Here is a 72,089-nt window from a genome sequence, read left to right on the forward strand (position 1 = left end):
GTCCGAACATTCGGAGCTTATTGCTGTAAGTTTTGAAATATTTTAGATACACATATGAACTTTCTTATAAAAGGTGTATGAGCTAAGATAAAGGCTTTTCGAAGCATCTCGTATCAGAAATCTTAACTTTAGAAAGAAAGTCAATAAGTATTGATTTCTACAAGTCTAGCTGATTTCTGAATACATGTCAAAGCTAGTGGGAACATAATTGTTATGCTAGTGGGAGCATAATCATTATGATAAGTGTTGCAATCTAGCAATGTTAATTATAGAAAGCAAAAGTTTCAATTCGCAAAGTTGCAAAATTTGAAAAGTTGTTTTGCTATAATTAAGGAGAGGAATATATATATATATATATATATATATATATATGTGTGTGTGTGTGTGTGTGTGTGTGTATATATATATCAATACCATGTCGGAATGATTCAACATTGGAAATTCCATGTATGGAAATATTATAACAAAAGAATGGTCAAGTATCATGTCTTTATGTAAGATATTATGAATCGTATCCCATATGCTTCTGGTATAGGATCGATTGCATATAGTATAATATTCATGTGTTCTGAATTTTTTGAATGCCAAGGGTATTAAGAGGGAAATAGGACCAGAACCAAGTATGACTAAAGTAATTAAACAACTATCAAGGACGATCTAAGGTTCACTAAGGATTGGTCGCTTGTAATTGGAAATATAGTAATGAATGGACCATATTGAAATTATTATGAATAGACAAGATTCTATTACTTAAGAGTTGTCGTATGGAAAATATGGAAATGTTTCCATATTGGGAGTTGGATATTAGGAATCTATGTGGAAGTTATAAACTTTTATGCAAGAAGAATGTTCAAAGGAATGTACTTTGAAATCGAGACTTCGCTTCCATGGAATTGTTTTGTAACAATCTCCAAAGGAATACTTTGTAATATTGTTGGCAAAGAGTCTGTGACTTTAGTACCATGACATTTCAAAAGGTTATATCGCATGATAGTTTAGAATCTAACACATTCTAGCAGTGACAAGAATTTGATATTCTTACACTTTGCAATAAGGATTTGGAATTGTGAAATGAGCATCATTGAAATGTTTTCGATTGATCTATTTCACATAGTAAGGACCATAGATAAACATAGTGTGCATGCTTGGAACATGGGATAACTATTTTTTTTATTCAAGTATTAAGTTGATAAATCAAAACATTATACAATGAATAATGTGTAAGCAATATGGTGATTAAATAAAAGGCATTTTATTTATATTCAAAAGTTTTGAGACTATATTGAATTCGATTATTCTTGTGTTTCACTTTGCATGTTTTGACTTCCCGAATAACTAGATTATTCAAACTCTCCACGGTCGATCATACTTTTGAAGTAGGTATTGAAGCTAGACTGTCATGAATGGGTCTATAGATTGTCTAAAGGTGTTTAGACATAGCACAAGTTTGCTGCAATATTCATGAGTACTCTTGTAATAAAATTTGAGTATTGGACTAAACCCACGCTCATTTGAATCACTTCATGGATTTTATCACGAGTGATCATGAGAAGATAATATCTTATATTCTTGAAACCAAGACATGTGAGTTGTAGTTTACAAGTCGGTTGCACATTGACATATGTAAACGCACCAGTAACTTGGTGTTATAAAACATATTGTTGTGTGTGATTTGATGAGTAAATAGAGCAAGCACACGAGTCGAGTTTTATCCGTTCCTTTTATCCTAATAGGGATAAAAGCGATATTTATGGGCCCCTCGATGATTTAGTCTTGACAACCCTAAGCGCTTGGCCAAGCTTGGACTGATTTGATTTGTTCAATTAGTCAGTCGTCATAAATCGGAAATCAGAAAACAACACATGAACATAGAGAATGATTCTAATCCATGTCCCAGTTCATACGATATCTAGAATGGAGGAATATATGACCCCTTATCTAATGGATGCATTATTGATCAGAGTTCGACAACGACTTTTGAGAGCTACGATTGCTATTTGGGGTTTGAAGTCGTACTTACAATTATAGTTATTAGACTTATCCAAGTGGGAGACTGTTGGATTAGGTGTCTAAGCCCATAACTATAATTGGTATGTACTTGACCCGAGAGTAGCATGGTCCATTTCGGGTTGCCTTCATCAGGACAATTTGATAGGATGGATAGTTGAGTAAGAGGTTATTTTTGATTTATTAATATATTATAAGTATAATATATTAATTTAGAAATCATATTATTTAATTAGTATCGATCAAGAATTGATTTGGAATTAATTTAGTGATCAAAAGAGACTAATTAAATTAACGGGGACTGATTATGAAAATCAGTGAGACATATGGTTTTGGCTAATGATCCATGATTAATTTGTAATAGGCTAATCTTATGTAAAAGTCCATAAATTATTAGTCCATATAAATTATGGATCATAAGCCTAAGTGTAAGAATTAGGGTTACATATAACTCTTGGAATTCTACACTATATATGTAACCCACTAAAGCCAAAAATCGACCTAAGAGTGACATTGCAAGAGTATGGACGATTTTTGGTGCCTAACCCCTCTCTTATTTGTGTTCCAATTGTTCATGATGTTTGTGAGAGGCACAACACTTGGGGTACTAAGCTCTTGAAAGGACAAATTCAACAAGTTACAACAAGAGGTAATCTTCTAACTTATTTTTATGTTCATATGTCAAATTGTATGCTAGTTGTAGGCTTCATGCTCTGGATAATTTTTGTTGCATTTATAACTAGAGAAAACTTAGATCCAAAGATATTAGGGTTGCATGTGCGTCATAGGAGTGTTTTAGTACATAAAACCCAACAACACCATCAAGCCTTGCCTTTAGGCTCAGAAGTACCTGAAACAATCAATAAACTGGAAGCTAATGCTTAGTGAGTCCCTAGAGCATACCCTAAACAATCCACATAACTACATAATCCATATTTGCTTTATAAGCTACATAAACCACATAAGCCATGCATACAACATATAGGGATGCCCTGGATACCCTCCAGGGTCTTACTCCGGGTGCCTCGGGAACCGTCCGAGGTCTTAGCCCATGGATGCCTTGAAAACCCTCCAGGGTTTTACTCTAAGTGCCTCGAGAACCCCCCGAGGTCTTATCCCATGGATGTCCTGGAAACCCTCCAAGGTTTTACACCCAAGTGCCTCGGGAACCCCTCGAGGCCTTTACTAAGGATGCCTTGGAAACCCTCCAAGGTCTTACACCTAAGTGCCTTGGGAACCCCCCGAGGTCTTTCATGCAAGTATCACAAATAACTAGTATACCACATATCCTATAACCAACTAGCATATCACATAATAAGTAATGGGTCGACCTTGGTGCCTTCGATCCATTGGTATGGTGAGACTCACCTCTCAAGAAATGTTGAACAGATAAGATAAGTCCCAACGCGCGGCTCCAAATCAACTGCCTACAACCATCAGGTGACCGACTTTGTCAAAATCTCGAAATACCAAAAATACCCTCAAATTCAAACTTGGTCAACTATGGTCAAAGTCAAAGTCAACAGTCAATGTCAATAGTCCATGTTGACCTAACTTGTCGAGTGCATCTAGCAACTCGTCGAGTTCCTTCAATGCTCAGAAAACCAGGGAAAAACCCTAACCAACTCGCCGAGTTATCTTATCAACTCGCCGAGTTCACTTTGCATACAAAAAACGGGAAAACCCGATCCAACTCGTCGAGTTTTCCACTGTCTTAACATATTCAGCCCTTCCAGTCAAATCTAAAGCCCTAACCTACAGATCTAGTCCCTTAGGACTGAAATATCACTTAAAGTTGCTAACTTTACGTGCATGCAAGGCCTCAAGAGGCTAAAACACTAAAAATAAGTTTAATAAAAGGTTTAGGTCATGGAGGAGGGCCAAGACTACATAAAGTGGACAAATTTATGTCCATGGAGGCCTAGAGGTGTCCATATCTCAAACCATATCCTCATGACAAGTTCAAATCCGAGAATGACACCATTATGCACCAAAAGTGAGCATATACTTGTTGGATTAGGTGTCTAAGCCCATAACTAGAATTGGTATGTACTTGAACCGAGAGTAGCATGGTCCATTTCAGGTTTCCTTCACCAGAACAATTTGATAGGATGGATATTTGAGAAAGAGGTTATTTGTGATTTATTAATATATTATAAGTATAATATATCAATGGAGAAATCATATTGTTTAATTAGTATTGATCAAGAATTGATTTGGAATTAATTTAGTGATCAAATGAGACTAATTAAATTAACGGGGACTGATTAGGTAAATCAATATTACATATAGTTTGGGCTAATGATCCATGTTGATTAGAATGGACTAAGAGTTAGTCCAAAGGGCTTATCATATGGATTGCTGGATTCTAGGCCCAAGGAAGTGAATTAGGGTTTACAAGTTGAAACCCTAGGAATTCCGCACTATAAATGTAACCCCTAATGCACCTAAAATTTGTCTAATGATTCCTAGTTGAACCCTAGCCGATTTTAGTGCTTCATGACCTCTCTCTCATTATCCTCCCATTGTTCATGGTGTTTGTGGCTTGTTTGAGGCATCACACTTGAGGTGCTAAGCTCTTGAAAGGCCAAATTCTTCAAGCTACAATATAGAGGTATTCATCAAACTTGATTTTATGCTTCAAATATCAAATTGTATGATAGTTGTAGGCTTCATGCTTTGGATGATTTTATTGCGTGTATAACTAGAGAAAACTTAGATCCAAAGCATTAGGGTTGTATGTGCACCATAGGAGTGTTATAGTACATAAAACCCTACCATACTTTCATAAGAGGAGATCTAAGCAAATAAAGGTCAATGTAGCAACTTTATACCTCAAGATGGTTGCCAAGACAGAGTAGATATCAGATCTACTACTTCTCCCTTTACTTGAACCTCTTCAAGCTCCAAGTTCCTTCACAACCACACCAAAATCACTCTTCAAAGCTCTCACACACACTCAAGAAGGTATAAGGCTTGAACTAGGGATTCTCTGGGCTGTAAGGACAATGAGGGAGGCCACAAATAAGCCATAAGTTCTTTATATAAGGTACAAACCCTGAAAATTAGGGTTTCCCTTTCTAGAGTCTACTCGTCGAGTAGACCCTCCATCCCGCGTCCATAATGATCCCTACTCGACGAGTTGGAGCTCCCCAACTCATCGTGTCCCAGTGAAAAACCCTAAATATTTAGATAAATATATGATACCTAGAACAAGCGTTACAATATACCCCAAGGCGGGGCCCACTACAGTATGATCGGGTTGAAATAGACGCCAGGGCGGGGCCTATATGTGTTGTTCGGGTTGAAATACACCACAGGGCGAGGGCCCATATGTGCATATTGGATTGGATTATATCCTAGGGTTAAGCCCAATTGTGTGTTTGGTATGTGGTACTTTGGGGAACTCACTAAGCTTTATGCTTACAATTTATGTTTATGGTTTAAGGTACGTCTAGTTCGAAAGGGAAGGGCATGGCGTGATGACACATCATCCTCCCCTCATGATTTTTGCATTTGATATATTTCTACTCTGATGTTTTGAATATTATGACTTGGGTTAAAAACGACAATTAAAGAACGAATTGATAAACTTTTAAAAGAAAATTTTTATTATTGTTTTCGGGACATTACAGTTGTGCTTTTTTTAAAGGATATTTATTGGTTAAAAAACAAATAGAAGCAATAAATAATTGAGAAGTTAACATTAACTAGTAAGGGGAAACGTTTCCACTATTAAACACACATATAGGGTTAGCTTAAATCATGGATGCTTGGATAGATGGAAACGACAAAGATATAGAGGGTACACAAAATCTAATGCATCTCATCAAGCATTTTGAACATCAGGGCTCCAATTATTGTTGCAATAGGAGAAAACAGAATGTAATTATACACTTACATTAAGAGAAGCAAACATAAGCAACAAATCTTATGTAGGTGAAAGCTATGGTGTTTGCACCTCACACACGATGTGTGTTTCCTGTTCCTCTTCTTTCCTAATTTCATGTGTCTTGGTTCGTAACCCTAGTCAATTATTGCACCTACTCATTTTCACTAATTATTAATTTCAGAAAAATAAAATTGCAAGTTTGTTCTTTCACTCCTTCGATCGTGAGAGAGAAATGTAGAGAAATTAATCCGGAAAAAAAGGGATTAAGCTAGTTATAGTTCTAATCGACGAGTAGGATTAGCGGAGTGTATATCTATCCAATAAAATTATAAGACGTCATTTCAAGTGCATCCTGTGTTTTTTATTTGTTTCTGACATTTAAACATAACATGCTTTTATGTTTGTTTTCACAATAATGGCATTTATTTACCACATACGATTTTGCTTGTCATCAAACAAGTGTGTGTCGTAATTCACATGTGATTAAAGGTCCGTTTTATAATAGTATCATCTTGTATCTTAAAGGTACTCCTAAACAATCTTTGATTTGGGAAATTGGCATAAGGTATAGTTATGTGGATTTATATTATACATGTGATTTTGTCAGTAGAAGATCACTCACATGTTGTATCTTTATTATTGGAGATTATAGTACAATTTTCTATTGCTTTTGTACTATACAAGTTGAGTAAATGGTTGGTCCAAATCAATGTAAAGAAACTACTTCTTAAGGAGGTTTGTACAGTAAATTATGTGATGATTATATATTGTACATATTTTTGTGATAGTTAAAGTGTTATATGCCCCACGAATGATTTTATGTTTTGTAAGAGCATGAAGCACATTGTAAGAGAATGAAGCACACATACATATGACATCATTGATGGGTTTTATGCAAAACAAACAAAACTTAAACTCTTAAGTGTTGCATGCAACCCTAATAAAGATCTATGTTTTCTCTATTGAATCTATAACTATGAACATCAAAAGGAAAACATTAGAACACTAGGCTATTTTGGAAAATACCAAATTAGGGTTAAGGATTACATACCTTGATTGTTATTGTAGCAAATAACAATGAACATCTTCTTGTTGATCTCTTGGAAGCAAGCACCACTATTGTCGTTCCTCTAATGGAATCACACCCAGGCTAGCAAGAGGATGAATATAGAAAGCTGAGAAGGGATGGCCAAATTCGTCCAAGGCTTCTTGAGGGAAGGAGTGCATGAAAATGTGAATGTCTAGGTCCTTTATATAGCAGAGGTAGCTTGGTGCCAAAGATAGGGTTTAAGGAGGAAACCCTAAATTCATTTGCTTGGTGACCAAACAACCCATTCCCATTATCCAAGGGGCTTGGACAAAAACTCTTTGGGCTTGCCCAAGGGACTTCCATCCATCTCATCTAATGAGGTCCTTATGCCTTCCTTCTTCAACTTTCAATAAATAACCAAACCGTCACTGCACTTTAAATTAATCCAATTAATCCCAAAATTAATTCCAATTAATTTCTGATTAATTATTAATTGAATAATATGATTTCTAATTAATATATTATTTTCATAATACACTAACACACCATTTATTTAATTTATTGTTCATATAATAAATTAATCTCTCTCTCTCTCTCTCTGTGTTTAAAAGACATCATGTCCGATTGCTAGATTTGAGGGAAACCCAAAAGGATTATGCTACTATCAATTCAAGTTTATACCAATTATAGTTATGAGCTTAGACATTCAATCCAACAATCATTACATTAGAGATGTAATTTGCCAAGGCAAAATCAAGGTGATTAAGATCGACAGTAAGCTAACTCTTGAGATATGACGAGAAAGCCTTTTTCGACATCAAAATTTGAAATTTTCACAACTTTGGTTTATATTTAAGAATTAATCCATATGGACTTATGATAATATTGGTATTTTGATTTCTTATAAATAGAGGCGAGGCTAAAGCTAAAGAAGATGGTCGATGGACACCTAAAAAAATAGTAATATATATATATATATATATATATATATATATATATATATATATATATATATATATATATATATATCTTATACTCTATTATAAAGCATATTCGTTATATCATAAATTTTAAGAGGTATAAATTAGAAAGCTTTTGTATAAATCAATTGTGCATAAATATTATTAATACTTGCCAAAATTTTGATGACTTGAATTAAGGAAGGTTATTAAGAAATTTAATTTGGAACAAAATGATAATATTAAAATATTAAATTCATTTATATAAATTAATTTAAATTTTTTAAACTACACACCGGTATTACTTTTTTACTGTTAAAAAAAAGACACTGGTATTAATTACTTTACATTAACTATATAAAATACAATATAAATATATGGTCTAAACATAAATATTTTATTTAAAAATGTAAGTTTTTACATAATAACTAATAATAAAATTTAATAATTATTTCCCCGTAAGAAAACTACTCGCCAAAAGAGTTATTTTTCACCGCCGCTTTGAGCGAGAACACATCTACTATGTATATATATACACTAATTTATAATGCATGCATGATAGGAGCCCAAAAGCTTTTAAGACCAAAGTCTTAAAAATAAGGAGATGAAATATGAATCTTAGATTTTATTTGAATGGTATGGATTCATTATGTAGTGGTGATCCATGTGAATAAGTTTAAGCCAATCAAAACCAAATATTTATACTATAAATACTATTGATTAGTGTATATTTATGTTAAAATAATAACTTTCTCTCTACCACTATTTTTTTCAAAACCCTAAAAAACCCAATTTCAAACTTCAACCGACGCCTCCTCCGTCACTTCCTCTAAAACCCTGACCACGGTGACCACCTCTACCGTAATTCTCAGTGGCTATTGCTAATCACACCCGAATTACACAAAGTCAAAACCATTTTACAAAAAGCAAAACCACTTTCACTTAAAACCCCAAGTTAAGATGACATCTCCCCTCCCCTCCTCAACCTTTCCTTCTCACGCCTTTTTTTTTTTTTTTTTAAATTATAATGTTTCTATTTACTTCAGTTAGTGAAAAAGTTACAAAACGTATAAAATTATCGAGAATAAAAAAGTGTAATTAAAAAAAATAGACATAGGTAATATAGAAATAAAGTATCACGTTAGCTGTGAATTTATATTCAATAATTTTCTTCTTATTATTTTTGTTATTTATTTCTAAATACTATTATATTTAATAAAACATAAATTAGAAAATCAAAGCATAATGTATGAGAGTTGATATTCAATAATTTTCTTCTTATTATTTTTGTTATTTATTTCTAAATACTATTATATTTAATAAAACATAAATTAGAAAATCAAAGCATAATGTTTGAGAGTTGATGACCAAGCGACGATAGATTGTTATTCTCAATTTTTTAAAAGATAGTTTGAATTGACCGATTGATAGGGAAACTGGTAGATGAGTGATTCAACTAACGGTTTTATGCATATTTTTGGACTAGAACGAACCGGTTGTTCTTTTACAAAAAAAAATGGTTAAATCAATTAAATTGAGCCGGTTCAACCGGTTAAGTTGTAACATCAGGACTATCAGGTACATTGGTGCATGTTTAATTTTTGAAGAATTATAGAGTGAGTCTCTATTGAAACACATAGACCGGAGGATCATTTCGAGTTAGCCTCGAGTGGCTAATGAGACGTGTGTGATATTTTGGGGAACTCACTAAGCTTCGTACTTACCGTGTTATGCGTTATGTTTTTCAGGTTTTCTCAGGATCACGGGAAGACACCAGCTTGATTGTACACATCAGCGAAAGAGTTATGTTTTGAGAATCCTGGATTTTAAATCAAACAATTATGGAGTGGCGATTTGTAAATTAAATAAATGAGACTTTTGTGAAATGTGTTATGAGAATTTTGTAATTCTAAATGAAAATTTTATTTGAAAATTCACGGTGTTACATAAGTTGAATAAAACCACACGAAAATAAAGTATTTTGCATAAATAATTTAGGTGGTCTTTTAATATTGATTTAGACTTCTTTTAAATTGAATAAAATCACATGATAAATGTTATGAAGCGTGTATATTCAGTTAAAACTATACTTTGATTCAATACTATACTTTTTTATGTATGTGAATTGATGTAAAACTTATGGTTATATATTTTTTTAATGTATTTGGTGGGATCTACAACTTGTTTATATATATATATATATATATATATATATATATATATATATATATATATATATATATTTAATGTTTGGAGTTGTTTTTCTGTGTATTGTAATGTTTGAAATCGTGTGTTTATGTGTATAGGAAATTAAAGAAAAACAAGAAAAGTTTAGATACCTGGTTGAATTGACAGTCAAACCGTTAAACAAACTGAAACGGGAACCGGTCACCATACCAGTTCTATAACGCCTTGACTCCCAGGTATTTGAATTTTGCATAAAAATGACATTTTTGACTTAAAACACGTCGAGTTGATGACCTCAACTTGACGAGTACGAGTTGGAAAATGAAACCCTAAGTTGAGATGGAAAACTCGAAGTTGACCATTTGCAGCTCATTTCAACCGAGAGAAGTGAGTTACCTTCCAGTAGAGGTGAGTCTAAGGCACCAATGTCGGCCCAAACAGTAGTTGATTATGTTTGAGATGATTGTCTTTGTGATAACTGTTTGGTTTGCCACTATCTGATATGCTTTATGTGCTAGGATGCTATGATATATGTGTTAGTAGTAGTATGGGTGAAATAGTCGCTGGATGCCACTTGAGAGATCCTGAAGGGGTAGACAATACCCATGCATGTCTAGTAGTATGTTTATGACATGTTATTATATGATAGTGGTAAACGGTGAAATAGTCACCGGAACCGGTTGAGATAAACCGGAGGGGTAGGTCGGACACCCTGGTATGTCTGAAAGGGGTATGTTGAGCACCTCGGTATGCTCAATAGGGTAGATCAAGCACCCAGATATACCTGGTAGGGGTAGGTCGGGAACCCCGTATGCCTGACAGTATGTTATTTGTATGGTATGTGGTACGATAGAGAACTCACTAAGCTTCATGCTTACGGTTTACAGTTTTGGTTTCAGGTACCTTTTCTTTGAAGGGAAAGGAGCCGGCTTGACTGCAGCGCATCACACTACTATTTTCCGCACTATGATGTTCTTGGGATTTGTACTCTGACATTTTTATCCAATGCCTACAGTTTTGCCACTTTGACATCACAACATATCAAAACGTTCTGTCTGATGAGAAATATTATATAATGCTCAACTTAATGCATATATATTCCACCGAATGCACCAAGTAAAAACTGTAATATTCATGTAGTTGATGTCGCTGATAATTAATAAAATTTAAATATGATAGTGTTTGACAAAACGGTGGTAAATAAAAATTATAATTTTATGTATTATAGTTGTGAAAAAATATCATATTATGTTTTTTTTTATTGTTTGTTTAATTGTTCGTGATATTTATTTACCATTTAAGGTTAAATGAACAAAGATCTATTCATGTTCGTTAGATACGTTTTGCAGCCCGATTGATAACATTAATATTAAATTTTAAAGAAAAATTTAAAATTAAAATATTATATGAAAATCCCTATAATAAAATTGATTATGTAATTATACAAAATAAATTTGATTATGTAATTATACAAAGGTATACAAAATGAAATGGAGGTATTATATGTTAATTCCTAGTATAAAATATTTTATTAATAGTTAAAGGTATAAATTATAAATTTAGTATATGTTAGAAGGTTATAAATGAAAGTTTTAATAAATTGGTATAACAACACCGTCACTTCACTATGTCTCGATTATATAAACATAATAGAATATGTCAATTTAATTAATAATCATTATCTAAAATCCCATCAAATTGGGTTACTTACGGTCAAAGTGGTTTTTTGTTGACTTTAAAATCGGATGTATTTAAAATCCCCTCTTTTTAAAGTAGTGTATCTTTTATTATTGTTTTTCCTCTCTGTAAGCATCCTTGCCACCACTATTGGCAGCATCATCACCAGCACCACAAAACCCTCACACAACACCATCCCTATTTTCTTCATCGTCACCGTTACTCACTACCTTCTCTATAAACGTAAACCACCCTAAATCTAAACTCCATCCTCATATAAGCTATTATCTACAATACCAGTTTCTTTAACTTCTGTTCCCGCCTTACCGATATGAGTTTATGATTGAACAAAAGAGATGGATTTATGGATTTGAGTTAGATCTTTGTATATATGCGTTTGTTGTCCCCTTCACCACCAACGTTATCTCCATCACTCACGACCATTGGTACTCTGTCAACCCCAGATCTAAACCATCTGGTCATCGGTGTCGTCACTCTATTCCCTCACCACCACATCTGAACAACAATAGTAAGATCTTTCAGATTTATATATTAAGATCTAGAACTGTTGGTTGGGTTAAGTAGTTCATTTTACACTAAGCTTACATTCTTTTTTTTACAAATATTACAACCAATCTTTATGTATGAGTATTTGAATCTCAAGGCTATGTGTTGTATGTAATTGTGTTTGCTAAACTGTTTGTGTATGTGTTTGGTCTATTATGTATGTGTTTGTGTTTTTTAAACTTTAATCAACTAATGAATATATATCACTTATGTTGATCTTTGTGTCGATAGACCAAGATTGATTTCAGGTTTGATGTACCAAAATTGACAAAATGTTCTTCCTTTGTTATCTTTAGTATTTATTCGGTTCTTTTTGGCTTTGTATTTCCTTCTGTTCTGTTTTTCTGCTTTCTTTGATTCAAGTTCTATAATTTGATTTTCTAGGGTTGGTTTGTTTTTATGGTGTGCTTGTATATAGGGAAACCTTTCAACTTTAAATGATATGAGCCTCCCTGTATGTGCTTGATAAAATAAAAATTGTTTTTCTAATACATCTAAAATTATTTTCTAATTATCATGTGTTTTCATTTTTTCTAAATACTAAAGTTATCATTGTAACTTGTATTTCTTGTATATGACATAATTGTGCTTGTTCATCCATCCGATTTGTACACACATGTGAAGGCTATACCTGGTGTATATGTTATGTTGCTTTGTTTTCCATTTTCTGTTCTTGTTTATTTGTTTTGTTAAACTTTTGTTGGTAGTTATTGAATCTCATGGTAAATTTGAAAAAAGAAATCAAGAAAGTGTAGTTAATGAGATCTGATAGTCATTCTTTTTTATAGATTTTTTTTGTTTGTAGTCTAAAAATTGTATTAACATTTTTTTGTCGATTTTATGATTTTCAAGTTAACAGATATATTTCTAAGCTCAAGGCTAAAGGCTGAAGGTTGATAGTGGCTTATAGACTCTTGATTTTATGATCCAATCTTGATTTTTATCTGGTTAATGGTACTGGGTGGGTAGCCTGCTAAGTTGTGGATAGAGTCAAAGTTTAATGTACTTCTACAATTTCATGGAGATTTATTTGTACATCTTTGTTTATTGTTCATTTAGCTGGTGTTGACCAAATGGTTTTGGTTTCTCCAAAATTCAAGTTTTTTTTTTCTTTGTAGTGTAGTATTTCTTATAGATTTAGAATAATATATGAATTTAGAAATTTTCAATATCTCTGTTAATGTTGTTTTCAATTTTGACTAAACCAGTTCTTCAAATATTTCAATTTATATGTGTTGTGTTTGTTATACGATATCTATTAATGTTCTGGTAACAACATATTAAAAAATTTTGTTTTGATTATAAGAAAATGTTAAATTCCTTTGATTTTGGGCTTCTATTGAACGACCTTGCCTTTTTTTTTTTTTTTAATCATGTTATGAGTGGTTGTAGAGGTCGTAGGAAGTGTTTGGCAGAGGTGTTCATGGGCAGAAAGGTCCCTAAACACATCTGTCTTGGGTCAAACCGGTTTTGGTCTTTAAAAAATAATTGGCGTTGATTTAAAACTGTCTTTGTTAGGGTTAGAAGCTGGTCTAAAATGGTTAAAAAAACCGGGTTGGGAGAAACTTATAAACCATTGTATTTAAAAAAAACTTTAACGGAAACAAATACATTGGTGCTCATCTTAGCCAAGTCAAAGAAGCATCGTTAAAATAGATGAAGCTTATGAACCGGAAGTTACCGAAATCAAGAGTTCAATTGTTCAAATTGATTGAATATGATAATATTCAATTTAGAAACTTTTACACGATGAAAAATATGATAATATTTTGTTTTTTTTATCAAACAACGTTCAGAAATTATTAAAATTAAAATATTAATATGCAATTAGGTTATTCAAAACTTTTAACTTTGATTTTAATTTTTCTGTCCCGAGATTTGAAGCCAAAATACATGTTTATCATACATGGTAAAGTTATAAAAAAACATTTAGACAATTTATGTATTAACACACAAATATTATTTTCAAATATACAAACCAATATTTAAAAAAAAAGTATTTTATTTGTCATGTAACTATACTATAAGCACAAAAATGATTTTTAGTTTAAAACTACATGTCATTATAGTTTTATAGTAAAACCACATTGTTAAGTTAATATAGTAAAAAAAAACGTTGAATGTGTATTTAAAATGCTAATTTAATGTGAACAAATAAATTTTATGTCTAAAAAAATAAAATAATTAAATATTAAAAATATAAATAATAACTACTTCATAAATATCGTTAGTATTCTGTTATTTTAATTAAAAAATACCATAAACTATAACACATAATTTATGATAATCATCATGTTTAGTTTATTTTATCTTGATTAAATAAAATATCCACCCACTTTATTATTAGCGAGTTAAAGAAATCAACCTACCAAAAATCAAACATATATTGTCTGTCGTATTACGTGTGTACCCAAAACTAACATCAAAAGGAAACAATTTGTAGCAAATCTTCAACCAATTGTCGCCCAAGAACTAATCGACAAAACGAAACAAATAGTTGTCGCTGTATCGTGCGGGTACCCCACTACTATATATATATATATATATATATATATATATATATATATATATATATATATATATATATATATATATTAAGATCTATCTTAATGTTTTTGGCAAAAAAATATATTCAAAAATCAATATTTCTAAAATAGTCCAAAATCCCAAATGCCTAAATTATTTGAAATTCTAATTTGTGTTCATATCGTATTCATGTCAATTGTAAATAACATGACGTCATGTTGTGTCGAGCATGACATTATTATGTGTTTTTCGTGTATTATAAGATTAATTTTGAATTCAATTAACTAAAGGTTTATTTTATTTTATTGTTTCGAGTTTGTCGTATTAGTCATTTTTATCATGTTTTAATTGAGTCGTTTTCGTGTTACTCAAACAAATAGGACATGGTTTCAAGTTGTTTTCGTGTTATATAAAAATGTTTTAAGTTATGTTGGTTCATCTAAATACACGACACGGCTGCCCGGTTAATTGTCACCATGGCTAAATACATGTCGTTATGGTCTCCCCTATAGCTCACAATCGTGAACAAGCTGGCTCAAATGGGATCGACTTTAGGTAGGCATTTTAATAATTTAACTTGAGGTTGGTGATTACTAATAGAATGTTTATGATATTATAGCCTTCTAGACAACATATCGGGTCAATTAGGGAACCATGTACCCAACTGATAGCAAAATAGGGACAATGACCTACAAGGTACAAATGTTTTCAAGTTTCTTTATTCATCTAATGTGTCATGTATTGTTCTACCGTAGAGGTGTGGGATGATCTATTTTCGAAGCCTTAAAAATTATTAGCATATAGAATCATATATTTACTTTCATTAGAAAGTTATCATAAATAGCGTATGATTTGCTAGTACAACATCACAATTCATTTACTAATTACCTTATGAATTCCTCATATATATTTACTTATACTACAACACTTCTTGATAATAAAGTTTACAGAATGACAGAAGAGAGAGAGCATCATAGCCATCAATATAGTTATATAAGTCTTATTTTATTAGGAGTTGATGAGGGACTAACAATCCGCTTTTCCTTAAATGATCAGGAACCGTCTCCATAAGTTTCAAAGGAGCTTTTACGTCGGCGCTCATTATGCCCAGCTAAACGCCTACGACAACTTCTCTTGGCATTATCAAATTCTATTAGGTCATGGAACCTGCAGAAAAAACCAAAAAAGCAAAACCAATGTTATTCCTGTGATGAATAATATAAGAACCCGTAAGTCAAAATTTGTGTACCTTATATTGCATTTCTTGTGTAGATTAAAAAACACAAACTCAAGTGTGCAAAATATTGTACATGTACACAACCATTAAATTTCAAGATGACCTGAAGTTTAGTTATCATTTTTGTTAGCGTGGATGGGTACTTTATGAATATTTTCTCCACTTAAATACCATTTTACTTTGTTGGGGGCCATATTGTTTCTCTAGTCTTTTTTATTAACCTTTTCAGAAATCATTAGCTTTACATCAAATCCTGGCTGGTTACTAGTAACATAATGAATCTAAGAGCCATGAATAATTCGTGACATTTTTTCCATATATATGGGATAGAAAACTACTTGTGGAAATATTATAGAAGTTATGTTTAATTAGGATCCCAAAAATCACGCAATTTGGTAAGAAACCCATATAGTGTTAGGTTCATGTGAGACGGCTTAATTTTGTGAGACCGTAAGACGCACTTTTTTTTATTTTATTTATTTTATTTATTTATTTTTTATTTTTTTTAGTTAATTCAAGTTCCGAAAATAATATTTAAAAAAAGAATTTTTTGATTTTTCCATTTATTTTGCATTTTAAAATTATTTTTAGAATATGTACAGTGTAGTATTTATTTAGAATATTTCACGTATTTTTCAAAAAAAATAGAATTTTTTATATATATATTTTTTTTTAGTTAATTCAAGTTCCGAAAATAATATTTAAAAAAAGAATTTTTAGAATTTTCCATTTATTTTGCATTTTAAAATTATTTTTTAGAATATGTCAGTGTAATATTCTATTTAGAATATTTCATGTATTTTTCAAAAAAAAAAAAAAACGGGATTTATTTTTATTTTTTTTTAAATTTTTTTAGTTAATTCAAGTTCCGAAAATAATATTTAAAAAAAGAATTTTTGGATTTTTCCATTTATTTTGCATTTTAAAATTATTTTTAGATTTGGTCTCACGGTCTCACATAATTAGAATGGTCTCAAATGAACCTGAACCTATAATATATATATATATATATATATATATATATATATATATATATATATATATATATATATATATATGCTGCCACTAGGAGACTTTGAAAATAAATATTATTATGAATTTCATCATTGTAAAAGACTTTTTTTCCTGCTGCCATAGGCTCTCAATGTCTCCATCAGAAAATATGTCTCTCTATGTCTTCTTCATACATCTAAATCATCGATATTGCTCAAGATTCCTCAACCTCCTGTAGATCACATCCAATATCGCGCCACAACCCACAGTTTCATCAAAAAATAATCGTCTTCTCACATTTAACATATCAAAAACTCAATGCCACAACTTTCATCAAAAGTATCAACTGGTATTTTCGTATCTGGTAGAGATAAATCTCGACTTCTGGAGTCGGTAAGCACTTGTATGTCTATTCCAGATGATGTTTACAAGGAGTTAACTCTAGATGTTGGTCCCCAAGTCCCCATAAATTGGATTCCAGAAAGGGGACAAGGGGTGTTCCAGATGGTAGTAGTGTGTTTTTATGTCAAGGAAAAAAAATTCTCAAAGTAGAATGTTATTAGTGGAAGAAATGATGCTCTGTTGTTGTACAGTCATGTACCTAAGTTGAAAATGTAAAGCAAAGAAAAAAGAATCAAAGGAGAAGGTTACACTTAAAATGGCAAATTTAATATTTATCATGGGCATATTCAAGTGCTCTCTAGCTAAATCCTAGGACAATTATGGCCCGATACAAGATAGTTTAGAACAACATAAGCACATGAAAAGTTGGTTATATGATAAAAGCCCCTATATGTTATATTCTCTTCATATTCTCCCAGCCCATAGTAGTAATAGAAAACTGAGGGCCAATTTTCAGTGATAAATATCATCTTTGGAAGGCCTTTGACCTCATATATCAAGCTTTAATCACCATCTAACACAATTAAAGGTATGTGTTTATGTGTTCATGATTCCTTGAGTTAGTCATTTGTTGTATTAGTGTGGGTAAATTATTTAAGTACTTCCTATAGATTTTGATTTGAATGTGACAGCCAACTATGAAATATATATGTGTAAAGTTAAAAGTTGATCAAATGTTGTTGTATAAACACTGTAATGTGAAAGTTTATAATTTTTATCTAATCTTAGAAAATTTTCAAAATGGGTGGTACATGTGTTCCAAAGGTATTTTATCATAACACTCCAATGGACTCTATAGATTTGATAAATGATACCTTAATTGTTTTCTTTGGCTTCGCTCATATGTCTTGAATATACTTGTAAATCCTTGAATAATTTTAAAATTATGGAATTAAGAAAAATCTCTCTACTTCCTTATGGATCGATGTAGAATGATAAGTATGGTAGCTTGGGTGACTAGTTAGATCGATAAACAAATAGATAAGAACTATGAGAGAAAAGTGAGCGAGAAGCGGATGGAGCCTGAGTTAGGAGGGGAAATCTAGACATGTGGTAGAGTCAATGGAATTCTCCACGCCGTAGGAAGAGAACATTGGAGTTATATGTTCAACATCCTAGGAATCAACATACCAATCAGGAGGATGTTGATTGTTGTCCAGATGACACTAAGAATGAAGTGCATTTACTAAATTAGAATAAAGTGACTATGTCTGATTCGAAATAAGGCGAACGTCTGACATTGGTGGGAAAGTGGCCATTTTTTTAGAATGTTGGCAATGAAAAGGTAACCATGTCCCAACCACTAGAACCACCGCCTTAATTTTTGTTGTTATGCCCATGAAGAACCACGGTCGAAGGAGGTGTGGGAGCACTAATCTTTTTGAGAAATAAATACAGTTTGTTGGATGTTGGATCGATGCATATTTTTATGAAAAATTTGTGGTGTTTAATTCAATTAAGAAGATCACAAGATGATGGTGGCGTTTTGACACCCTCGTGAATGGTATACAAAGTTTTTGTAGGAGGGTTGAGGCCATAAAAAACTAGTAAGATTTATTAATACCATCGATAGAATAGAAAATGGAAAATAGTTAGTCATAGAGGGTTCTAAAATTCAACCATGTTCAGAAACAAATGACGTACCATTTTAAAGTCCGTGTAAAGAATGATAGAGGTTTGGCGTTTGGATACTAAACTAACTACTGTAATTAGTTGTGTTACGAGTAGAATCCATAGTTGAACTAAACCTAATATATTCAACTTCCTTAGTAAGAAAAAATGACACAGAAAGGAAGAGTTAGTTCGTTAAGATGGTTGTGATATCAAAGGGATGCTTCTACTTGAGAATGGCAGTTGTGGGAGTCAAGATATATCAATAAACAAGAACAAGTTCATTAAACACACTCCCCCCACCATATGACTTCATATCAACTTAACTATGGATTTACATGTATAATTAGGCTTGTTATGTTGAATACACTCTCGTGATTTAATCATGTTAAGGTCATGTTCAGTGAAACTAACTGGTAGTGGATAATGGGTACCAGGCAGCTGATAGTTCGTAGCATTTTGTTAAACGCAACGTGAGATAACTTTTAGATTTGGAGCATTTTGTTTAAGCTAAATGCTAAAAGCTTGTAGTGCCAAACGAGACCTTTTACTCAAAATGGAGCGTTTTGTCAAGCACTAGAAGCTTTCAAATGCTTTGTGTCAAACACGCCCTAATATTGTCCTGCTAATGTGGAGCATTTATTTGGGGGATGATCTATTCCCAACTTTTATAGGGGTTATGGGCCCATTGATATGGATGATATGTTGTTCAACTTATATTGGAACTAAATTGTCCTACTAGTATGGAAATTATTTGTGTACACATAAATCCATGGTGGTTGATGGGTTCTTTGCACCATAAAACAATTATCTTGTAAGAAGCAAGTATGAGGCTTCAATAAGGAATAGATAAAGTGCCTTATAGATTGTACTCTTATGAATGTTCTATTTTTAGTACTTTAGACTCTATCTATGTATACAACGTTTTTACACAAAAGGTATTGTTATGCTCTATTATGTATCTCACAAGGAAAAGTAATTATCTCATTTACAAGCGGTTGTTATGTATTCCAAATATGCATAAGAACTAGGTTGTTATATATGATGAAGATAGTATTTAGTCCTTCGAGACACTTTTATAGGAATTAACATTTATAGAGAAGTGATAGCCCAACTAGTCGTTTTCCATATTGGTGTCAGTAAATACCAATGTTCTAATTAAAAAGCTTGTCATGGCGCCATGGCTCCAAGGCTTGTACTTGACGCCGCATTTTAACAAAATGTCGCCTTAATTCATATATTTATATAAAAATAAATAATAGTAGAAAATATCTATAGAATTATAAATTATATATAAAATTATCGCCTTAAGTCACGCCTTACAAACAACGTGGCTCGTCACGGTTCGTAAAATCTTGAGGTTTGACACTACCGTCGACTCACGCCTAATATTATTTAGAACCTTGGTAAATATGTACATACTTCTTATAGAGTTTGAATCAAATGTGACAACCAACTATACAAAATATATTCATAAAGCTAAAATTTGATAAACTTTCATTATATAAATAAATTAATGTGAATGTTTTTAATTTTTAGTAGATCTTGGAAAATTTTCAAAATGGGTACTATAGGTGTTCAAGAGGGTCATTCATCATAACACTCTAGATGAGTATAAGGATTTGATAGAGAGTACTTTAGTTGTTTTCTTGGGCATCGATAGTATGTGATTTTTTGCCCTATATGTCTTGAATGTACCTGTCAATAATTTGACAAGTTTAACATTATGAAATTAATAGAAATAACTATATATCCCCAATGTATGTAGAATGATAAGTATGGTAGCTCTGGTCACTTGTTAGATAGACAAATGATACACAAATAAATGAATAGATAAAAACTGTGAGAGAAAATAGAGTGAGAAGAAGATGAAATCTATATTTGGAGTAAAAATCTAGATAGGTAGTGGAGTCAATAGCATTCTCCCCACTTAATGAAGGAAACAATGGATTTATATGTTTAGCCTCCTAGGAAACAACATACCAATAAGTGAAATTGTCATTTACATGACACTAAGAATGAAAGGCATTTTCAAAATTTGAATCGAGTGAGCGTGTTTGATTCGGTAAAAAGGTAAGATCTAGATATCTATGGGCCTAGTAGCCATCTTTAGACAAACATTGGCAATGAGGAGGATGGTGACCACGTCCATGACTACTAGAACTACGATCTCAATTTTTTGTTATGCTCCTGAAGAACCACGATCAGAGGAGATTGAGAGCACCGATTGTGGTGAGAAATAAATGCAGTTTGGTGGATGGTAGATCCATGCTCAAATTTTATAAATAATTTGTAAAGAAAATTGCAAAATGATGTTGACAGTTTGACAGCTTGGTGAGTGGTAGATAAATTTCCGAATTAGGGGATTAGGTCACAGACAAACTAGTGAGACTTATCAATATAATCGACGAAATGGTAAATGATAGATAGTTGGTTGTAGAGGAGTCTAAATTTCCAACCATGCTCATAAAAAAGAAATACATTTCTAAAGTTGGTGTAGAGAATTGTAGAATTTTTTTATTTTTTCAATTGATTTGTGGTTGTAGGATAATTCTATATCATAACATGCATTACATAATGTTTTATTTAAACATATTTGTCCACTTTTGCTTTAGCAGGTGAGGACCAAATCAAAATAAAGATAATCTCATTAACTTTATTCCTATTAAAGAACGCATGAGTAAGAGAAGAGATACCATTCATAATGATGATCAATGGAATAGGGTTAATTGTTACCTCATTTTAGCCAAAAATCTTTTAATAAGGCATGAGAGGAATAACTTGGTTAACAAATGTAGTAATTCAAGTAACAAGAGTGGAGATGAACCGGTTGTGCAATAGCTACAACCGTTATGGAAGAGATTAGTGACAAGAACACTAAAATATTAATATTTAGGCTGATACCATGTAGGGTTTGAATCTAATTAATGTTTGATAGAAAAGTCAATTAAGCAATTCCTCACATCCAGATGAAGGGAATCACCTGTAATTCATTAAGTTCATCATACATGTGAGAGATATATTGATGACAGTAGATAATACAATAATGTTTAATAAAATAGGAAATGACGTATACTAAATAACTATTTTTCTATTTTAAAAGATTTACACAACTAAATAATGATTTGTGAGATATATCGCTAATATGGAAATTGTATCACTTACAAGAGCATAAAAATCTATTTATTGCAATAATGTCGAATCAAAACATAAATCAATGACTCTTGGTACCGTTAAAGAAATATCATTGCAACATGATCTAACTTTAGAGTGGAAGTTAAACCTATTGTAAAGATGTTTAGTTACAAAACACAATAAGATCATTGCATCTGACTATGTTTCTAGCTAGAAATTGTAGACAATGGGTATTGTTATCAAATATCTCGTAAAATATTATCGATAGTTTGACTTCTAAGTTTGGTTTTGGATTAAATATACAACCAAAATTTAAATGTCTTAATGGGAAATGATTTGACATTTCAAGGATTAAAGTGCTGGAAATTATGAAGGAGGTAGCAAGTTGGATAGTTTCCTTGCCCTACATATGTCATAGGAAGAAAATTTGGTGGGTTTATAAGGATTTCCTTGCGTTTAGTCTTAAAATATTTAGTGGGATAAAAATGGATCAAATCCATACACACACATAACTGAGTTATGAGTGCAAGTTGCAAAATTTGAGAAATGATGTATTTTAGGCACACTTTGTACTCAGCATGCCTCATCATTGCTAGAAGACTTTATTTATAATGGGCGTTGATTAATTGATCTTATTAAACAGTTAAAGTTATGGCCACCTCTAACCGATCCAGTCAAACAATTAGATATAACCATCAGTTCCACAACTAATAAGCCTTCTTTGATATTAGATAATCTTAGAAAGAAATACATTGTAAATAGGTCTAAACTTAGGCTCTTTGTCTTCCATATGGCAGACTATGAGTGGTTGACGACAATCATTGCACCACTTTTTTAAGGCATCCTAGGGTTTCTAACATGTTTAAATAAGATATCTTAGGTACCATTTATTTCACACAAAAGAACAAGATCTCTTATGTTATCTTATTTTTCTATGTATTAAAAAACTATGTTCTTCTAGATCCATTGTTTTTGTGTGTTTCTAGGTTAGCTTTGCATTTATCGGTTCTTCTAAGATGTTTCTATTGAGCTCCATTTAAACATTCTCAATTACCATCCTATACATATTCTTGTCAACCTTTTATGACAATACAAGTCCATTTTGAGATCATGGGAATGTGAAACACATCTCGAAGGGTGATTCTTTCACTATTCCTAAACTTTAATTACATCGTGCCAATGAAGCTTATTATATGGCCATGAATGCATACCACCACCATCCCTTCTCTTAAAGAGCCATAGGTTTTGGACACCTGTCTCACTATAGTAGCACCAGAATCCATAAACTAAGCTCAGACTGCCAAGTGGGCAGTATCTTCAACTATGTTTATAGAGCTATATATACGACCATATTTGTACAAGAGGAACTCCCGTACATAGTGACATGTCTCTCTGTATACATTTCACTTTTGAGCTCACTTTGGTTTGTTGTTGGTTGGTTGGTTGGTTGTTGTTAATGATTTGGATTATTGAACTCCTATTTTCAGGCTCTAAGAATTTCCTATTATTGAACCCAATTTTACGCTTTTGTCCAGAACCCTATCTAATAAGTGGTTCATACTTGATTTGACTTCAACATATTCTTCCATGTTTCTAATTTTATCCTTAACTATGAAGTGCTTCAACAAACCATAGAACGAGTAATCCTTAAACTTGTGCATCATCCCCTTTGAGAAGTATTTATAAGAGGGTGTCACCTTTTAAATATTTGCACCCACTTAGAAGAGCTTCGGTAAGGACATAGAAAGCTTGGTCAGCTTGTTGGATAAGATCTTGAGCTCTTGCATATTCACTAATATTGGTCTTTCGTAGACCATTTGGAAGTGTAAGTACTTGGATAAAGGTGTTTAGAAAGGGAATTATTTATGAGACCAAGACATAAGTTCTCTAACTCGCTTCTAAGGGACGTCGACTTGTCTATATCATAAAAGTTATTTTTGGTATGGTTTATTTCCAACTTTGGATACATGATCAACTGGGTTAAGGACCAATTGAGGGTCCACAACAAAACAAAGCTTCAACACAATAAAGAAAAAATGTAACCTTATTAGCCCAAAAGTGTAATTCTAACCATTAAAGTGCTCTAGTTTGACAAACTCATAATTCAAGGTGACGAGGTTCGAGGAAGATATTATGATGTCCATTTGTCTAAAATTTAATCAAAGAGTAAATTACACGAATGGTCCCTATGGTTTAGCGTAATTTGCATGTTTGGTCCCTAACTTATTTTTTTAACTAGAAAGGTCCCTATTATTTGTTTTCGTTACACATTTGGTCCCTGTCTTTCCTAAAAAGACTATTTTCCCTTACCTACCCTACCATTTTTCTCTGTCTTACCTAAAAATACTAGTTTTCCCTTACCTACCCTACCATTTTCCTTATTTAAATAATAGTCTTTTTAGGTAAGATAGAGACCGATCGCATAACAAAAACAAATAGTAGGGACCAAGCGCGTAACAAAAACAAACAATAGAGACCTTCCGAGTTAAAAAAATAAGTTAGGGACCAAGAGCGAAAATTACCTCAAACCATAGGGACCTTTCATGTAATTTACTCTTAATCAAATAAAAACCTTTAAGATTGTAGTAATTTAGACTTGACAAAAAAACAATCCGATGACTAGTGTTGTGATTTTATTAAAAGACATATCGATCATGGAGGATCTAGGCCTGGTGTTTCTATAATAGATATTGATTTTAGTGTTAGTGATGATACTCGCAATATAAATAAAGTACTAATGCTTATGATATGAATGATGAAGTTGTTTCCAAATTGAATGAAAGAATGTTTTCTGCTATATGCCTTTTTAATTTATTTATAGAAAAAATGTTAAGCACCCACAAATATTAGCAATATAGAAAAAACTGAGAGCCGAAGGTATGCTAAAATTAAACGATAAAGAATTATACAAATGTGAAACTTTATAAAATCGAAGTTTACAAATCGATTTACTACATTGTAGATTTGTCTCATTGAGATATTTGTAATCTAAATGAAATATCTACTTGAGGAGGAAATAGATGTTTCATTACTTTATGCAAAGACACGAGCCATTATTTACATGTTTATTTGTTATGATCAAAAGATGAAGTTGTTGATGTATTTAAACATTATAAGGCTAAAGTGGAAAATCAACATTAGAAAAACATAAAGATTCTTTTGTTGGTTAGAAGTAGGAAATATTTCATATAATAGTTTGACATATTCTATGAAGAGAATATTATAAAATGTAAGAACCTGAAATTTAGCGAAAGTTGACTTTTAGTCAAATATCGAACAAAAAGAAAAAATGGTCAATTAAGAGACAGAGATGAGAAAATGGAGTGACTTCATGAAAACAACCAATAAGAGTTGAAGTCACAAAAATGAGATTAGATGATTAAGTTTAAGAGAAAGAATGCATCAGAATATGCATTTTGGTCAAAATGGTAAAATAGATATTTTATGATTTTGGGTCAATTTGTGACTTAATAAATTAACATCCATATTAGGTTAGTAAGATATGACTTAAAAATATTGTAGAGTATGTTCCCACCTGCATATGGATATAAAGTTCATAGAAAACGGTTAAAAAATGAAGAAGTTATGAAGGATAGAAGTTGAGACATAAATCTCCCAAAGTCGGAATGGAATCAACCTAAGGGGTTGCTGTCAAGCCAGAACTATAGCGCGGTAGATAGGTTGCCATGGTGCGAAGAGAGTTAATTATAAGAAAGAAAGGCATCATACTTTCTCCCGCGACACGGTATATGGGTGTCACAGCGTTATGACCAAAGTAGGTTGCTAGTGGAGATAAAGTACCACAATACGGCAAGAAGAATGACGTTGTGTGGGAAGAAAATGCAAGTCTAATGACTGAGGTCAAATGGTCACTATGGCATGGTAGACAAGTAACTATTGTGTGGTTACGTATTAGAACAGGAGGCTGATAAGCCATCATTCTCATCATTTTGCACTCTTAAACCCTCCCATATGATGCTCTGATGATTTGGAGAAGGAAGAAGGGACAAAAGGTGGTCTTGGGTGCATATGGATTGGATTGAAGTTGTAAATCTTGTAAGGTAATCATCTTCTCAATTTTTAAGCTAGTAGCGCTTTAATGGTGTTTTGATTGTTTGGTTTGATTAGCATATAGATTAAGTATGATGCTATTGATAGTGTCTAGAAGCTTTAAAAAAAGGTGACTGTTGGGTCTAGATGGGAACATAATGCTGGCGCATTAGAGTTGAGAATTAAAAAAAGGTGAAGAGTAAGCAGAGCATGTGAAGGCATGATAAGCGTTAGAAAATAAAGAAGAGATAGAGAATAGATAAAGAAGAGCCGAGAAGAGATAGAGCCATATACATAGTTAGAGTATGTGTAGAGTATGAGAAGAACCTATTAAAAGGCTAAGAGAAGAGTATGAGAAATAGAGTAGATGACATACAAAGAGTTAGATGATACGATAAAGAGTAAAAGGAAAAGATTACAGAAGAAAGATAAATAAGAGGAGATAGATGAAGAGGAAATAATAGCATTGTATGCTATTAGAGAAAGAGTTATATGCCAAAGTATGATAAAGAAAAAAGTATGATAGAAAGAATAACTCACTAGACACATTGTGTCTGATGTTGTAGAATTTTATGTTTTGCATATTCAGGTAATAGCAGCCATGGTACCAGAAGATAAGACAGGAGCACAAGGTCAAAAAATAGATAGTTGGATGCTATTATTGTATTTCCTTGTTGTTTAATTTTGTATGTAATATTTTATTGTAGACCTATGATTTTTCCTGGGAAGTAAAGGTTTTTAATTGTTTAGAATTCCACAATGTAGATTAAAACTTTGACATTTCCCTTAGATTAGGTGTATAGAAAATCCAGGTCGTTACATAAAACATGAAAGAACTTTACCCTTTACTCCCCATCATAACTTTTTTAGATTAAAAAAGAATCGAACCCTAGTTGAAATGAACAACTAGATGTTGACTCAGTTATGTTTACCAAATAATATATAGGTGAAACACTATTGATTATGTTCTATGTACAAAATAGGATCCCTATTAATATGATTCCTCCGAGCCCTTATGAGTTTTGGAGGAAAGAAAACCTAACTTAGATTATCTAATAGTCATACACTCGAACTTAAGTGATCCAAATTAAGAGCCCAAGCTATAAAGAGTATATTCATTAGACATGCTCTAAATATAAATGATCACTAACTATTAGATGAAGAATTAGGTGTCATAGTTGAATCTATAGGTGTAGAAGTATTTGAGGACAAGTTTCTAAATATGATGAAAGTTCTAAACCTAAAACAGTTCTAGTAATTCTCAAGATAATATTGGACTTTCTCAAATTATAGAAGATACAATAAGAAGTATAATGGATAAAAAGGAGAAAAAAACTAGGATATGATTTTCTCTTATATTTGGTTGAAGTGACTAAAAAAGTAACAAGTTAGGTCATTCTTTTACATTAACTTGGATGGTAATCCTAACACTGCTAATGAAACCATGCCGTTTGGGGATGCTCTTTTTCCATGAAGGAAAATATCAATAACGATATGGATTATATTATAATAAATATAAATTAAGAGTAGTTAATCTACCCAAGGAGAAGAAATCATTAGTGTCCAAATGAATTTTCAAAAGAATGTATCATCCAGACGAATCCATATATGTCTATAAAGCAAAATTAGGTTTTAGAGGATAAAATAGATAGAAGAAATTGAATACTTCGATACCTATATATATATATATATATGTTATGTTTTATAATATTAGTTCTACCGAACTTTTATAGCTATCTCTTCCTTGAAAGGACTATGCGTTCATCAAATAATTGTAAATAAAACCTCGTTGAATGGAAATCTTGATGAGGATATAAATAAAAGAAGATTAGTTTATGAAGGATATATTTATATAGCAAGAATCAAATCCTTTGATACATATGTTATGTTTGCTAGGATTATTATATTAGAACTCTTATACCAATATCAACCTGGAAAGGGTTGTATATTTAACATATAAATGTGAAGAAAAGCTTTACAAACGATTATCTCTGTGAAGAGATTTATTAGGAGCAACCTAAAGGTTTTGTGATACGATGAGAAGAAGAGAATGTGTATATACTTTTTAAATCCTTGTATGATTTGAAAAAAGTTCTTAATGACTTTAGCAATTTGATATCACTATGACCTCTTTTGCTTTTCAGCAAAATGGTGCTAACATGTGGATTTATACCAAAGGGATGCTTGAATACATAATCATTATCTATCTTTATATAAGTGACATGTTGATCGCTAAATGCTTACTTAGAAGGTATATTTTGATGAAGAAATACAAATCCTTGAACCTTAACGTAAAAGATATAAGATAAGTAGATATCATTCTTGGTATCATTGTGAAAAGGATAGATAGTCAACTTTTCTTGGTCAATCTCATTACATATAGAAAACTCAGACAAAGATTTAACACTTGAACATTAAGGAATTTAACACTCATTTGGTTTAAATATGAAAGTTAATATGATGTATGGTCAAGCAGTGGCTCAACTAGAGTATGTGAGTGCAATTGGTAGCATAATTAATGTCATGAATTTCACTCGACCTGATATCGTGTTCTCTATAAGCAAACTAAGTGAGTATTCTATCAAGCAAGTACAGAGCACCAAAAGGTAGTCAAGGTAGTCAGTAGAGTACTAGGGTATCTGGAAAGGACAAAGGACAAATACTTTTGAATTGACTTCTATGTCATTCCTCGATATGATATAAGGGCATTTTGATGCAGTTGGATTGACCATACTAGATATTCAACATCCAAAAAGTGGTTATCTATACTCTAGAAATAGATTAGTGTTTTAAGAGAAACATAAAATTGATGAATTTTCTTACTTAGTCTTTTTATTCAATGCAATTATGCTTTTTGACGAGGAAGACAAGGGAGCGTACATGGGAGTTTAATAAATCTCGAAAATTCTGAGCTTCATATTTGAGAATGGTGATAAGCAAAGGAGCACTTTTAAATATGGAGTTCATCCGTACATAAAAATTTTAACGTTACATAATAATGTCATGTTTTTTTTAGCATATTGTACATTTTTTTTAAATATAAACTGTAGTGTATGACAGAAACTTGTTGTGTACGAATTAGATTCATAGACTTTTTAAGTGGAATAATTTTATTTAATGGGTAATTAATGAGCTGATTTGGAGAGTGTGTCTTGAAAAACTTCCTCAAATATTTATTTGAAAACTATATCAACCAAACATAATTAAATAATATGTATAATAGAGTTAAAATTATATTTTGTACATACATATAATTTATAATATTATATGACAATTCATTTCATTTCTACAAACCGATTAAACCTCATCAAGAACGCTATAACTTATTTCGCGTCTATTTCCTTTTTTCATTTGGTCATTCCATCTAACCAGACTTATCTTCACAATACGACACTAGACAATCACTATAAAGATTTTTGAACTAAGATTTACATGTTTTGTTGAACGCTTTTCATATTTAGTTTGTCTAGTAGTCAAAGGAATTTACTCTGATATTTTATGAGCAGATTCACTATAATATTGTATTCTGTACCATAATCTTTCAACATTCGAAACATTAAGTTTACTTACCTGCTGCATTGCTGACAAAACCGCTGTTGATATCCACCAGTTATAACAACTGGAGCCTTGGAATGAAGCTCACAGACTTTATGCCGCCGGTGGTATGTCTTGCAGTTACTCATATCAGCAGTGCAACCTTCCACCTGACAACAAGGTTGTACGGAACCTCCTCCGCTACCAGAACCCGTCTTTCTCATTACCTTCTTCTTCCTACTACCCTCTCCGAAGTTCTCATCATCATCTTCTTCTTCTCCTCCTTCTTCTTCTTCTTCTTCCCCATATTCAATCATCTCATTTTTCAACATATCGTTCATGCTTCTGACTACCCTTCCAGATTTTGTTGTTTCCATATATAAAAAAGAAAGAGTGGATACAGTATATAGAAAGAAGGAAGAGAATGGAAAAGGTGAGGAGATGGATATAAAACAAGAGTGTGTGAGGACCACAGGAAGTATATAACTATATATACACACCTAGAGGTTTTTAATACAAAGTAGTTAATTAATTAAGCCAATTATCGGAGTCGTTTTTTGTGAGCATAATGAACATTACTTTACACCGAAAAAATATTTTTTTTAAAGTTGTGTTCCTTATAAATGTACAATGAACTTCTTATCAAGAATATTTCATAGTGTTTGAAGTTTAATATGGATGTTTATATCGATGAAATTTATTGTATAATTGTGGTTGTTAATTATTATGTAGCGGTGAATTGAAGGCCATGCATCCTTTTGCAAACACAAGCATTAATATTTGTCCCTATGTACATTTTTGTCGTTTTGTTTCTCTATGAGTCTATGACATGACATTATAGTCAATTATGTATTTTCTTTATGCATTGAAACTAAGATCACCGCTAATTTTGAAAAATTTCCCAACAAAAACGATGGGACAATGTCCAATGGGGACACACTCTATATCTCTCTCTCAATGTAAAAGACATAGATGTCATCTTCATCTAATCATCGGAGATAGCCAAAACAATTCGTTCAGTCTAGACGAACTGCATTCAATCCAGCTACAATCTTAACAATGGGAGTTTCAATTCCAATATAGATCGAACATTTTGTGTACACTATCATCTACCTAGGGATTGTTTACTTTATTTATATGTCAATTGGTGCTTCTTCTAAAAGGAGAGTTGCTAGAAAAATAACTCTATTTACATAAATACACAAATCAATTTTGAGGGTACTATAATTCCATGATTCAAAATTTTGGAAGTCTATATGCCTCTCATGGTAGTCTCTTTCCACAGAAGATGCTTCCTGCTAAATTTAGGTGCTATGATTAAATGATGAAAGGTGAAAACTTTGTGAATGGTCCAAACGATCCCATGGAGTTGTCTAATATAGGGGTGACACGTGTGTACTTTTGTCACAAACTTTATATTCGAAATTCACAAACTCCTCTGTCCCACAAAAAAAAAACAAATCATTCTTAAAGAAATGGAAAAGACAGGGAATTTGTATTTAGAAATGTATTTTTTACGCAGCTCCATAATTTGCACCAATGCTGACCAAGCATCATACAATAACACCAACGGCTAAAACAACATACTTCGGGAATCCCATTAAAATGAGATAAGTCGAAAATCATGCCTTCAAAAGTGGTAAAACACTGCGACATAAAATATCTTTTCATTACATTAATGATGAAACATCATACATTCATCAAAAACCTTTTTTGTTTTGAGACGTGATTTTTGATTATTTTCTTGATGACAAATAGTAAGTTATTTTGTCAATACCCAAATATAATGGGGATTTTTCTTTTAAAAGGGGATGATATTATTTATGGTCAATAAATTTAGTGAACTGTGGCCAACTAGCTTTTGTTGTGATGATAGTTATAGTACTACATTTTAGCATCAAATTGGGATTAAATTGTACAGTCCAAGTATGTAGCGTGGTCCCAAATGGAGGTTCTTCCTCCACATCGCAATTATTATGACATTAAAATTATCATGTTAAGTTATGTGTACCTTATATTTTAGATTGCTGAAATAGCTTGTACCTTATATCACAAATAAGGTATTTTATCCCCAAATGGTTGTATACCTTGTAGGAATCTTTAACCATCATTTTCTCTTTTAATGGTGAAATAAGAGAGCAATATACAATTTCCTACGTATTTTGTAAAGTTTACCAAAAATAATTGAATTCACGGGAAAAAGTTGTTGCCTCCTTTTAGGTGTGGAAATGTCTAAAATATATTACAATATAAAAACAAATATCTTAACTCGTTTATCATTATTTTGTTTATATTATATCATGTTATAACACATGGAAATCACGATTTGTATGTTTAAAATTATTATATTGAGAAAAAAAATATTAAATGTCAACAAAAAATGCAGTTTATTTTGGATTGTAAACATAAAATATTAAAATAAATATAATACTTTAACATAGATTTTGAAACACTTTTTTGTATATAACATTTAGAGTTTCATTGCTTAAATTACATCTTTATCTAAAATCAATAACTCCAATCATTCTTTGTTATTTACTCTACATCCGTGTGTAAAAACTAGTTTTCGCAAAAAAATACCAACATTTGACAATGATTGGTCATGGCTTTTATTTATAGTCATAGCAAAACAAATAAACAGAAAAAATTATCTCCTTTTGAATTTGAATGAATTTTTGTTGTCCGAAGCCATTGACAATCTTAAAATAAAGATTGCTTCAAGTTATGACCGTTGTTTCTAAGACGTGATTACTTAATGATATATACTATCTAGAGTCTAGTCTTATTACATGAGACATTTTTCTTGGCAGTGTTTTTTAGTAACATAACCAAAACATCACGTTTTAAAATTAACTTATTGTTTGACAAATGGGAGGTTTTAAGTCTACTTAAAACATCATGTGAGGATAAAGTCTCGTCAAAGGAACTTTGATTGGCATACAACCCATGCATTTTTTCTTCTCCTAGAAACAATGAATATAGACGATCGTTTATTTCTTGAATTAATGACTTAATTTTCGGTGCATTACATGGTTGCGAAATCCAAATAAAATGGATAATAACAAAAACATAATAATTAATCATAAATAAATTTATAAACATGTGTTTGTATTATAAGGGTTGATTAAAATAAAATAAAACATTTTCAACTAAATCGTCATATTTATTATACGAACTTATATTTTAAAATATGCATATAAATAAAATATATTGGTTATATTTATAAATTGATATACAACAAAAATTACTTTATCAAGCCACATTTTCTAAACAAATAGAAAAGATAAAATTCAATAGAAAAAATGTTTGATTAATTTATAAACACAAATCGAATAATAGCTAAAACTGTTCATGTAATAAATCCTCGGATTTTAGAGCATATTTATAAGATGAAGCGAACCCATGAAAAAAAAAACAAAGGTGATAAGAAGGATTTAATAAAATATACAACTAAATAATGTGGATGGATATATTAGAAATACATATCAAACATCTTGTGTGATGTAAGAGAAGCTCATTTCTACAGATTTAATTCATAAACATCTGGATAAAAAAAATAAATCAAGTATAATATTATCATTTTTATAATAATGCAACCAAATAAAATCCCAAAAAGTTAAAAATCAAACCTAATAAAAATATTAATTTACGGACTTATTAATATTCAGATACACGAAAGAGTTGTTGGCTTAAACCAAAATAAAAGGAACATGTAGGTTATCAATAGGTTGCAGATGTATTGGGAGTCGGAGATCACAAGAATTGGTGATTGACGGGGATACAACATAACTTTAGCCTATTTAAATGTTTTTGAATTGTTAGATAACATGGATTACCATTTTCAAATTAGGATAGGATTTTTGTTTCAAAATTTGAACCGGAATTGATATTGTTATCAAAATAAGTAGATTGAATTAATATGGACGGGAGGATATAAAAAGATGTCTGTGAAGTATGCCACATGACATTTTTTAGATTCGTTTATTAGGAGAGGTAGAGGTAGACTTGGTTCATATTATACTATTTGTAACCTATATTAAAAGCCATGATCCCCATTTAGGTGTAGGAATATGATAGGGTTTAACCACTTCAACAAATAACAAATGATTTTACACAAGAGTAATAAATCCAAAATGAAAAACAAGAGCTAGTACAATCAATTTACGTTTGTCCACACGATCAGAATGATCAACTACTTACTACTTAGTTAACCTAAAACTGTTAATAAAGCCAAACCTAGAAACTCTGACAAAAAACTTACCCATGAAAAAATTGAAAACGAATTTGATATAAGAACTAGTCCACGAAAAATTTCTTCCTGGGTCGCAACCCCCGACCCCCACAACGGGTGGCCCCCCCTTGACCCCCACCCACTCTTTTGGGGGAGAGGTCTCATGAATTGTCTCTTTAACGACTATAGGGTCAAAAAGGTGAATTAGTCTCCACAACTTAACAATCTCCCACTTGGAGGTTGATGAACAAATCGCTGACATCCATTCTAGAACTTCATAACCTCAATCTCTCTTTCGAGTTCACGCATTCTCATCAAGTATATGGAAGGTCGGTTGAATCAATATGCATCTTCAACTTCTCTATAATTACCATCTTGGTATACATGTCTATTAGATTCTTTGTATCAAAGAATTCTTCAAATTCAGAGTCTTGTTACTTATCTGTTCTCAGATAGAGTGATACTTCATATGAATGTGTTTTGTATAACTACTCTTTTGTCACATGTACATTCAACTGATTGACGTATCTCCAATCATGAACACATAACTGGTTGTGCTATTTCCCAAATCCATATAACCCCCAAATCAACATCAGCAAAACTTTGCAAAACTACTCTTTTTCTTCATAAACATAAGAACGATTCGGAAGTACCTTTTAAGTAGTGCAACAACCACTTGACATCTTCCTAGTGCTCTCTCTCTCTCTCTCTCTAGGTTAGACATAAAACGACTCAAAATTCCAATTACATAAGTATTATCTAGTCTGGTGCATATCGTAACGTACATCAAGCTACCAACTGTTGAAACATAAGAAAACTTGGCCATCTTTTATTAGCCTCTTCGTTCTTGGGGACTATTTCTTTTAAATTCTCAACTGACTCCCAAAGGTGTATTCTTGGGTTTAAAATTTGTCATTTTGAATTCCTATAAAACTTTTTTGATGTAATTTTCTTGCGAAAGTTACAAAGTACCTAGAGTTATGTCTATGCCTATGCGCATGCCGATTATCTCCCAAATGTGTACTTTTGGGTTTAAAATATGTCATGTTGAATTCATATAGACCTTTCTTGATGTACTTTGCTTGAGAAAGCTACAAAGTAGTTGAAACTATATTTATGTATATGCACATGCCCAATATATGGTTGACAGGTTGCCAGCCCCTCGGTCCTTCATCTCGAATTCTCTTAACAACTACTTTATTCGGTATTTTGATGTTATACATGTCTGATCTACCAATCAACATTTCATCAACAATTAATAAGAGAATGATATATGAGGAGTCTAACTTCTTCACGTAACAACAATGATCCATTTCACATCTCATGTACTAGTTCATGTGCATGAAGTGACCAAACTTTAAGTACCACTACCTTGGAGGTTGCTTCAACCTATACATATTTTTCTTCAACTTGTATACCATATTTTCTTTGTAACTATGAGAAAGCCATCAGGTTATGTCATATAGAATTATAGTCCAAAAAAAATTATGATTCAATATTTCATCATTAAATAATTTAAAACTCTTAAATTTTATTATTTTAATTATTTTTCTTGTTTAATCAATTGTTTTACTTTCTTTTATTTTTCAAAAAATATTATTTTCATTTTAATAAATCAAAAAATCTATGCTTAATTTGAGGACGTTGCAATGACCAACCCCTTAGGAATGACTACGTCAACAAAATCATCAAGAACTAAAGGTCCCGACTTTTCGAACTTAAATTTACTGAAGTTTTATTTCACTCTTAAACTCAAAAGTCTCTTACATGATCAATGCTTATAATATAGATCCACTTTTCCAATGTAATCTAAAATTTCTACTTAGTCAAGTAAGGAATTCACTCATTGACTAATTTTACCAATTTCGGTCTTGGGTATTATATTGCCTTGATAAGAAAAAATTATTACTATAGATAAACTTAAAAAGAATCTACTTATTCCAATTAGCCCACAATTTACCTCTCTATAAATACTTTTATTTGTATATACCATATTGCAACATCCAGTTTTGGGATGTTTCTAATTTCAGGATAGCAGACTATAATTTAATTGAGTAATGGTATTGGGCTTCAAGGGAATAAAGTTAAGACCTTATTAGATATTGATAATGTTGGTTTGTATTTGAGCCTAAAAAGGGTAGAATGGGAAAAGTGGTATTTTAGACTTTTTTTCATGTATTAATGAATTAAATTTGGTATTCATTAAGTCAAAAGTAATTTGATAGAATTATGGGGATTGTTAAAACCTTCGTGTGCATATAAAGATCACTGAAAACTAGTTTAGGACGAAGAAGTTATGATTGTTTTAAGCAAGAATGGAATTTGGAAACCTGTCACCACAACGCGGTGAGTTGTGCAACCCAAAACTATAAAATAAGGGTTTTGATCCGTATTTAAAGGCATTATTCCATGTTTTAGGTCATTTTTCAGCCTCCATATCATCAAGAGCTCTTTACAAGCAAACCATAGCCTCTCTTTTCATAGATTGAGCTCGTTTTCTCTCCTCTCATCTATTTTTATGGTGTTTTGTGGCTTTTGAGTGTGGTATTCTTCAAATACATGGTTTTGAAGAGATCATCCTTCATCTAGTTTGTGGACCTTTGTAACTCATAAAGTTCCTTGTTTTTTGGTATTTTACCTTTGGATTTAAGACTTATTGGAGTTTTAGTGCTTTATTTGATGTTTTAGTCTGTTAGATGGTTTGATCTATGGCGTTTGGACAACTCCATGATCTTTAGATGGTATTCTACTTCAAATATATTGTAATGATGGAGTAGAGAGTGCATGCAAGGGCTCTCTTTACGCCATACATGAAGAAAGTGGGATTTTGGACTTCTATGAAACTAGGGTTTTAGATCTGGTTGATTTGATATGTTTCAATGGATAAAGTTGGAAATTTTATCCATTAAGACATCACTGGTATCTACATCTGATATTTAGAGCTTGATATTGCCATATTTATACTTATTTTTAGGCAATATTTAAGTACATTTTTGTTTAGAATAATGATACTTATGACTTTAAATTATTATTTTCAGTCAATATAAAGGATTTTCGAAGAAAGGGACCAAAAGTGCCAAAATGTGGAACATGGGAGGCTTGAAAGACAAGAAAAGAATAAATTCACGATAAACACTCAGTTCACGACGTGGCACATGTGTTCCAGAAGATAAACATCACGACGCGGAGGATTTCCTTGAAGGATACAGATTGCTTGAAGCCCACGACGTGGCACATCTGGCCACGACGTGGCGCGGGTCTTTGAGGATTATATAAGTCCTCCTGATTATTACGAAAAGAGAAGGTTTTGGCAAAAGAAAAAGAGTTCCAGGAGACGAATAAGAACGAAAGAAAGGTTCTGGAAGAGGGTTTTCAACAGCAAAAGAAGTAAAGCTTTATATTTTAGTTAAATAAGAACATGTCTTTCATTAGTTTTAGCTGTGTTGATTTATCTGCTATGATGAGCAGCTGAATCTAGCTACTCTTGTTTAGCTAGATGAAGCTTTGAACTTATGAATAGTTATATGTTTATGGATTGAATTTAGTTGGTAAAGAAATTGCTTTTGTTTGATTTGTATAGCCTAGCATGCTATTACTCGTTTATCCAATTGCTTGATTGCATGTTCTGTGTAGCTTAGTGACCATTAAACTGCATGAACCTGTTTACCTAATAATTTAGTGAACATTGAATTGTTAGAGCTAGGATTGACCAATCTTAGTTAGCAATTAGAATAAATAAAGCTTAGTTGTGCTAGAGAACGTGTATTGTGACCATAATTGCGTTTATACAACAAATCTTACATAGCATATTTACATTCATAATTAGTTCTATGTTTAATTATGTGTGAACATACATGATTTGACATGAATTAGTTAATTATTGGTAAGATAGAACTAAATTACTAATACAACTAAAAACCAACTTAATAATCCGTAATCATTAGCTAGCCATAAGAGAGAAGTGGATTCGAAACTAAACAAGAGTGTGTTTTTATTTATTGAATTTGAATTTAGTTCATCTGATCTTGTAAAACCAGATAAAAACCCTTATTAAACTTGTTAATAAATTAGGTTAATTTAATAGTAAGTAAATTAATTAGAACACCGTTCCCTGTGATCGACACCCGACTTACCCAAGCTATACTGTAATCTGACTAGGTACACTGCCAATAAGTGCATAGTTAGTTAAGTTTGTTAGGTTATAAATATTAAAATTAGTGAGTACTTTTGTGCACATCAAGTTTTTGACGCCGTTGCCGGGGAACGGCTTAGTTTTTAGCTTATTTATTTGCATTAAATTGATCGATCCTTCTTGTGGAGTAAAAACCCACAAAAAGTTAATTTTTCAGCAAAATAATTTTTTTTCTATTATTCACAGAATCCACGACGTGGCACTCTGGCCACGACGTGGACAATTAAAAACTAGATTTTTTAGTTTGAAGTTAGTTTTTCTTACTTTAGTTCAGTTTTACGTTTTTAGTTTAGCAAGTTGCAGGAGTTCATGACCAGAAGCTCAAACACACACTTGGTGCCACCACTGGAAGATCCCGAATCTGCACTTCATAAGAAAAAGACGCCCTTGCAAGAACTGAAGTCAGCCTTTTCTAGGAAGTCGGGAAAGAAGACAGGAGAGTCAAGTTCATCAGCGAAGCACAAGAGCAATCTTGAGCATTTGGATCATACACCCGTCCAGATCGAGTCTGAAAGCGAGACCGAGCCAGAATTTGAAGAACACACAAACGAACCCGAGAACGAGCCAAGGAACGAGATGGCAGCGATTGAAGAAATGTCCATGGGAGCTTACAAGAAGTGGATCCGAGAGGATATGGGTCCCGGTTTAGTTCAACCCGCAATACCTGCCACTGCCACATTCGAGCTGAAGGGACACATATTGACCACACTGAAGGACATCCCATTTTTCGGGAAAGATCATGAGGATGCTTTTAAGCATCTAGATGAAGTCAATGACATTGCGGATTACTTCAATGTCCCAAATGTCAACAGAAACACAGTCTTGCTTAGGATGCTTCCCATCACTTTCAAAGGAGCTGCTAAGGAGTGGTTGAAAGCACTCCCACCGGGTACAATCATCACTTGGGCTCAAATGCGTGAGCAATTCCTGGACCAGTTTTGCCCGCCATCCAAGATAGCGAAACTCAAGAAGGCAATAGCCAACTTTGAGCAATAGCCGGGGGAGTCACTATACGAAGCATGGGAGCGGTACAAGGGCTTGCTCAAAAATTGCCCTCAACATGATCTAAATGTGCAGCAAGAGATGTCAATCTTTTATGATGGGGTCAATGTGATGACAAGACAACTCCTTGATTCTCAAGGACCGTTGACAAAGAAAAATCCAAGGGAGGTTAAGGAGCTAATTGAAGAATTCGCGAAACACTCTCGCGAATACCACAACCCAAGGCAAGATGGAATCAAAGGCTGTGGAGGGGCCCAAACTGAAGAAATTGCAGCTGTCATGGCCATGCTCAATAACATGGATCGCAGGATAACACAAATGGACCAGTCGATACATGCCATAAGAGTAGGGTGCGAGAGATGCAGTGGTCCACACTTGACCAAGGACTGCAATATAGATGAGTTTGGGAACAAAAGAGCTCAAGTGTGCTATTCTAGTGGGGATAAATTTGATGAGGACTGGAGGAAACCGAAGAAGGAGTGGCTGCCATATGAAGAGTATAAGAAGCAAAAAGAAGAGAAATATAGGTAGACAGGTCGAGGCCTTTATCAAAAGGAGCAGTCACCGGCCGAGAAGAAACCCGACCTAGAGACCATTTTGATGAAGTTTATGGAGGCTTCAGAAAAGAGACATGATGCCACTGATTCCGCTATCATGGAACAACAAACTTTGATAAAGAACCAGCAAGCCTCCATTCATAACCTTGAAGTACAATTTGGTCAACTAGCCACTCTAGTCCATGAAAAATTGTCCCCGAAGAATCCCGAAGTAAAGACCCAATCTCACGTAATGGCCATCGATACTGAAGAAGATGCAATATTTGAGTTCCTGGAGGCATTGGAAGAAGAACCGCAGCTGATGGGATTAAAACACTTTTTAATCAATGAAGATTGATTAGATCTTGAACAAGTGTATGAATATAAAACAGTAAAAACGCAATAATAAGAACAAACAGTTTGAATCAAACGAGTCGAATGATTAAATAAAATCCTTAGAAGAGCTCGATTAAGAACATCAACTGTAAAGGATTAGAAGATTACAAGAACGATTACAGAAAAATATAATACTCTTGATCAATCGCTATTTCGATAATCTCTAGAATCTTAACCTAATATGCATGCAAGCATTTAACTTATATACAATACATAAAAGGATCTCGGTTGGACAGGCCCAAACCGGAGAATACAAGTCTAATCAACGAGCCCAAAAGACGCAACATCAAAACTCTCTTCAGCCCAACAATCTCCCCCTTTGCGTCAATTTGGAGCGAGACCTTCACTTCCTACTTGGGCCGGCGGCTGAAGCTGGTACCTTCTTCTTCACGGTGCTAAACAGACACTTGGTTATGGAGAGGATGGTCTGTCTAAACCGGATGTACCAATTGATCATGTCATTGAAGTACTTGATATCATCGGCCGAATTGTCTTTACACTGCTTGATGATGAATAAGATGTGCTCCAAGCAAGTTGTAGTGTAAAGATGTTTGTCAGCTAAAGCGAAGAGACATTTCTGTCCTTCGGCTCTAGTGAACATCACAGAGTTTCGCCTTGAATCTATCTTGCCCATTTGCATTTGATTTAGATCACTGGCCGATCCCACAGGTTTGACTTTCGGTTTCTTCTTAAAAACTGTGGCGACCTCCTGATCCATTAGGGCCACCTCCATGATATAGCATGCCAACATCCTTTTGACATGGTCTATGATGGGACCATATTCAGATTCATTTGTCAGCAGGATATTGTACAAGACTATCCAATCATGAGGGTTCAGATTGGGCAGATCCGCCAGGGAGATCATGTGGGCAGTTCTTGCAGATCCTCGGATGAGCTTGAACTTGACGTTTGTGAATCTCCCCACGGCATAAGGCTTCAGCACCCGAACACTGACGATCTTCTGGGCACTCCATGTAAGGTACTGAGGGCGAGCGGCCTCCAGGTAGAAGTCAATGAGCTCCCTGTCAAGCTCGTCATTCGGATGCGGGACTTCGAAAATGTTAGAGAAGGCGTGGAAGATGAACGCCTTTCGAGTCAGTGGCATATCAAACTGCGAATCTATAGAGTTGTTGCAGTCGAATGATATCACCGGCTCGAGCCATAGTATGCTTGGAGTCTCTATGGCCTCTTTTATCATGCGATCCCTGGTCCAGGCAGGGAAGAGCAACTTTCGGCTCTCAAGGAGATCGTGGGCTTCTTTTTGCTTTCGTTCGGCTTCTTCAGCCTCACGCGCCACACGACTGGCATCGTCATCAGCATTGCGACTGTTCTTTCTTTTTAACATATCCGCAATTGTCTCCTTGTCTTCATCTTCATCTTCATCTCCATCCTCTGCTATGTTTTTGCCCTTGTTCTTCACACCCGAACCCGAGGCATGACCAGTTGGGGGTGGTTCGGTTGTGTGATTCGCTTTGGAGGACGGAGGTGGTTTCGATCCTTTCTTCTCTTCTCCCCCTTGTTTCGGAATGGACACGAAACTCGGTAGGCCTTCAATCTTACTTAACAGTTCCATGGCCGTAGAGAGTTTTTCGGCGAGGGTACGCCTCACTGAGTGGTTAAGGATTGGGTCGTGTGCTTCCAGGATGTTTGAGAGAGCGGCGTGGACATCCGAAACACATGTCTTTATGACCTCCCTCTCGGATCGAAGAGCTTCCAATTGTTGCTGGGAGTTGGAAAGCTGCGTGCTCTTGATCTTAAGGGCGGTAGTCTTACTCGCCAAGACGTCCATCAGTGAATTTTTTGCTGCAAGATCCTCTTGTAGCTTTGCCAAGCGGGCATCGATGGAGGAACGAAGTGCCGAGTTGTCGTCGCTAAGATTTTGTCTGAGGGTAGCAAACGAAGACAGCTCCGTCTTTACAAACTGGGCCAATTGATGAACAACTGGTTCCAGAGTTGTTTTAGTGGCTTCAGCGCTTTCCTGCAAAGACTGCAGCAGGACAGAATCGTCATTGAATAGTTTATCGACTTTTTCGGTCGCGGCCTCACAGGCTCGGGTGGAGGCGTCTATAGCAGCAGTAGCTGAGGCTACTGAATCATGTTGAGCCCGGGAGAAGGCTTCAACGATCTTTTGCAGGGCAGCTTCAGACAAAGATGACTGCTGGTTTGAAGAGGATGCGAGAAGTTGATCAACCTTCTCGTTAAGCTCACGAAGATGCTTCCGTGTCATAGGAGCATCATCCTCCTCATCACTCTGAACTTGAAACATACTATAGTAGACCGAATCAAAGTTCATGTGATCACCACCAAGATATTGATCACCGCCATCGGAGGCGTCTTCTGGAGATTGAGGTGGTGGAGAAGCTGGGGGTGTTATGGGTTTGGTTGGTTCTGGTTGAGTTGGTGGGGGGTTGGTTTCGGGTGGTGGTTGTGTTTCGGTTTGAGGAGGTTCGATTACTGTAGGGGTTTCGGTAACAGGTGGTTTTTCGGTTGAGGTGGTGAATATGGGTGGAGGTATAGGGATAGAGGTTGGGGGAATAGTGGGGTTTATGGTGGGAATGGAAATATGTATTGTGGGTGGAGGGGAAGGAACTGGGGATTGATGAAGTTCCATTTCCGGGGTTGGGGACCGAGGAGGTGTGTTGCCTCGTTGAGGAGATTCGTCTCCTTGGGATCCCTCAGAGTCCGAACTCCCACCTTCGGATTCGCTTGATGAGGAGGGAATGACGAGCTTTCGCTTCTGTTGGGTCTTCCTCCTTTTCGGTTGAGGGGATGAAGCAGCCTTCGGTTGTTTGCGCTTCTTGGGAGAAGGTCCTTTTGGGGCTTTGGATGGTTTCTTCCCTTTTTCTGCCTTTTTACCCCTGGCCACCGGTTTATCGGCATCATGAATCGATCGCAGCATGTCCGGTGTCAGTTCCCTCGGACCAGATGGCCCAGACTCCTTGATCGTCCTGATCAGTTGGCTGTCAGATGGCACATTCCCATACATCGACTCCGAGATAGAGCCAATGAAAGAGAACTTTGATGCGTCGGATACGATGATCTTCTTGGTATGAAACGTACCAATAGAAGACATCGATGCACCATCGTCTGTTGGAACGTCGAACTTGTCCATGGCCCATCTTGTGATCAAGATCCAGAACCGGGCCAGTGACACCTCGGAGTGTCGGGAAGAGGAAGAGAGGCTCTGAAGCAGCTGTTGCCAGAGGACAAACCCATAATCCAGGTTTAGCCCATTGTACACTCCGTACATTATAGAAAGGAAAAGACGACTTGCACCGTCAGATCCTGAGCTCCTCTCTGACAGTCCCTTGAAGAGAACTGTAAATAACCCATTCCACTGGGGCGGTAGGCAGGACTTCTTGAACCTGGCGACGGAGGTGAGAACCTCTGTGTAGCCCATGTTGTAAAACATGTTGTAGAACATTCCCACCGGAATCGTATCCGGGTGAACTCGTGAAGAGTCAGCAGCAAACCCTAACAGCGTGCAGAAACGGGGGCGAGAAATTGAAGTCTTGTGTTCTCCCACTTCAAAGAATACCCGGTCGACGGCCTTGTCGTAGTAAGCCGTTGCATAAACCTGAGATAGGGCAACCATCGGCACCGTTTCAATTCTCGACAGTGTAGGAGCCAGCTGGGAATACTTGAGGCATTCGATGACCGGCGACATGTAGGGATCATACGCCAGTGGGTTCAGATCAATGACTAGGCATTGTTGGGGTCGGATGGGAAGAATCTGAGAAGTTGCATGAACAGATGAAGATTCAGCCATTGTTGCAGGTTTGGAGAAGAAGAAGAACGGGAGAGTATTTGGGAGTATTTTTGCTTTGGGAATTATGGGGGCAGTAAAGAGGTAAAAGGTGGTGTTGATGGCTTTTTATAGTTGGTGAGGAGAGAGAAAAATCGTTTCAAATCTCTTATGGAAATATGGAACGGGTTTTTGAGTGACTGATTGATGACAGTTGGGACGTGCGATGATCACGTAGGAGAGAGAGTGTCAGATTCCTAGGATTACGCCACCCAATAAGCGCCGGTTCAGAGAAAGAAACCGTTTCCATTTCCACACGCGCCTGTAACTCCAGAGGTATGACGCTTCGATATTGCACACGCGTCCTCAAGTGTCAGGAAAAGCACGACCGTTTCAAATTCACGCGCCCTCCTTTTTACCGTCGTTTGAATTTCTATCCATTTAACTCCCGCTGAGTCAGCAACTTTTTGTCTTTTCCTCTTTTAAACGGCTGTTTTCAATTAATGACCCACGTGGCTAATTTTTGGCCACAACTTCATTAGTAACCCTTCAGTAATAATCCAGCCTGTAAAATAATTAGTAACGGAATTTTTGAAAATCTAGGATTTTCGTGCAAAGAGTGTAAAAGAAAAAGAAATAAAGCAACTCTTTTTAGGATAATCTGTGATGTCCATAAGGACACGAAACTGATGATCCCGGGCACGAATCTCTTCCTTCAAGGTCAGGAAGGACCTCAAAGTGTTAGTGTGGAATCCCGTTGAATGACGATCAAACATTTATTAAGAAATGTTGAAAGGCTTCTTTTAATTAGGCTAATTAAGGGTGGTTTCGCTTTGATTCAACAATTCAATTCTTGATATAAGAACGAATGTGAACAAAGTACTTGTGAGACCGGTGTAGTCTGTTGAACAAGTAGGTTGGAGTTGATTTTGTAGTGGCTTGGATTAATATGAAATCTCAGATAAAAAAATTTAAAAATAGATCCCTTGGGAAGAAATGTTATGGTGTGTAACAATTTCATTGGAATTATGCAAAGAAAAAAAAATTGAGATTCCATGAAGGTACATTCGTCAATTCATTGGTGTAAACTTGATCAAATTAATTTGTCACCGTCAATTCGTTGGTGTTGAATTTTGGGTTTCACTTAGCTTGTAGTAGCATGAAACTAAGATCATAAACACAGATGTTGTGTAACCATAAACCTCAGTGGTAGTTTCTGAGAGTCTCAAGGGTTACAGTGATGAAACGAATGTAATGGAGAAGTGTAATATGGATGGTGTAAGAAAACATAGTACCTATGCTGCGAAAATAAGGACCAAGCAGGAGACTCTTAACTCATGTGAGAAGAGTGTGAGGTAGCTCCTGATTAGAATAAATGAGTTAGCCTTATTGGGAAGACAAGGTTTGTGTATACCAGGTCATGAAGGCTATTATTCAAAATCTAATGAGGCTTGGGACACATACAGCAGCATGCTTCTAGGGACACTTAAGTAATTTATCAAATATATCCCCATGAGCGAACGAGCACACAAAGAAAAATAAAATATTTTTGGAGTATTTGAATTTTATAAAGATAAAATAGAGAAAATTGTGAATAAAAAAATTTAAGAGTTAAAATAAAATAAAGACTTAAAAAAAAAACTCTGAGAAAAAATAGAAAAACCGAACCCGAACGTTCGGTTAGTTTCGGTTCTAGAAATTTTGGAAAACCGAACCCGAACCTTCGGTTGGTTTCGGTTCCGAAAAATTTTGAAAAACCGAACCCGAACCTTCGGTTGGTTTCGGTTCCACAAAATTTTGAAAAACCGAACCCGAACCTTCGGTAGGTTTCGGTTTTGGAAAATTTTGAGAAACTAAGGATTTTAGATATACAAGATATAAATTCTTTTAACATAAGGAAAAACAAAATTTTACAAGAAATATACAGCTTAGAAAAACTACCTTTGAAGAAATGAGCGAGCCAGATGATGGAACCGAACCCGAACGTTCGGTTGGTTTCACTTCTTACGTTTGAGGTTGAGAGGTAGTGTGAGGTACTGACTCTGATTCCATCATACCTAGCCCTTGCAATATTTTATTGAATGATGCTTCAGGAAGAGCTTTGGTAAAGACATCAGCCAGTTGATCAGTGGTTCTTACAAAGTGAACTTCGACATTTCCATCTTCCACATGATCTTTGATGAAGTGATACCTCAGTGCTATGTGTTTGGTTTTAGAGTGCTGCACTGGGTTATGACAGATCCTAATTGCACTTTCAGAGTCACAATATAGTGGGATCTTCTTCATATTGAGTCCATAGTCTCGGAGTTGACTCTGGATCCAAATCACTTGTGATGTGCAGGATGCAGCGGCAATGTATTCCGCTTCGGCAGTAGACAGCGACACACATGTTTGTTTCTTGGATTGCCAGCTGACCAATTTTCCATCAAGAAATTGACAGCCACCGGTTGTGCTTTTACGGTCGAGTCCACATCCTCCAAGGTCTGCATCAGAATAGGCTTGAACGAAGAAGCCTGAATTGGATGGATACCACAGACCTAAGGAGGTGGTTCGCTTGAGATAGCGTAGGATGTTCTTTACTGCCAGCATGTGAGGTTCGCGTGGGTTAGCCTGAAATCGGGCACAATAACACACAGAAAACATGATATCAGGCCTGCTAGCAGTTAGATACATCAGTGAGCCTATCATTTGTCGATAGAGCGTGATGTCGACAGCCGGTTTGTCTAGAGAAGGGGTAAGCTTGGTGCCAAAAGCCATTGGGACTTTGACTTTTGAGTCTCCCATCATGCCAAACTTCGCTAGGAGAGTCTTTGTGTAAGCTTCCTGATTAATAAAGATGCCTTCGGGTCCCTGTCTTATGTTTAAACCAAGGAAAAAGTTAATAGGACCCATTGAGCTCATTTCAAACTTAGTTTCCATCAACTTTCGGAATTCAGCCGTTAAGCTGGGATTCGTGGAGCCAAAGATGATGTCATCAACGTAAATTTGAACTATCATAAGGTGGTTACCTTCCTTTTTGCGAAAGAAGGTTGGGTCAACCGAACCTTGTTTAAATTTAGACATCTTTACAAATTTAGTAAGCGTTTCATACCAGGCTCTCGGAGCTTGTTTGAGACCGTACACAGCTTTATCCAGAATGTAGCAATGATTTGGATGCTTTTCGTTCACGAACCCAGGAGGTTGCTCCACATACACAGTTTCTTCGAGTTCTCCATTGAGAAATGCACACTTGACGTCCATTTGGAAAACCTCAAAGTTTTTGTGAGCAGCATAGGCAAGAAATATTCTAACAGATTCTAGTCTAGCTACTGGAGCGAACGTTTCTTCGTAATCTATTCCTTCCTCCGGACAGTATCCCTTGACTACCAGACGAGCCTTGTTCCTTATGACATTACCTTCCTTGTCCATTTTGTTTCTAAAAACCCATTTAAGACCAACAACCGAAGCATCTGGAGGAGTTGGAATGAGGCGCCAGACTTTGTTCCTTTCAAACTCGTTTAGTTCGTCTTGCATTGCTTGAACCCAATCAGAGTGATCGAGGGCAGTGTTCACTGTCTTCGGTTCAACTTTTGATACGAATGAGTTAAACATACAAAACTCTACCTTTGAGAATAAGGATGTCTGTTTTGCCTTCAGTTGAGATCGGGTCAAAACCTTCTCAGATACATCACCAACTACTTGAGATATAGGATGATCTCTGGTCCATTTGGTAAGAAGAGGGTAATTCGGATCGAAGGTTGGATCTAGTTCAGCGTTGATCATCTCTTCGGGCTCGGATTGGCTATCGTCATCAAGCGTCATATCATCATGCTCCCCCTCAAATAATGAGTCTTGAGAAACATGAGGCTCAGGGTTTTGTTGTGGTGCTGGATTTTCAGGCGTTGAAGCACCTTCGTTTGGAGGGGCATCTTCGGTTGGAGAGGCACCTTCGGTTGGTGAAGGACCTTCGGTTGAAGTAGTAGAGCTTGGCTCCCCCTGGACTTGTGAGCTTGGCTCCCCCTCGACATGAGAACTTGGCTCCCCCTCGACTGAAGCAGTGTTGGTTGGAGATTCATCAGTGAGCGATTCTCCTTCATGCATTCTTTTCACAGCATCTTCGACAATTTGCTTCATATGATCAATTTTGTTGTCAGCTGCACCTGCTTCTGAGAGAGAAGCTTTTTCCGGTTCGTCAAAGAGTTCCAGAAATTTCTCGTACAAATTGGCGATTGAGACTGTGACTTGGCCAGTTTGAGGAAATATTTCCCCGGCAGTGTCATCTATGGCCTGTAGCTTCTTGACATAGTTATCGTCGAAGGTCACATAGTATGTCTCTTCAATCCTTCTTGATCGTTTGTTTAGGACCCTGTACGCCTTAGATGTGAGTGAGTAACCCAGAAAGATTCCCTCGTCAGCTTTGACATCAAACTTGTTGCGGTGTTCTTTGGAGTTAAAGATGAAACACATTGAGCCAAACACATGGAAAAATTTCACGTTGGGTTTTCTGGTATTTATTATCTCATATGGTGTGAGCTTGAATCGCTTATTGAGATAGGATCTGTTCTGTGTATAACAAGCAGCAGAAATAGCGTCAGCCCAAAAATAAAGAGGTAAGGAAGCGAAACTTAACATAGTTCGGGCAGCTTCACACAAGGATCGGTTTCGTCTTTCGACTATTCCATTCTGTTGTGGTGTGTAAGGAGCTGAGAAATTATGACTAATTCCCTTTTCTGCAAGAAACTCTTCAAACTCCTTGTTCTTGAATTCGAGACCATTGTCGCTCCTGATGTTTCGAACTACCTTCTTGAGCTGAACTTCAATCTGCTTGATAAACACTTTCAGCTTTTGAGTCGCTTCAGATTCGAGCTTTAGAAAGAACACCCATGTAAATCGTGAGAAATCATCAACGATGACAAGAATATACTTGCTACCACCGATGCTTTCGATAGATGAAGGACCACACAAATCGATATGAAGTAATTCGAGTGGTTCAACAACTTTTGTGTTAATTACGGATGGGTGACTTTGACGACTCTGCTTTCCCATTTCGCATACAGCACATAGATGCTCTCTGTCAAACTTGAGCAATGGAAGGCCCCTAACATGACCTCCAGTGACAAGTCGGTTGATATCTTTGAAATTGAGATGAGAGAGTCTTCGGTGCCACAACCAGCTTTCGTCGGATTGAGCTTTTGATAGCAGACATATGGCTGGGTTTCCTTTGATGGGTTTCATGTTCAGAGGAAACATTTCACCCTTTCGCTCTGACTTCAAAATGACTTTCTTTGTCTTTTTCTCTATGATTTCAGAACCTTCATCATCGAATGAAACTCTGAGACCTGTACCTCCAACAAGCTGAGATACACTGATGAGGTTGTGTTGAAGTCCTTCTACATAAGCCACCTTCCTTATTGTAAAATCACCATTCGTTATCATCCCGTATCCCTTTATGGTGCCGAAGGAGTTATTTCCAAACTTAACGTTGCCACCGTTTGCAAGAGATCTGTATTCCCTGAGCTCCTCTTTCCTCCCTGTCATGTGACGCGAGCAGCCACTATCGATGTACCATTCTTCGTCAAACTGCTCGTCACTCATAACCTGCAAAAATTAAGCAGATTTAGGAACCCAAAGTTTCTTGGGTCCATGTGAGCTTTTCATGGGAACGAGAATAGTAAGAGAGATGTCAACTAGATATGTTCGTTTTATTAGAGTTGTTTCATCTTTCTTTTTAATGGTAAAGACTTTTATTTTGTTAGGATTGGGTTTGTTTGTTTTGGACTCAGGTTTGGATTCATCGACCTTCTGCTTTCCCTTCTGTTCAGCTGATGAATGAGGTTTTTGAGAACCAACGGAATTAGCGTTAGAGCAAGATGGAGACGAATGGGTGGAAGTAGAAGAACGAGAAGAATTAGGAAGAGAGGATTTGGATGGAGATGTCTTCCTTGCTGATGACTCTAGATGACCCTTTTGCTTTTGATCGTTGGTGGGGTTAACCTTCGAGTCTTGTTCTCTTTTAATTTCGGAGCCGAACCTCTGTGTTCGGTTGGAGTTGTTCTTGGAACCGAACCTTTGGTTTCGGTCGAAGTCCTTTTCAGAACCGAGCCCTTGCTTTCGGTTGGTGTTTTCTTGTGAACCGAACCTTGGCTTTCGGTTGGTATTTTCTTGCGAACCGAACCTTGGCTTTCGGTTGGTATTTTCTTGCGAACCGAACCTTGGCTTTCGGTTGTTGGAACTTTCAGGCTTTCTTACAGGATTGTTTTCATACTTCAGATTCTTGTCCTTGTGTGAATAGTATGCATTCTGGGAGTGCCAGAATTGTTTCCTTTCAGAAAGGTTTTTCCTGTATCTTTGGTTCCTCTCTATCTTCTTATCCCTCATCTGCTTAGGTTGATGATGAACGTTCGCTCTTGTTTTTGTTGTCACCTTGACTGGTTCCTTTTGAACTTCAGGAGTTTTTCTTTGAGCAGAGGGAGCAGATGGAATATCTGAAGAAGATTCAGTTTGCCCTGAGGAAGTGGAAGGAGTATCTGATGAAGTTTCACTTCGAGCTGTTGGTGTTGAAGGAATGTCTTCTTTTGCTGAATGATCATCCTCTTGAGGAATTTCTTTCGTACCACTGGTGCTTGGTTCACTGAAATTATCGGGCTTGTTCAAGGGTTCAGGTATGTATCTCCCTTTTCTCATCCAGGAGGTTCTTTCAGATAGGCCAACGGTTTCGTTTCCATTATCAATAGGAGCTTCCCAGAAGTACTCATCACAGCCATCAACATTGTCTTCGTTAACAATAGCTGTGAGTTCAGCTGTTTGATGTTCGGTTACTCCAGTCACCTTGTAAACCTGATTTGGAGTGGTCCTGACCTTTTGATACACAACAGCCTTTTCTACTAATTTCGGGGACTTTTGTTGGGACAGTCTAGCGAATTCCACAGAGTTTTCAGAAATAAGATTTTTGTGGTTTTCAGTTTCGCTTTTAACAAATTCTGAGCAGTCAACCGTATCCTCTACAGAAATTTCACTCATGTTTTCGTCCTCGTTAAGCTCAGATGCATTTTCAACATCGACTTTGTTTTCTAAGCTTACATTGGCATTTAGAGAGTCAAATTTTTGCATAGTTTCGGTTCTCAGTTTAAGTCTGTCATTTTCGTCCAAAAGATTTTTGAGCATGTCCTTGTGGTCTTTGGATTTAATGAAGGACTCAATTTTGTCCAGTCCATACATGTAGGTCGGATTGACATCATCAGACGATATCACACTCTCACAATTGTAGGCTTCAGCATCGATTTCATCCTCCTTAAATTCTAGGAAGGGTAAAATCATGCGATGGATCTTTTGGCCTATCTCACAATCCAAGTGAAGTTGAGTAATATTGGAATATAAACGTTTAGCTATTAAACAAAAAACATTTCGTTGTTTTAACAATTTCAAATTGTCTCTCTGCAAATAAATGTTTTCGTCTTTAACTTTAACTAATTCAGACTCTTTTAACTCAATCCACATTCGCCGCTCCTCACTCTTTGACGCCACCCTGCTTAATTGATCAGTCAGGTTAGAATTGGTGACTCGAGTTTGAGTTAAGCTACTATCTAAATGAGAAATTCTTGTATTAACATTTTTTAGCTCTTTCTCATATGAGGATGATGGTACTTTAGATGAAATAAAAACAGATTGTACCTTCTTTATCAGTTCATCGAGCTCATTGAACTGCTGGCTGAGTGGTTTGGCCGTAAAGCACATATCCTCCTGCACCTTCGGTCCATTGCTTCCTCCATCGGTATTGTATCCCCTCATTTGAGATACGTCAGCCACCATGAAGCATTTTCCACCACTGCTTTCCTCCTTAGCCACATACGCCTTTCCATGAGTAGGCTTCCTCACTTCTTCGTCTTCTGAGTCAGTAGACCAAACTTCAGTGCTACCGAACTCATCGTCATTGACCGAACCCTGCACAATAAGAGCATTAATAGAAGGGTTAGCGGTAGACTTCTTCTTTCTCAACTCATCCAATCTCTTCTGCAGCACGGCTTCCTCATCATTTCCATCGTCCTTTTCAGCCATCTTCTTAAGAACACAGTCCTTAGCATAGTGGTTCTTGCCACCACAATAGAAACAGCTTACTCCGGAATCGCCATCTGCTTTCGGTTCCTTCTTGGGCTCCTCAGCTTTCGGTTCATTGTGCGCTTTTTCAGAGCTGTAACTCCCCTGCCAGTTTCGGTTTTTGTTGCTGGGGAATCTCTTCTTTATGAACCTCTTAGGATTGGACACCATCATGGCATAATCCTTAGTTGTGAGGTCATATTCTTCCAAGTTGAGCTCTTCATCCTCCACCACAGCTTTACTTTTAGATAGGAGGGCCAACGAACCAAGACTGGAGACAACATTCTTCTCTTGAACCACAATCTTCTCTTGGGACTTTAGAATACCCACCAGTTTCGCCAAAGAATATGATTTAAACTGTTCATGGGCTTTGACTGTGGAAACAACTGCTCTCCATTCAGATCGCAGTCCGTTCAAGAAAGTAACATTTTGTTCGATGAGCTTCCTTTCGATGTCGTGTTTGATCATCTTGCTGAGAAGATGATTGAAGCGATCAAACGTCTGGGTCACAGTTTCTTCGGCCCCTTGCCTGAATTCACCAAATTCAGATAGAAGCAAGGTTTGGATAGAATGTTCAAGATCTTCGTCTGTGGAATACAGTTCGCGAAGTCTATCCCACACTTCCTTTGCCGTAGTGCATGAGCTGACCAGTCTGAATGTGTCGGACTGAAGGGCGAATCTGATCAACCTTAGCGCTTTAATATTGCACTGGAGTTTGTCTTTTTCATCTTGCGCAATATTCGTCACGTCCTTAAGCAGATCATTGTACTCTTTTTGTGTCTTAATGATTCTGGACGTCGTAGAATGAGAAAACGGTCCATTGATGATGGCTTCCCATATAAGATAACCATTGTCCTCCGATCCAATCACATAATCTTCGAAATGATGCGCCCATACTTCATAGTCATGGGTGTACAGGATTGGAATCTTTGTCGTCGAACCGATGCTGTTGGAAATATTAATAGGGTTTGATTGCGTTGCGTCCATAATGATCGTAAAAACCTGTTCAAAGATCAGACTTGTAATAAAGCAGATTAGGGCAAAACAATAAATATTAAGATACGTCAATTAAGATGACGGCTCAATAAATATCAATGATTGCGGAAAAACCCTAATGGAAATCTTTTTCACAGAAAAGATGTGTATCGATTACACAGCCTCCTGCTCTGATACCAATTGATGGGATTAAAACACTTTTTAATCAATGAAGATCGATTAGATCTTGAACAAGTGTATGAATATAAAACAGTAAAAACGCAATAATAAGAACAAACAGTTTGAATCAAACGAGTCGAATGATTAAATAAAATCCTTAGAAGAGCTCGATTAAGAACATCAACTGTAAAGGATTAGAAGATTACAAGAACGACTACAGAAAAATATAATACTCTTGATCAATCGCTATTTCGATAATCTCTAGAATCTTAACCTAATATGCATGCAAGCATTTAACTTATATACAATACATAAAAGGCTCTCGGTTGGACAGGCCCAAACCGGAGAATACAAGGCTAATCAACGAGCCCAAAAGACGCAACATCAAAACTTTCTTCAGCCCAACAGCAGCAGCCCAAGAAATCAAGGATCGAAAATGGAGAAAGTGTTGAACCAGACTCGCCACGACGTGGCACTCCTCTGGCCACGACGTGGCGCAAGTCTGATCAAAAATCCTTTGAGCCCAGTCCAACTTATCATCCACCTCTGCCATTTCCCACCCGAGCTACCCTCAATCAATTGGAGAAGGAGCATTTGGAGTTCGTAAAGCATGTGAAGGGGATCCCAATTAAGACCCCCTTTGTCGAGTCTTTATCCAAATCCCCCGAGAACCAGAAATTATTGCAAGACTTGATAGATACGCGAAAGCAATTAAAGAAGCAGTCTACGGTGATTCTAAGTGAACAAACTTCAAAAGCTGTGTTGGGAGAAACACCAGAAAAGATGGGGGATCCTGGACGCCTCACTCTTCCATGTGAGGTTGGGAACAAAATGAAGGTTAATGCTTTAGCCGATTCTGGGGCTAGCATTAATCTAATGCCTTTTTCATTTTATCAAAAATTGGAGATTCAGAAGATGAAGGCTACAAAAATGAAGATTCACATGGCAAATCGTTCGGTGACACAACCCCGCGGCATCATGGAGGATATTTTGGTAAAAATTGGAAAATTTGTTTTTCCAATAGACTTTGTAGTCTTGGACATGAAAGAAGATCCGGATGTTCCAATAATCCTTGGCAGGCCATTGCTTAACACTGCTGGAGCCCTAGTTGATATCCGCGAGTCCAAGCTCACTTTGAGGGTTGGAGATGAACAAGAAGTCTTTGGTATAAAAGATGACTTTCAAGAAAATAAAGAAGAGGTGTTCACAATTAATGAAGAGAATGAACTAGAAGAACTGGGAAAGCTTATGGAAGAAGAGATAAAGGCAGTTCATCAAGTCAAGAGGACCAAACCAAGGGCATCTGTTCCGTATGTGATTGAAGTCATAGCTTACAAGAGCCCGCCTTCTTGGGTAAGCGAAGAGGACGAGGAAATGACAAGTGATGAAGAGGAAGTCACTTCAAGAGTAACAAAGCCGATGGTGAAAGAGGAGGAGAATGCTATGGAATGCAAGGAACAAACGAAGGGCACAAAACGCAAGCTTGAAGAAGATGGAAAAGCTAAAAAGGAAAATTCAAAGAAGGTGTATAAAAGGAGAGTTCAAGCGTACAAACGGCGATTCAAGGAACAAAAGATTCTGGTGGTAGACTCTTCCGAAGATTCAACGTAGGAGGCACGGAGTCCAGCTCAAGACTCCAAGAAAAAGAAGCGCTTCTCGGGAGGCAACTCGAGTTTGGTTTGCATTTTCCTTTTAAATTTTTTCTCTTTTCTTTCTTTTCTTTCTTAGCTTTTATTTAGGAAAAACATCAACTCGTCATCTAATAACTAGTAATTAGTAAAGAATAAGCTGTGGGGACCTTTAAATAATGAATGATATGCAAAGTAATTAGTTAATATGTTAGAGTTTATTAAAATTTTGCATCTGGCAGTTTCCACGGCGTGGGCATAGCCAGCCACGTCGTGGGTCGAAGTGAAAACACGCGATTCTGAAGCAGACTTAAGGTCCACGACGTGGGCATAGACAGCCACGTCGTGGCCTTTAAAAATCAGGGGGGGACCAATTCCTTAAAACCCTTTGATCGATAATTGTCACTCCCCATTTGGAGACTGCCGCACGAACGGGAACATCATAACCCCACAGCCAATTTCTTATTCTACTTCCAATTTCCTTACAAGATCTTGCCAATTAATCTACTTGGTATGTGTTTTACTCATTATTTTATAGTTACTTCTTCCAATTTCAAGTATTCATGATTAGGGTTGATATGATTTACAAAATTGGTTGAATATTGTGGTTAATTTTAGATTAAATATCCCTTAAATGGTCATAGGAACAAACCCCAACTATTGATTTTGGTAGATACAGCATGCATATAGTCCGATTTTGAATCTGTGACCGACGCGACCCACGACGTGGTGCAGCCTGGCCACGTCGTGACTTCTGTGAAATAGTTTTAAATTGTTTAATGTGTTGGTTGTTTGATGCTTTGGTTTGCTTTTGTTTGCAGAAATGGGACCACGACGAGCTGTTCAACAGGAGAAAAACCCGATAGATGTAGCAAGCATACATCCCTTATACCAGTTTCCTCAAAACATTCCCCGACCGTTGTTAACTACCTACGAGAATCGGCTTGGATGGTTATATAATAGGGAGTTTGCAATAGCTCCAATTATCGATTGGGGATGGCTTGGTGGAGTGGGAATGGTTGCAGAGTTGACACGCTATTGGTTGAAGACTTATGAAGGGGACCGATTTTCTTTCACTTGTCACGGGTGGAGGAATTTATTCGCCATTCAATAACCCGTGTACCGGGAATTATCGGTAGAGTTTTTCTATACCGTATGCTTCAAGGAACGCACCCTTGATTTCACCTACAACCGGGCACTTGTGTTTCGTTTGGGTGGTGTATATCGAGAGTGCAGTCTTCGGGAATTTGCTTGGCGTATGGGGCTCTATACGGAAGTCGAGACGCAATCTCCGTTTTTCATTCCGTTCTTGCTTGGATGTGTGCGGGATTTTGCTTCGGGTACTTTGGATGTACAGTTCTGGCGGGGCATTTCTAACCATGAGTACAACACTCGTGACTCGAGTGAGTCACAAATTCGGAATCCCGTTTTCCGATTTTTGCACCGCCTTATCACTTTTTCAATAAATCACAAGCATCATGGTGATAAGGTCCCCATTCAGAATCTATTTTATTTATGGACTCTTATTACCCCGGGAGTTTGCTGTGATTTACCTTATATGTTGGCGAGGTTTATGGGAAAGAAAGCGGCCAAATCTAGGCCTGGGAGCCCGATTACTGGGGGGCATTTGGTTACTCGCCTGGCTAGGTCATATCATATTTTGACCCATGACTTTGTGAGGAATCTTACTCGATTCCCAGACACAGACTTGACCATTCAAGTCTTGGGTGTGATGCGAGCGGTGGTGAATATCGGGGGTCATTTTGTTATACCGCCAATAGATGACGAGCAGGAGGAGGTGCAGCCGGGACAGCAACCACCAGCCAGACCGCGGCGTCGGAATGTACGGGCTAGAGGTGAAGTCGAGCGAGAGCGTACTGCTTCGCAGTATGTGCAAGGAGTGCCCACCGACCCTTTTCAGAGTCGGGTGGGAACGTATTTAGATAATCTACGGGGGCATGCCATTTACCATACCCATCTTACTGAGGGTATTTATTCGCATTTGGGTGTGACCCGACCACCTTCTATGCCACCACAGTATCCCTATTTTCCGACATGGGAGGAGCTATGGCGTCCGCAGAATGATGGGGCAGGGCCAAGTGGAGCACAAGATCAAGATGATGATTGATTTTATTTCATTTGTTTTGTTTTTAAGTAGTTTTTTTTATGATGAATTTGGTGTGTGATGTAAAACATTATTAAACTATGATGTTACTTTTTCTTTCTTTTGGGTTGTCCATTTTTTTCAGATTAGCATTGGAATTCTAAGGAGCATAAAAGGTTAACTTTTGAGTCGTGTTTGTCTAGTCAAGGAAGCTTAGAGTCGTGAGTCGAAACCCACAGTTCAAGATAAGTGTGGGGTGTAGTTGGGAAATATATTTGCATAGAAGCGTCTGAAACCAGTTAGCCATTGGTCAAAGTTGCTAGAGTCACTAAAACAAATAAGCCATTTTCTGCTGATGCCTAGTTTCCACGACGTGGAATCCTTGTGCCACGTCGTGGCGCTCTTACAGTTTGAAGAAATTCAGCATTTTGGTGTTCGCGGTTTCAACCCATATCACGACGTGGCTAGTTACCTGCCACGACGTGACCCAGTTTATCATTGTCACAATTTTCCTTACAAATACCCACTTTGAAGAATTGAAGTTTCGAGTCATGTTCGAGGTTTATTTATGTATTCAACCAGTTCTACACCAAGTTTCTATTTTTGGAGTCCATATTCAAGATGCACGTTTTACACACTTTTGGAGATGCTCACGCCACTATCCCAGGGGAGTCTGTTCCTTTTTCTCCCTTTTCTTAAATTTTTATTTATTTTTATGAATACAATGAGGACATTGTATAAAATAAGTGTGGGGTAGGGGTAGAAAAAGTAAATTGCTAGAAAATTTTGAAAATTTTGAATAATTGAATCTAGTAATATTAAGTAGAGCTATAATTGCTAGTATTATGTGGGATGATCCGATGAAAGTTCAAATGTTTAGTTGAGCCAATACACGTTATAGTGCATTTGTGGCCTCCATTATTTTAGTGAAATCATGGAACAAAAACACAACCCCGCTTGGTTTGAGGGATGCAATATGTTTAGCAGCCTAAACCTGAAATGTATCCAGGAAAATTATTATCATTAGCCAATAAACGTTGAGGTTGAGTGCCTCTGCTTAAGCATGTAGGTTATGAGTGGAAGAAAAGTGAGTTACATGTAAAAGAGAGAGAGAGAGAGAGAGAGAGAGAGAGAGAGAGAGAGAGAGAGAGAGAGAATTATGAGTAAAGTTTGAAGAATTTTGGAGCAAATAAAGTGAAGATCAAAAGATCAAAATTCCATGAAATTCAAAAGTTGAAGATACCAGAAATCAAATCAAATAAGGTGGTGAATTCAAAGAGATCAAATGTCAAAGAAATGAAGAATTCCAAAAGAGCTCCATAGTGGTATCAATGATTGTAATTCTAGATTATGTATGCTTAGGTTGCTCAACTAAAAATACTTTGAGGATAAGGAGGTTTTCTGAGGATGGATTCGGAGGGTTGCATAAAATGAGCATTGTTCGGAAAAAATGGGCGAGTGTTTATGAAGATTGTGAGTATTTAAAGTATGGGGGGGTGCTTTAGGAAAATTTTAGACACAAAAGCATGCGTTGAGGTCTTGGCATAATGGCTGAACTAGAGTCGGATTGTTCTATGTGGTGCTAGTAATTAAGAATTAAGTTTAAATTTGCTTGAGGGCAAGCAAAGCCTAAGTGTGGGGTATTTTGATATTGCCGTATTTATACTTATTTTTAGGCAATATTTAAGTACATTTTTGTTTAGAATAATGATACTTATGACTTTAAATTGTTTTTTCAGTCAATATAAAGGATTTTCGAAGAAAGGGAGCAAAAGTGCCAAAATGTGGAACATGGGAGGCTTGAAAGACAAGAAAAGAATAAATTCACGATAAACACTCAGTTCACGACGTGGCAATCAAGCCCACGACGTGACACGGGTGTTCCAGAAGATAAACATCGCGACGCGGAGAATTTCCTTGAAGGATACGGATAGCTTGAAGCCCACGACGTGACACATCTGGCCACGACGTGGCGCGGGTTTTTGAGGATTATATAAGTCCTCCTAATTATTACGAAAAGAGAAGCTTTTGGCAGAAGAAAAAGAGTTCTAGGAGACGAATAAGAACGAAAGAAAGGTTCTGGAAGAGGGTTTTCAACACCAAAAGAAGTAAAGCTTTATATTTTAGTTAAATAAGAACATGTCTTTCATTAGTTTTAGCTGTGTTGATTTATCTGCTATGATGAGCAGCTGAATCTAGCTACTCTTGTTTAGCTAGATGAAGCTTTGAACTTATGAATAGTTATATGTTTATGGATTGAATTTAGTTGGTAAAGAAATTGCTTGTGTTTGATTTGTATAGCCTAGCATGTTATTACTCGTTTATCCAATTGCTTGATTGCATGTTCTGTGTAGCTTAGTGACCATTAAACTGCATGAACCTGTTTACCTAATAATTTAGTGAACATTGAATTGTTAGAGCTAGGATTGACCAATCTTAGTTAGCAATTAGAATAAATAAAGCTTAGTTGTGCTAGAGAACGTGTATTGTGACCATAATTGCGTTTATACAACAAATCTTACATAGCATATTTACATTCATAATTAGTTCTATGTTTAATTATGTGTGAACATACATGGTTTGACATGAATTAGTTAATTATTGGTAAGATAGAACTAAATTACTAATACAACTAAAAACCAACTTAATAATCCGTAATCATTAGCTAGCCATAAGAGAGAAGTGGATTCAAAACTAAACAAGAGTGTGTTTTTATTTATTGAATTTGAATTAAGTTTATTTGATCTTGTAAAACCAGATAAAAACCCTTATTAAACTTGTTAATAAATTAGGTTAATTTAATAGTAAGTAAATTAATTAGAACACCGTTCCCTGTGATCGACACCCGACTTACCCAAGCTATATTGTAATCTGACTAGGTACACTGACTATAAGTGCATAGTTAGTTAAGTTTGTTAGATTATAAATATTAAAATTAGTGAGTAATTTTGTGTACATCAGAGCTCTGTACTTAAGGGTTAAGAAATTAATAGAGTAAGTTGTTTTGGATGTTTTTGTTGGATTAGGTGTCTAAGCTGATAATTATATTTGGTATATACTTGAATTGATAGTAACATAGTCCTTTTAGGTTGCCCTCACAACTAGCAACTAGACAGGATGATATTTGGAGAGAGGTTGAATTTATTATTTGATTAATAAATTGATATAAGTAATTTGTTAATATTATGAGAATAATATATTATAAATAGTAATATTTAATTAATATCTAATCAAAAATTAATTGGAAGTAATTAAAAGTGCAGGGGCTAAAATACAATTGTTCAATAGTTGACAAAGAGGTTCCAAAACCTTCCTAAGGAAGGCTTGGGCGGTTTCCTAAGGATATTCTAAGGTTTCTAGAATATCCCATGTGGATAATTAAGGAGGTGGATAATTACCTAATTTGAATCAATAATATTATATTCAAATCAGGGTTATCCAGGACATCCTATCTACACTATAAATAGACCCTTAAGCCTTAGAAATTTCAGCCATCTGAAACCCTAGAGGAATATCCAAAATTCCTAGCCCTCCCTCTCCTTTCTCCTCTCTCATCCTCTTGCTTGTTTGGGTGTGAACCACTAGAGGCATGAAACTTGTGACACTTGCTCTCAAAGTTCAAAGAAGACTAGGATTTCATTGTTATTGCTATATAACAATCAAGGTATGCTTTCCTAACCCTATTTTATAGATTTCAAAAATATACTAGTACTATTAGGGTTTTCCATTTGATGTTCAAAAAATGTATGTTCAATTAGAGAAAACATAGATCATGAATTAGGGTTGCATGCACACATAGGTTTTTGTTTGTTATGCTCAAAACCCTTCAGTGGTTTCAGAGCCTTTGCTTGTTTTATATTGAATTTGATTACCATTGTTTGAATTTGATCAATTAGGGTTTATGGCAATTAAACCCTTTTGGACTTAGGGATTTTCGAAATTAGGGTTTCTGGAACCCTAGGTTTCGAAAATTTGGAAAGGGTTTTAACGTTTTCCCTTGCCCTAGAAATTTCGAAATTAGGGTTTCCTTAACCCTCATGAATTTCAAAATTGGAAGGATTGAAATCCTTGCTTCCTCCCCAAGATAAGCAAATTTTTGAAAATTAGGGTTTACGGTAGGGTTATCTTATTTTTGGTAATTATCTCCTTATTTGATTAATTGGCTAATTATAAAATTTGATTTATCCCTCCCATGATTTTCGAAATTTAGGGGGAGATAATTATGTTAAATTATCTTGACTAATTTAATTGTGTAATCCTCAAATTGGTTTAATAGATTAATTAAAGTTTTAATTAATGGAAAATTATTAAATTATATGGTTCAATTTTAAATTTAAATTAAAGGTTTAATTTTTGAAATTTAGTAATTAAACCTAGTATTTTGAAATATTTAAAATACACCTTATACTATATGTGAAATTAAATGTTTAATATTTACTATACATATAAGACCAAGTCAGTCGAGCCGCTACTACACCTCATTCACGAAGCCGATTTATAAGGGGGTATAAGGAAACTGTCTATAAAATGGTAGTTGAATGGGTGTTCACTCTCACCCACCGCTTCCTTGATTGGTGGAGGGTCGTTAGCCCAATGAGTTTGATAGGACAAATAATTCTCATTAATAAGTATAATGAATTATAAATTAACTAAATTCTTTTATTAAATTATCAATCTTAGTTACTTTAGGAAAATGTGAATTTGATTCTAATCCATGAAATTGCACATTAAACTTTATAAGTCGTTAGTGGAACGTATGTGGCTAACCGACACACTAATATGAGACTAATAAATAATGGTAATGGGTGTCTCATAAATTATCATTGATTAATGGAGCGCATGTTGTTAACTGACACTTTAAAATGAAATCGAGAGTATCAAGCTAATTTGTATGGTTATTCACATCTTGTTTGTGATCCTCGGCATCCCAGTCACAAATGGAAGAGCATAATCGAGATTAAACATGCCATTGAATAGTTCAATGAATCTAAAAAATCTAGGAATTTCATTAAAAACTTAATTCGTTCAAAATTTCATTTTGTGGTGAAATTGGTAAATCGTCATTTACCTACCTTTATTTAATTCAAAATTAGATTACGACATACCTTTTCTAATTTGTGAATTATCTAGTTGGATCCTAGCCTAAAACTTGTCCTTCTTGTCTTTCAGATGTCTATTCCCAACGATGCTACTGGTTCCTCCTCCAAAAACAACAACTCCTCCAACAACTACTTCTTGTTTTTGAACATCTGCTCGAGAGTTACTTTTGATGTCACCAATTATAATGATTGGATGCGTAATATCAAAATGGCTCTTCATTTCAAGGACAAAGAATATATGCTCGAAAAGGAAATTCTCGAGATTGATGAAACCAAAGCTACTGTCGTAGAACTAGCTGAGTATAAGAAACACTACAATGATGCAACCTGTAGGGTTTCAAAGCACTCCATGGATGATGGCAATGGGCCCCTTTGATGAATTCTAGGTTAAAAGCCCAAGACTTGTCTTTTCCCTATAAATAGTCATGTATTATTCATTATTAGGGTTAAGAGTGAGGCAAAATGTAGCCGCCACGTTGTGAGGTTTCTTGTAGAGTTAGATTATTATTTCTTAAGTGTAATTTGTTCCTCACATTTCAATAAATCGAGTGATCATTCGACATAATCTTCATTATTGTGTTTGTTCTTATTTTCCGCATCTTGTTCATCAAATCACAATTAGGGGTTTAATCCCAACAAGTGGTATCAGAGCGGGTCTTTGAAAATCTATTGATTTTTGAAGTATCGGTTCTTGATTTGGTGATTTCCTGCACATATATCGAAGATTATTGGTATTTTGGTGGTAAGGAATCAAGATTTTTGTTCATGTTACTGTTCATCGAGATTTATACTGTTCATCTGGTATTTTTTTTAATCTGAATCTCTTTTCTGTTCGTTTGGGATCAAATCATTTGCTTAAATCCCAAATCAATTAATTCCTTTGTTTTTAGCCTTTGAATCCAATCGTATTTACTTTTGCTTTGGCCCAAAATGTTTAGTCCGTCACTGTTCATAAAGCGAGTATTTGATGATATTCACGATCCAGTTTTATTTGACCCTAATATTACATCTATGTCTCCGTTTCCGTTTGCGTTTTTGTTCTGTGCTTAAATTCATTCATTCGTGATTATCAATTTCAACATCCGTGTCGCGATTATCGACTCATGAATCGATTCCTTTTGATTTCAAGTTTTTTTTTTTTTCGATTGGTGTTCATGAGTTTCTGGGTACATTGATGAACCATTGAAGGAAGTTTGCTATTTTGATTGAAAAACACATTCGATATGGAAATGACTTGTATTAATTAATTTGGTGATTTTCACGGAACTCAAATCTCCAATCAGAGATTAGCTTGTAATCAGAACAGATGGCTTTTGCAATTAGAATACAGATCTTGGAGTCGGTACCAATTTCTCAGAATTTGGTTTCAAAGTTGTGATGTTGGATGGCGTCTATCGGAACGAGATGGAATGGTAATGCAAAATCTTTGGTTCCATTGAACTCACTGTGAACGAATCGGATTTGAGAGTTTATCGGAATGAAATCGTAACTCGTGCGAACGATAGTCAAAATCAAAAAGTCAAAATTGATGATGTTCACTGCAAACGAATGAAACTGGAATTGGAAATCAATTGGGAAGAACAATTATCAAACGAAGGTCAAAATTACCTTACCTGTGAACGATCGAACGAACATCTGTGTGACTAATTCGGAGCGAAGGGTCTGACGTTCGTTGATGTGGATTCGCTTTGATTGATGGAGTTGGAACGAGACTAGACTGATCTTGGGTTCGCTTGTTAAAAATTGGAACGAACCTCGATCTAACATTGGGTTCGTGTTTGAAATTGGTTCGCTTTGGGTGAGATTCTTGGTGTTCAGAACTCAGGGCTCGGTATGAAGGCTTGTGCTCAAAACGAACGTGAAATAATCTTGGGGTCATTGGTTAGCACTTGGAACGAAAGGGGGAAGATTCTCTTTGGTAGCTATTGGAACGAACCTCGATCTTGGATTCGTGTGTTTATGCTGGGTTCGGTTGTTAATGGTTGGAGCGAACGAAGGATGAACCGAAAGCGAAAGGAGTTTCGCCTGATGAAGCTTGATTTGGAATAAGAAACGAACCGAACGTTCGGTTATGTTCGCGTGAATCAATGGCGATCTTGAAACGAACCTTGGTTCGGTTGGTTGTGCTTGAAACGAAAGTGGCTCAGATTCGCGTTCGCTTGAAATCATGTTCCAGTCGCTGTGTTTGTATAAATGGGGAAGATGACTTAATGTTTCATACTTGGTCCCTGCCACTTCAAGAATTTAACGATCTGGTCCCTATACTTTTCATGCCTTGGCAGTTTTGGACCATTTGCAGATTTTGTTACATGTAAAAGGGTTTGTTGATGCTGAATTACCATTCCAGCCCCTGTCTTTCAGAAAGTGACAGTTTCGGCCCAATTTTCAGAAAAGTTACTACATTGAGGGCCGGTGAACAGTTTTGGATTCTTTAACGCTCATATTTTTTTGTGAACAGAAAAATAAAGATTTCATCAAGTCTTGGCGGTTCGGAAAGTCGTTTTTTTTTAACGTCAAGTTTTCACGATTTTTTTCGGATTTTTGTATATCTTTTTGTCGCGGGGGAGCATAGTAAATTTTTATCCATTCAAGATCATTCTCATGACCTTTTGAAGGCTTTATAATCATGTTTTTGATTATAAATCGGGGGAGAATTTGGTATGGCCATTCGAAATTGGATTTGTGACTTTTCAAAGTCGAAGATTTTTGATAAAGCTTGTGGGAGAATTATGAAGGTAGCTTTTTTACAGAAGTTCTTCATCGAGCTCTACTAAGGTTTTTACAGAGAAGTATCCTTTACAGCAGGAGTTCTTCATCGAGCTCTGCTAAGGACTTGTTATATCTCCGACTTCTTGTATTTTCTCGATCAAGTGGCGTTACGAATCTTAAAGTTTGGGTTGTTACATGATATTTTTTGATGGCTTATATCATTAGCTTATTTGAAGATCGTTGTGACTTGGAGGGGGAGCTCTTCAAAGACAAGAAGTGATTCAGTTTCTTTGTTCTGAAATGGGTTTTATGGCGGGTTTGGTTTTCATGAAGATTCTTTGGGATTACATTCGAAAATGAAGTTTAAAGACATTACTTCAGTGCTTGATTTATATATCCTAGAGCCCGTGTTTGAAGACTATTGAAGAATCAAGATTCGTGGATTGCTTCATATATTCCTCGTTGCAGATCTTCTTATTTGCTAGATGCTTGTTTTGGAAGTTAAAGCATTGTCATCCATTCCATACTTTGAGGGGGAGATTGTAGGGTTTCAAAGCACTCCATGGATGATGGCAATGGGCCCCTTTGATGAATTCTAGGTTAAAAGCCCAAGACTTGTCTTTTCCCTATAAATAGTCATGTATTATTCATTATTAGGGTTAAGAGTGAGGCAAAATGTAGCCGCCACGTTGTGAGGTTTCTTGTAGAGTTAGATTATTATTTCTTAAGTGTAATTTGTTCCTCACATTTCAATAAATCGAGTGATCATTCGACAGAATCTTCATTATTGTGTTTGTTCTTATTTTCCGCATCTTGTTCATCAAATCACAATTAGGGTTTTAATCCCAACACAACCAAAGTGGCATGCATCATGGTAGCGAATATGACTCCTAAGGTACAAAGGTTCTACGAGGATTAATGGCCATACGAGATGAACAAGGAATTGATGGAAAAGTACCATCAACGAGCTCATAAAGAAAAGTATGAGGTAGTAAAGTCCCTCCTCACTAGAAAGATGAAAGATGGAGAGTCCATCAGTAGCCACGTGCAAAGAATGCAATGATACGTAGAGCACTTTCTAAAGCTCAATGTGAACTTTGATGAGGAATAGGCTATTGATATAGTCTTGCAGTGATTGCCCATTTATTATGATTATTTTATCTTAACTTATCATCTAAACAACCAAGAGACGACATTCACCCAACTTCAGAACCTCCTGCCAACTGCTAAAGCAGGAATGAAGGGAAAAATTGTTGCCTCCACCTATGCTGCTGCTTCTGTCTTGGCCATTGGGCAAGGAAAAGGGAAGAAGAGGAAAGATCCTCTAAAACAGAATTGGAAGGGAAAGTCTCAAGCTCGGTCCTCAAGCAATAGACCCAAAGGAAAAGCCAGTTCTGACGCTCACCCTACCTCTGATCCTAAAGAGGCTACTTGCTTCTACTGCCACGATAAAGGGAATTAGAAACGAAGTTTCCCGGAATTCAACCCTTATACTATATATATATATATATATATATATATATATACATAAAAGATCTAGTCAGTCTTATCGTTAGTAGGCCTCTTTCATGAAGCCGGTCTATAAGGGGGGTATAAGGTTGTCTATAAAATGGTAGCTTAATGGGTGTCCACTCTCATCCACCGCTTCCTTGACTGGTGGAGCGTCGTTAGTCGAACGGGTAGGACAATGACTATAATTCTCACTAAAAGTATAATGATAAATATAAAGTAACTAAACATTTTATAAATTCCCAATCTTAGTTACTTTAGGAAAATGTGAATTTGGTGCTAACCCATGAAATTACATTTTTTACCTTACCAAGTCATTAATGGAGCGTGTGTGGTTAACCGGCACACTAAGATGGACTTACTCCTAGTAAGAGTGGCAAAGGGTAACTTAATGTTTATCATAGATTGGTGGAGTGCGTGTGGTTAACCGACACATCGATTAGGTGATAAAATTAAGGTACCAAGTTAATTTGCATGGTTATTCACACCTTGTTTTGTGATCCTCGGCATCCCAGTCACAAACTTGAAGGGCACAATCGAGATTTAAACATGCCATTGAAAAGTTCAATGAATCTCAAAAGATCTAGGAGTTTCAATCCAATTAAAACCTAATAACTTATTTCGTTTTTCATGGTGGAAATTGGTAAATCGTCATTCGCCTACCTTCAAATATATTATAGCTTGGATTACGGCATCCCTCTTCCAAGTTATAAAATATTGTGTTGGGTCCTAGGCTTAATATTTCATTTGGGTGTCTTATTAAGGACTCTTTATCTAATCTAAACTTGTCTTTTCTTCTTTTCAGATGTCTTCCAACAGGGCTTCTGGATCTAACCCTACCGACTCCTTCTCTCTAATGAATCTTTATGGGAGAGTCATCTTTGATGGTTCCAACTTTAATGATTGGATCAGGAACATTAGGATGGTCACACGTTACGAGGACAAGGAATATGTCTTCGACAAGGAGCTGAAGGAAATTGATGAGTCTTCTGCTACCCCATGAGATCGTTGACTTTAGTGTTGGAATAGTGTCTAAGGCTGCAACTATATTAGACAAGTATTTGACCCGGTTGTGCATGGTCCTTTTGGGTTGCCTTCACCATAGCAACTTGATAGGATGATTTATTAAGAGAGAGTAAATATTATTAATATATTATGAGAATAATATAATGAATAATATATTTGTTATTTGATTAATATAAGTCATAGAATTAATTAGAATTAATTTGGTGACTTAAAGAGATTAATTAAATAAAGGGGTATAAACTGTCAATTATTTGATAGTTAAACTTTAGACTGTAAATCCATTGGGATATGCTTTGGACAAATTCTATGAGATATAGGATAGCTAAAATCGTCCAAAGGCTTATCTGTGGAATGGATTTGGATAGCCTTAAGAGAAGATTATCCAATTAGGGTTTAGGTTGTAACCCTTAAGGAGTCTACAAGTATAAATAGACCCAATGGCATAGGGAATTGGATATCTCTCCTAAAGTAAGAGAACCCTGGCCGAATTCCTCCCCTCTCCTCTCTCCTAAATCATTCTTCTTGCTATTGGTGTTTGTAAGCCATTAGAGGAGTGACATTTGTGACTCTAAAAGCTCCAAGACCTCAAGATCAACAAGGAACTCAAAGGTATGATTCTAGATCTGTTTCAATGTTGTTATTTAACCTAATTAGTCATTAGAAGACTTGGATTCAAAGCATGTTTATTAGAAAGCCTAGATCCAAGCAATAGGGTTTTGCATGCGCACATAGGAAAGTTCTTATGACTAAAACCCATCAGTGGTATCAGAGCCTAGCTTGGTTTTCTTTAAATTTTTGCTTGATTAACTGATACAAACCTGCAAAATTCGATTTTTAGGTTTCTGAGTCACTGACTCGACGAGTCCCAAGGTGGACTCGGCGAGTAGGCCTGACTCGGCGAGTCCCCTTGTGCACTCGGCGAGTCCAGGCGTCAGGAATGGCCAGATTCGGGATTTTTTCAAGATTATCTTATGGAAACTTACCTTAATCATAATAGATCAATCTAAATCCGATTTTTTGATATATATGACTATTATCTTGATCTAATTAAAGGTATTTATCAACTAATAAAATATTTAATTTCCTTATATAATAATTAATTAATTATTTTAATTATTTTGGTAATTATCTTGAATAAACTAAAATATAGATAATTAGGATATTAATTGTTAATTGGAATTATTTGTTATTTGATCCTCCATGTTTTAAATGTTTAAAACCTACCCTAAAGTTTTGAAATTTATATTTGTGATTAAAAGTTTTTTAATTTAGACAACTTAAATTTCAAACCCTAGATTTTAAAAGTTATAAAATACAACCCTATACTAATATGATATTACTAGAATAATATATATATGTATAACTAAATGCTAGTCTTACCGTTAGTAGGCCTCATTCACAAAGCCGATCTATAAGGTGGGTATAAGGTTGCGGCCTATAAAATGGCGCTTAATGGGTGTACACTCACACCCACCGCTTGCTTGATTGGTGGAGGGTCGTTAGCCGAACGGGTAGGATAGGGCAACCTCATCCTCTCATTAAAAGTATAATAAGAAATATAAAGTAACTACACATATTTTTAAAATTTCCCAATCCTAGTTACTTTAGGAAAAGTGAATTGATGCAATCCCATGAAATTACACTTTGCACCTTGCTAAGAAGTTAGTGGAGCGTGTGTGGTTTACCGGCACACTAACTGGTTCTAAGAGAAGGTGGCAAGGGGTGATTCATTGTTTATCATAGTTCGATGGAGCGTGTGTGGTTTACCGGCACATCGAATAGGTGATCGTTACAATGAAGGCACCATGTGAATTTGCATGGTAATTCACACCCGCTTTGTGATCCTCGGCATCGCAGTCACAAACGAGAGGGGCATATCGAGATTTAAACATGCCATTGAATAGTTTCAATGAATCTCATCCGAACCTAGGAATTCTCAAAAACACTTAGGACTAATAGTTTAAGTTTTGTAATGGAGAATTAGTGAATCGTCATTCACTTACCTTCAATTTATTTGCATGTTAGATTACGGCATCCCTTTTCTAGTATGTAAATGTTATTGTTGGATCCTAGCCCTAATTTTTCTTATTGGGTGATAATTAGGGATTCTTATTCTAATCTATCTTTGTCCTTTTTCTAATTGTAGATGTCGAACGCTAACAATGCTGCTGCTAGTTCTTTCACGTTTATGAGCCTTTGCCAAAAGGTCACCTTCGATGGAACGAACTTTAGCGAATGGATAAGATACATTCGCACCATTGCTCACTATGAGGATAAGGAGTATGTCCTCGATGAGAAGCTCGAGAAAATCAACCCCGAAGTTGCAACTCCCGCCGAAATCACCGCCTTTGAAACTCATGAGCGAGATGCAACGAAGGTACATTGCATCATGATCGCCACCATGAACTCCGAATTCCAAAAGTCCTACGAGGACATGTACCCATACGAGATGCACCAAGACTTATTGGAGAGATACCATCAAAACGCGAGACAAGAGCGTTATGAGATTTTCACCAACATGATTTCCGCGAAGATGGGTCATGGAGAATCTCTTACCGTGCACCTGCAAAAGATGCAAAGGTATGTCGACCGCCTTCGCAAGTTAAATGTTGACTTCGGTGAGGACTTGGCAATCGACATGGTGCTTCACTCTTTTCCTCCGATGTACAACCAATTTAGGATGACCTACCACATGAACAAAGAAGAGGTCACCCTAAGCAAACTCCAAGGTCTCTTGAGGGTCGCTGAGAGCAACTTCAAGGACAAGTCTGTTGCACCTACTCCCAATCCGTCCGCTGCTCCTGTCTTGGCTATTGGTCAAGGGAAGGGAAAGAAGAGGAAAGCTTCATCGAAGAACTATCGCAAGGTGAAAGCCCGAGATGGTGCCTCTTCTAGTGGGACCAAAGTTGATCCCGCTAAGCCCTGCTCTAACCCAAAGGAGGCAGAGTGCCACCACTGCCACAAGATAGGACATTGGAAGAGAAGCTGCCCGGATTACCTGCAAGCGATCAAAGAAGGAAAGATCAAGCCATCTTTCGCAGGTATATACACAATCAAATCTAACGATTCTAATCATGCTATTTCTTGGGTTCTTGATACCGGTTATGGTTATCACATTTGTTCTAATGTGCAGGGACTAAGAAGAAGTAGGGATGTGGAGCAAGGAAGGATCAATCTAATCATGGGGAACAGAAGATCGTCGCCTGTGACCAAGATTGGAGTGTATTCTTTAGTGCTTAGGAATAGTTTGGTTTTAGATTTGAACAATTGTTGCTATTCGCCAGAAATGGCTAGAAACATCATTTCATTTCATGGTTTATATAGACAAGGATTTAGATTTTCTTTTAATAATGAGAATGGTTCTATTTTGGCTTATCTAAATGGTGTCTTTTACTTTGAAGCTATACCATGTAATGGAATATATGAAACTGTTATGATTGTTGATAACTTAGGAAATGATGTTTTGAATATTGATTCTTCCACTAGTATGGATAAAGCATCCTTGTGGCATTGTCGTCTTGGACATGTCAACAAGAAACGCATAGCGCAACTCCAAAAGGATGGAGTGTTGGAGTCATTCGACCTTAGGGAAGATGACACATGCGAGTCTTGTTTGCTTGGAAAGATGACTAAGTCACCCTTCACGAGTACATGTGAAAGGGGCGAGGGTCTATTGGACCTAATACATACCGATGTATGTGGACCGTTTAGATCAACCACGAAGGATGGGAACCGCTTCTATGTGACTTTTACCGATGACTATAGTAGATATGGGTATATCTACTTAATCAAGCAAAAGTCAGACACCTTTGAAAAGTCCAAAGAGTTCAAGAATGAAGTGGAGAATCAATTGGGCAGGAAAATCAAGATGCTTCGATCCGATCGAGGAGGAGAGTACCTAAGTCTTGAATTCCACGATTATCTAAAGGAGTGTGGAATAGTTTCACAATTGACGCCTCCTAGGACACCGCAGTTGAATGGTGTGGCAGAAAGGCGTAATCGAACCTTATTGGATATGGTTCGCTCTATGATGATTCGTGCTTCACTACCTATCTCTTTTTGGGGGTATGCCTTAGAGACTGCCGCCCATGTCCTTAACCGAGTCCCTACTAAGAAGGTTGCCAAAACACCTCACGAGATGTGGACAGAGAAAGCTCCCTCGTTGGCACATATCAAGGTTTGGGGTTGCGAGGCTTTCGTAAGACGAGATACTCACGACAAGCTTGAACCTCGAAGTGAGCGATGTATTTTCATCGGCTACCCACAGACATCCTTTGGATATCTCTTCTATAGACCGAAGGACAATGTTGTCTTCGTTGCGAGGAGAGGAGTTTTCCGACAACGAGAACTCATGAGCCAAGGAGACAGTGGGAGGCAAATCGAACTTGAAGAGATTCAAGAGTCGATAGATGAAGGAACCTCTACCGCTGGCATTCAACCCGAGGAGGAAACTCCAGTTGAACCGATTAACGAATCCTTACCTCTTAGACGTTCCGATAGAGTTAGAGTCCATCCCCAGTTTTATGGCTTTCATATTACTACCGAAGGGGACACGTATATTAGTGATGGTACACTAGTAAACCTTGATGAACCTAATAGCTATAAGGAAGCCATGGCAGGCCCGGAGTCTGCAAAGTGGAAAGAGGCAATGGATAGCGAGATTCAATCCATGTATGATAACCAAGTTTGGAATTTGGTTGATTACGTGCCCGAACGTAAGACCGTTGGGTGCAAATGGATCTTCAAGAAGAAGACCGACGTGGATGGGAACGTACACACATATAAAGCGCGATTGGTCGCAAAGGGCTTTACTCAAACTCCCGGAGTTGACTATGATGAGACCTTCTCACCAGTTGCGAAGATTAAATCTATTAGAG

General features: G+C 35.8%; 1 protein-coding gene, 1 long non-coding RNA gene and 1 other non-coding gene across 3 annotated transcripts; 1 reads left to right on the top strand and 2 right to left on the bottom strand.

The window, feature by feature from the left end:
* The first annotated feature begins 11,830 nt into the window (after window positions 1–11,830).
* Window positions 11,831–13,413, top strand: LOC145102023 (uncharacterized). The gene is made up of 2 exons (XR_013705975.1): window positions 11,831–12,281; window positions 13,172–13,413. It is a non-coding gene; the product is annotated as an uncharacterized LOC145102023 (long non-coding RNA).
* A 2,222-nt stretch (window positions 13,414–15,635) lies between these two features.
* LOC145102024 (squamosa promoter-binding protein 1-like) lies at window positions 15,636–30,273 on the bottom strand. Its single transcript, XM_079039349.1, has 2 exons — window positions 29,844–30,273; window positions 15,636–16,012 (listed from the first exon to the last, which is right to left on the bottom strand). Exons 1-2 carry the CDS (start codon window positions 30,182–30,184, stop codon window positions 15,898–15,900), a joined length of 456 nt encoding a protein of 151 aa, XP_078895475.1. The 5' UTR covers window positions 30,185–30,273; the 3' UTR covers window positions 15,636–15,897.
* An 8,917-nt stretch (window positions 30,274–39,190) lies between these two features.
* Window positions 39,191–39,297, bottom strand: LOC145103392 (small nucleolar RNA R71). The gene has a single exon (XR_013706486.1). It is a non-coding gene; the product is annotated as a small nucleolar RNA R71 (small nucleolar RNA).
* Window positions 39,298–72,089: the final 32,792 nt, after the last annotated feature.

The sequence above is a fragment of the Lactuca serriola genome, chromosome 4, assembly GCF_051521515.1.
Source record: "Lactuca serriola cultivar US96UC23 chromosome 4, Lser_US96UC23_V15, whole genome shotgun sequence".
NCBI lineage: Eukaryota > Viridiplantae > Streptophyta > Magnoliopsida > Asterales > Asteraceae > Lactuca > Lactuca serriola.

Bases quoted from the DNA above. Each gene is read 5' to 3' on its own strand.
- LOC145102024 (XM_079039349.1), bottom strand. From the start codon at position 30,184: ATGGAAACAACAAAATCTGGAAGGGTAGTCAGAAGCATGAACGATATG. The intron at 16,013-29,843 runs GTAAGTAAACTT...TTTTTTCTGCAG, and splicing joins TTTTGTCAGCAATGCAGCAG to GTTCCATGACCTAATAGAAT.